Consider the following 72,089-nt stretch of genomic DNA (forward strand, 5'->3'; position numbering starts at 1 on the left):
ACAATACCTGAGGTTTGCTATTGGCAACATCCCTTATCAGTTTCGGGCGTTACCTTTTGGTTTAAGAACGGCTCCGCGAGTCTTTACAAAAGTCATGGCGGTGATGACGGTGGTACTCCGCCGTCAAGGGGTCAGGATACTGCCGTATTTGGATGACTTGTTAATCCTGGCAAATTTCCCAGAACTTCTCCTGTGTCATCTAGATGTGACGGTCCGGTTTCTGCAAGCCCACGGGTGGCTCATCAACTGGAAGTCATCCCTGCTCAGAGCATGGTGCTGTTAGGCGCGGTGGTCTTCGGCCGTGCCCTGACTGAGCAGCGGTCACGGCAGCCGCGCCTCTCTCCTTCCCTGTCCCCCGCACGGCGCCTAGCAATGCCAGGACGGCGTGCGCACGATAGCCACCGGGTCCCTGGCAACGCAGGACGCCATGCGTGCAGGGCCGCCGGGTGCATAGCAACGGGGACGCCACAGGTGGACCGCGTTCCCCGTTGCTAAGAATAGTTAATTAGGTTGCTCGTGCAGCAGGGCAGCTGCACGGCAACTAGTAATTAGGGGCTGGTTCTGCTGGCCCTCCTGTTATTGGCCAGCAGGGCCTTTTTATGTGAGCCAGCACACTGCAGCCCCGCCGGTGATAGCTTCTTGTATGCTGTTCCTGCCTTGCAGAACTTTGTTCCTGTCAGCTGTGTTTGGTGATCTTGCTCCCTGCCCTCTGGTACTTTGGAGGTCCGAAGCCGGTCCTGGGAATCCTTCTAGTCCTTGCGAACCTGTTGCTGTCATCTGGGGTTCTCACCCGGTTTTGTGAGTAGCGGCTTCTGCCGCGTGTTGCGGCCTATGCCGCTTAGTGTTTACTTCACTGTGAATCGGTGCATTTGCGGAGGTTCCCGCTTTCACTGTCTTCCCCGGAACTCGGCAGTGCCGTGTGGGGGAGTGGACAGTGGTTTTCTTTGTAGTTCTTTTCCTTTGGCGGAGTGCCGCACATACGTTTAGTTTTTAGGTAGTTTATAGCCCCTAGCGTGGTTGTTTCAGTTAGAGGTCCCCTTGTTATTACCCTGTCTCAGTTCACGCCTTGTCTCTCTTTAAGACCTGAGAGGGCATCGGAGTTGGGCAGACCTAATCCACCCTTCAAACGCGGCTGCCATGGGCCCAAGAAACCATAGTCGTTCAGGTGTGAATTGATAACACGGGTAAGACAACGGAGGTAGGGTGCTAGGGGCTATTTCCTTCCCATTTCCTAATCCCAGCATTCCGTCTTGGTGCTCAGAGCTCACTACATAAGACCTCCCCTGTCCTGAGCATCAGGATCGTAACATTATCACCGGCCCACATAAAAAAAAAAAGGGGTTTAATTTTTTCCGTTGTATTGGTGGGCCTAGAAATTTGGACTCCTGAATCCGGCAGGTTTAGGGCCAAACCCCAGTCAGCTTTTGGTGAACCAAATACAGGAATTAACTCAGATGGTTCAGGACCTTACTCTTCGGGTGAGATCGCAGGAAGATCTTTTGCGAGCTTCCCCGAGTATGGTTCCAGAACCAAAGATGCATTTACCTGACCGTTTTTTGGGTAACCGAAAGGATTTTTTTAAATTTTAAGGAAGCTTGTAAGCTTTATTTTCGTTTAAGGCCCCGTTCCTCTGGTACGGAGTCTCAGCGGGTCGGGATTGTGATGTCTCTACTTCAGGGTGATCCGCAGACCTGGGCGTTTGGGCTAAGAGCAGATGATGCTGCTTTATTATCAGTAGACGCCTTTTTTAAGTCCTTAGGCCTCTTATATGACGACCCAGATAGAGAAGCATCAGCTGAGAGTCACCTGCGTGCCCTTAAGCAAGGCAAAAATCCAGCAGAGGTATATTGTACCGAATTTCGCCGTTGGTCGAACGACTGTGGCTGGAATGACCCAGCCCTGCGCAGTCAGTTTCGCTTCGGTTTGTCGGAAGTTATTAAAGACAGTCTCCTTCAGTACCCCGCTCCTGAAACTCTAGACAAACTCATGGAGCTCGCTATTAAAATTGATCGTCGTCTCCGAGAGCGGAGGGCTGAAAGAGGAACAACTTTTAGGCCTAATCCATGTGTATACACTTTTCCTGAGGACGTCGAGGAGCCCATGCAAATGGGTCTCTCCCGGCTGTCCCCAGAGGAAAGAACCAGAAGGTTAAGTTCTGGTCTTTGTTTGTATTGTGGTGGTAAGGGACATATCGCACGTAACTGCCCGAACAAGCCGGGAAACGCTCTGACCAAGTGAATTGTGAGGGGGTTCACTTGGGTCTGCAGTTAATCTCCTCTAATGATTCTCTATTAGTTCCGGTAAAGATTTCCTTTGGCAGCCTCAGTTCGTTGGTGTCGGCCTTCGTCGACAGTGGAGCTGCAGGAAATTTTATGGATTTAGCTTGGGCTAAGGCTTTAGGCGTTCCACAGATACCCTTAGATAGATGTATCACCATGCACGGTTTGGATGGGGGTCCGCTTTCCAATGGGGTTATTACTCACCGCACACCTCCAGTATTGCTGACAGTGGGGGCCCTACATTCAGAAGAAATATAATTTTACCTTACACATTGTCCGGCAGTTCCAGTAGTTTTGGGTCACCCCTGGCTTGCCTTTCATAATCCCACCATAGATTGGCGGTCTGGGGAGATTTCCCAGTGGGGTCCTTTTTGTGTTAAGGAGTGTATTTCCCATCCAGTCCGGGTTGCGGCAGTTACCCCAGATCTTATTCCTTTGGAATATCAGGATTTTGCTGATGTTTTCTCCAAGGGTAATGCGGACGTTCTGCCTCCCCATCGGTCCTATGACTGCGCTATAGATTTAGTTCCCGGGGCCACTTTACCTAAAGGGAGATTATATGCCCTCTCCGGGCCAGAAACCACGGCTATGGATAATTATATCCAGGAAAGCCTGAAAAAAGGCTTCATTAGGCCCTCGAAATCTCCTTTGAGTGCAGGATTCTTTTTTGTTGAGAAAAAAGATGGGTCGCTCAGACCATGTATTGATTTTCGGGCTCTGAATAAAATTTCTGTTAAAAACACCTACCCTTTGCCTTTGATTTCAGTACTTTTTGATCAGTTACGCTCTGCCGTTATCTTCTCAAAAATCGATCTTAGAGGAGCTTACAATCTCATCCGAATAAGATCTGGGGATGAGTGGAAGACGGCTTTCAGCACACAGTCGGGTCATTATGAATACCTGGTGATGCCCTTTGGGCTGTCAAATGCTCCTGCGGTATTTCAAGACCTCATCAATGATGTTCTTCGTGACTTTCTTGGAAAGTTCGTTGTCGTTTATTTAGACGACATTTTGATTTATTCTGAGTCTATGGAACAACATATTACCCATGTGCGTCTGGTTCTACGGGAGAATCATTTATACGCAAAACTAGAGAAATGTGATTTTTACATCACGGAAGTGTCCTTCTTGGGGTATATTATTTCTCCCGAGGGATTTTTCATGGAACCGAAAAAACTCCAGGCCATCCTTAATTGGGCGCAACCCACAAATTTAAAAGCAATTCAGCGCTTTTTAGGGTTTGCAAACTATTATAGGCGGTTCATTCATACCTTTTCTGATGTGGTCGCTCCTATAGTAGCATTGACTAAAAAAGGAGCGGACCCTTCCAATTGGTCGCCTGCAGCCGAGTCTGCCTTTCGGGCCTTAAAGCAGGCCTTTGTCTCGGCTCCTGTTCTCAGGCACCCTAACCCGGAGCTCCCCTTTATAGTCGAGGTAGATGCCTCAGAGGTTGGAGTGGGGGCTATCCTATCTCAGGAAGATCCGGAGTCTCAGGAATTACACCCTTGTGCCTTCATGTCCAGGAAATTCTCCTCCGCAGAATCCAACTATGACGTTGGTAATCGAGAATAGCTGGCAGTTAAATGGGCTTTCGAGGAGTGGAGGCATTGGCTGGAGGGAGCTAGGCATACCATTACAGTGTTTACTGACCATAAGAACCTGCAGTATATTGAGTCAGCTAAACGGCTTAATGCTCGGCAGACACGTTGGGCATTGTTTTAACTCGTTTCAGGTTTATTATCACCTTCAGGCCCGGTTCCAAAAATACTAAAGCTGATGCCCTGTCACGTTGTTTTCTTCCGGTTCACAATAACCATCCTGCTACTACCCCCATAGTTCCATCATCTGTCATCCGGGCAGGCCTCACACAGGATTTATTTACTCAGTTAGTCCAGCTTCAACAGCAGGCTCCTAAACTTACTTCTGCTGATCGTCTCTTTGTCCCTGAATTTCTGAGAGGCACTGTTTTAGCTGAGTTTAATGACAACAAAGTCTCTGGTCATCCAGGTATCACTAAGACCTTGGAGTTAGTCTCTCGTTCGGTGTGGTGGCCTAGTCTTTCTAAAGATGTAAGGGAATTTGTCCATTCCTGTCAGGTTTGTGCACGGCATAAGGTTCCTCGTTCATTGCCGATCGGGCAACTCGTACCTTTAGCCGTTCCTCTCAGGCCATGGTCACATATATCCATGGATTTCGTGGTGGACCTTCCTCTTTCAGACGGATTTCGAGTCATTTGGGTGGTAGTAGATCGTTTTAGTAAGATGGCTCATTTCATTGCTCTTCCCCGATTACCCTCTGCTCAAGGGTTGGCAGTCTTGTTTCTCCGTCATGTGTTCAGGCTCCATGGGTTGCCCAGGGATATTGTCTCTGATCGGGGTCCGCAATTCATTGCTCGTTTCTGGAAACGTTTTTGTGCCTCATTAAATATGAAACTCTCTTTAACATCTGGGTACCATCCACAATCTAACGGACAAACCGAACGAGTTAACCAGTCATTAAAACAGTATTTACGGTTGTATTCGGCCAAACTCCAGAATGATTGGTCTGAATTTCTTCCTTTAGCCGAATTTGCTTATAATAACTCTTGTCATTCTTCCACCAAGGAGTCCCCATTCTTTTCAGTCTTTGGCTTTCATCCTAGAGCCAACTCTTTTTTTCCTCATTCTCCAGTCTCCTCATTGACCTTAACCTCCCATCTCAGAACAATTTGGAGAAAGGTGCACCTTGCCTTGAGAAAAGCTGCCTTCCGAGAAAATAAATTTTCTGATAGGCTCCGACGTCCTTGCACTTTTAAGGTGGGAGATAAGGTATGGTTGTCAACTCGCAACATCAAGCTCCGACAACCCTCGGCTAGATTGGGACCCAAATTTATTGGACCATTCCTTATCATTAAGAAGGTCAACCCAGTTGCTTTTCGGCTACGCTTGCCGAGATCTCTGAAAATTGGCAATACTTTTCACTGTTCCCTTTTGAAACAGTATTTTTCTTCCAGGAGATTTCCTCGGAGGACTTCCCAGGGTAGATCTCCGGTGGATGTTCTGGGGCAACAAGAGTTCTTGGTGGAGAAGGTTTTAGATTCTAAGCTTTCTCGGGGTCGGCTCTATTTTTTGGTCCACTGGAAAGGTTATGGCCCTGAAGAAAGATCTTGGGTGTTGGATAAGGATTTACATGCTCCTAAGCTTAAGAGGATATTCTTCCAGGAGTTTCCTCAGAAACCTGGCTCTAGGGGTTCTTTAACCCCTCCTCAAGGGGGGGGGTACTGTTAGGCGCGGCGGTCTTCGGCCGTGCCCTGACTGAGCAGCGGTCACGGCCGCCACGCCTCTCTCCTTCCCTGTCCCCCGCACGGCGCCTAGCAACGCCAGGACGCCATGCGCATGATAGCCGCCGGGTCCCTGGCAATGCAGGACGCCGTGCGTGCAGGGCCGCCGGGTGCATAGCAACGGGGACGCACAGGTGGACCGCGTTCCCCGTTGCTAAGAATAGTTAATTAGGTTGCTCGTGCAGCAGGGCAGCTGCACGGCAACTAGTAATTAGGGTCTGGGGGCTGGTTCTGCTGGCCCTCCTGTTATTGGCCAGCAGGGCCTTTTTATGTGAGCCAGCACACTGCAGCCCCGCCGGTGATAGCTTGTATGCTGTTCCTGCCTTGCAGAACTTTGTTCCTGTCAGCTGTGTTTGGTGATCTTGCTCCCTGCCCTCTGGTACTTTGGAGGTCCGAAGCCGGTCCTGGGAATCCTTCTAGTCCTTGCGAACCTGTTGCTGTCATCTGGGGTTCTCACCCGGTTTCGTGAGTAGTGGCTTCTGCCGCGTGTTGCGGCCTATGCCGCTTAGTGTTTACTTCACTGTGAATCGGTGCATTTGCGGAGGTTCCCGCTTTCACTGTCCTCCCCGGAACTCGGCGGTGCCGTGTGGGGGAGTGGACAGTGGTTTTCTTTGTAGTTCTTTTCCTTTGGCGGAGTGCCGCACATACGTTTAGTTTTTAGGTAGTTTATAGCCCCTAGCGTGGTTGTTTCAGTTAGAGGTCCCCTTGTTATTACCCTGTCTCAGTTCACGCCTTGTCTCTCTTTAAGACCAGAGGGGGCATCGGAGTTGGGCAGACCTAATCCGCCCTTCAAACGCGGCTGCCATGGGCCCAAGAAACCATAGTCGTTCAGGTGTGAATTGATAACACGGGTAAGACAACGGAGGTAGGGTGCTAGGGGCTATTTCCTTCCCATTTCCCAACCCAGCATTCCGTCTTGGTGCTCAGGGCTCACTACATAAGACCTCCCCTGTCCTGAGCATCAGGATCGTAACAGGTGCATCTGGGAGCACTATTGGACACTCACAACCAGCGGTTGTTCCTGTCTCAGGAGAAAGTCCTGAAACTTCAGGACAGGATTCGTTGCTTCCTATCTCGTCCGCAAGTGTCGATACATTCGGCGATGCAGGTGCTGGGCCTCATGGTGTCAGCATTTGACATGTTGGAGTACGCTCAATTTCACTCTCGCCCTCTCCAGAGGCTGATTCTAGCCAAATGGAACGGCCTGCCTCACCGGATCAGGTCTCAAATTATCTCATGGACTCCGGAGGTCCATCTGTCGCTGCTCTGGTGGCTCCGGGACCAACAATTGTGCAGGGGCCGTCCGTTCTGGATATCCGACTGGGTCCTGTTGACGACAGATGCCAGTCTAAGAGGTTGGGGCATGGTGCTGGAGCCCTTCAGGGGCGGTGGACCAAGGAGGAGTCCCTCCTCTCGATCAATATTCTGGAGTTGCGAGCGGTCTTCAATGCCTTGAACCTAGCCCAGCATTTAATTCAGAACCGTCCTGTTCAAGTACAGTCGGACAACGCCACCACAGTGGCTTACATTAATCATCAAGGCGGCACTCGAAGACGCCTGGTAATGAAGGGTGTCTCACGGATTCTACAGTGGGCAGAACGCCATCTACCGTCCATATCGGCAATATTCATTCCGGGAGTTCTGAATTGGGAAGCTGACTTTCTCAGTCATCAGGACGTGCATGCCGGCGAGTGGGGCCTCCATCCAGAAGTGTTTCAACTCCTAGTGGAAAGGTGGGGCCTTCCAGACGTAGATCTGATGGCGTCTCGACACAATCACAAGGTTCCAGTCTTTGGAGCAAGGACAAGGGATCCTCAAGCAGCATTCGTGGATGCGCTGGCGGTACCGTGGAGGTTTCGGCTGCCGTACGTGTTCCCTCCGGTGTCACTCCTGCCCACGGTAATTTGGAAGTTCAAGCAAGAAAAAGGAATTCTGCTTCTCATAGCTCCAGCGTGGCCCAGACGGCACTAGTTCTCAGACCTGCAAGGCCTATCGTCAGAGCGTCCAATTCTACTTCCACAACGCCCAGACCTCCGCGTTCAGGGCCCCTGTGTCTACCAGGACCTAGCCCGGCTGTCTTTGACGGCGTGGCTCTTGAAGCTTCCGTCTTAAGGGCTAAAGGGTTTTCTGAGGCGGTCATTCAAACTATGTTGTGGGCCCGGAAACCGGCTTTGGCTCAGATTTACTATAGGGTCTGGCATTCTTTGTTTGGTGCGCATCTAACGATTATGACGCTTCCAAGTTTAGTATAGCCAAGTTGTTGGTGTCACTGACCTAGGTTGGGGGTGTTGTGAACTCGGGGGTTCTCCCGATGGTAGGGGAGAGGAACCACAGTTGGGTCGGAACAGGGATGGCTTAATATAGGTCTTCCTCATACAGGACTCTGACAGTAAAGCTTGGTAAAAATATTAAAGAACTTTATTGCAGTAAGAGAGCAACACAATGTCACATAGCAGAGAAGGAACGTATGGGAAATGTCCAGGCCTATAGGAGAACTTGTAAGCAATGCAAAGGATTCCAGGAAAAGAAGTACTTGTGAGTGTTGGTACAAGATAATAATGATTGAAGAACTTGTAAGTGATGTTTTTAAAGATACTGGTGATTTGAAGAACTGGTGAACGGTTGTTAAAGACTCTGACGATTTGAAACACTTGTGAGCGGTGGTTAAAGACACTGATGATTTGTATGACTTGAGAGCGGTGACAAAAGACACTGATGATTTATAAAACTTGAGAGCGGTGGTTAAAGACACTGATGATTTGTAGAACTTGGGAATGGTGGTTAAAGACACTGATGATTGGTAGAACTTGAGAACGGTGGTTAAAGACACTGATGATTTGTATGACTTGAGAGCGGTGATTAAAGACACTGATGATTTGTAGAATTAGAGCGGTGGTTAAAGACTCTGGCCACTTGCAAAACTTGGGAGCGGTGGTTAAAGACACTGATGATTTGTATGACTTGAGAGCGGTGATTAAAGACACTGCTGATTTGTAGAACTTGAGAGCGGTGATTAAAGACACTGATGATTTGTATAACTTGAGAGCGGTGATTAGCCCGCAGCACACGCTGACTCCAAGAAGCACTGGTGACTGGATTGCAGGGAAACACACCAGCCGCAGTATACGCTGAACTGTGCAGCAACTGGCACCTGGAAGTGCCGGAGACACTGGGGTACGACTGCAGATAGATACGTCGGGAACAAGAGCACTGGCATCCACGTCAGGGGAAAAGACGATACTCAGGCGCAGAGGCTCTGCCCGGCGTCTGACTTTGAATCTCGCGCCTCCGCCGGATTGGCGGAACAGTCTGATGACGTCACCTGCTCCCCGCCCACGTGATGCCGGGTGTCATGGCGGCGCCCCTGCCCCGGGGAACCGTCGGGAGCCGCGCCAGCCAGACGCTGGAGCCCGTGAACCACCGAAGGCGGAGGCCACAACACAGACCAGCAGGCACGCAGGAGTAAGCGCAGTGAACGCCGCCTATGGCGTGTGACAGTACCCCCTCCTCCAGGAGTGGCCCCCGGACACTTTCCAGGTTTTGTTGGATGTCTGGAATGGAAAATCCGCACCAGTCGGGGAGCCATAACTTCAGTAGCCTTGACCCAGCTCCTCTCCTCGGGGGCCAAAACCTTTCCACTCACTAAATACTGTAGATTCTTGTGAAGATAACGAGAGTCAAGAATAGCTTTGATTTCAAAGTCCGTTCCAGCTTCAGACTCTGCAGAGGTTGGCCTCGGGGACTTTAAATGGAACCGGTTTAAAATAAGGGGGCAAAGGAGAGAAGCATGAAAGGAGTTTGGTATCCGGAGGTGGGAAGGCAATCCCAATTTGCAGACAACCGGATTCAGGACTTGTAACACGGGGTAAGGACCAATAAACTTTGGGGCGAACTTCATAGTGGGCACCCTTAACCGGAGGTTGCGGGTGGAGAGCCATACCCTGTCACCAACCTTGTATTGGGGAGCTGCTCGTCGATTCTTATCCGCAAAGAACTTATAGTGGCCGGAGACTCTCTTGAGATTAGCATGAACTCGACTCCAAATTTGACTGAAGTGCCGAAGAGTAGAGGCTGCAGCAGGAACATCCTCCGGAGGACAAATGGGTAATTCAGGAACTTGAGGATGGAACCCATAATTAATGAAAAATGGGGACTCACCAGTCGAAGAGTGGAACAGATGATTATTGGCAAACACGGCCCATGGCAACAGTTCCACCCAATCATCTTCCGAGGTCAAAGGTACAAAATGTGCCATTTTAGAGAAACGGTCGATAATTACCCAGACAGTATTGTGACCCTTGGAGAGGGGCAATTCAGTGACAAAGTCTATAGAGATATGGGTCCAAGGCCTCTGAGGAATGGACAGTGGATGCAACAACCCCGCAGGAGGCAAACGAGGAATTTTGTGCTGAGCACACTGAGGACATGAGTTGACATAATCTTGAATATCCTTCTTCATAGTGTCCCACCAGTAAGACCTTCATAGAAACTCCCACATCTTTTGAACTCCAGGATGACTGGAAAACTTGGAAATATGAGCCCATTGCAACAACCTTGGTCGAAATTTAGCTGGCACAGACATTCTCCCAGGAGGAGGACCCAGAGCAATGGGAGCCGCCGACATAGAAACTGGACTGAGAATCAAAGCCTTCTCAACGGAATTCTCCTCATCCGAAGCTGTTAAGGAACGGGATAAAGCACCAGCCTTGGTGTTAAAAGTCCCAGCCCGGTACTTAATGACAAACGAAAACCGAGTAAAGTAGAGCGCCCATCTAGCTTGACGGGGATTCAAGCACTGGGCCGTCTTGAGGTACAGCAAATTCTTATGATCAGTGAAAATTGTAATTAGGTGTTTAGCACCTTCCAAAAGATATCTCCATTCCTCCAAGGCAGATTTTATTGCCAAAAGTTCTTTGTCTCCTATGGTGTAATTCTGTTCCGCAGGAGCGAATTTGCGAGAATGGAAACCACATGTATGTAACTTCCCATCTGGAGCGTACTGCGAAAGCACGGCACCTATGCCTACCGTGGAAGCATCAACCTCCAAAAAGAATGGTTTTGAAAAATCTGGTTGCTGAAGTACTGGAGCGGACATAAAGGCTGCCTTTAACTGAGCAAACGCTGCTATAGCTTCGGAGGACCAATGACTTGGGTCAGAACCCTTCTTGGTTAGGGCAGTAATAGGTGCCACGATGGTAGAGAATCCCTTTATGAATTTCCGGTAGTAATTTGCAAAGCCCAGAAATCGTTGTACCGCTTTCAAAGAAAGAGGCTGAGTCCAGTCCCGGATGGCAGTGAGTTTCTCTGGATCCATACGAAGCTCCGTGCCCGAAATGATGTAACCAAGAAATGGAATAGAAGAAACCTCAAAGGTACATTTGGAAATCTTGCCATAAAGATGATTCTCTCGTAATCGAAGAAGTACCTCCTTGACCTGAATTCTGTGCTCTGTGAGATTTTTAGAAAATATCAGAATGTCATGCAAATATACCACGACACTTAGGTATAGCATATCCCAAAAGACTTCGTTAATGAATCCCTTGAAGACGGCAGGAGCGTTGCTGAGGCCAAACGGCATTACCAGGTACTCGTAATGCCCGTCCCTGGTATTGAAGGCTGTCTTCCATTCGTCTCCCTGTCGGATACGTATCAAATTATAAGCTCCCCTTAAATCAAGTTTGGTGAAAACTCGGGCTCCGCGAACTCTATCAAAGAGCTCCGTAATGAGCAGCAAGGGATACTTATTCTTAATGGTGACATCATTTAGACGACGATAGTCAATACATGGCCTTAGCCCTCCGTCCTTCTTCACAAAAAAGAAACCCGCCCCCACCGGGGAGGTAGAGGGGCGGATGAATCCTTTCTACAGATTAGACTTGATATAGTCCGACATAGCTTGGGTCTCGGGTAATGATAAGGGATAAGTGCGACCCGAGGTGGCATTTTCCCCGGAATGAGCTCAATGGGACAATCCCAGGGTCTATGCGGTGGTAGCAAATCGGCCGCTTGCTCTGAGAACACGTCAGAAAAATCCAATAGGCCTCCGGAATGAGCCCTTCATCTGACTTGGAAGATACACGGAGCGGATAGACAGGGGTGAGACAATTTGAATGACAAAAAGGACTCCAAGATGTTATTTGTGTCGAACTCTAGTTGACGTGAGGGTTGTGAAGTTTAAGCCAAGGAAGGCCAAGAACCAGATCGTGGGGCATCTCCCGAATCACTAGGAACTCCAGATGTTCTTGATGCAGAGCTCCCACTTGCAGTTTGATTGGTACTGTACAACTTGAAAGTAGACCGTTAGAAATTTGGGTATCATTGATAGCAGTCAACGTAATAGGTCGTTCGACCGACCGTAGCTGAAAACCCAGATTCTGAGCACAGGAAAGGGAAATAAAATTTCCTGCAGCCCCTGAGTCCAGCAGAGCCTTAACGGGTTTGGCTATTGACTCGGAGAACAGAGACACGGAGAGTAAACAGTCCACTGAAGGAGAAGGTTTAGAAGAAACCCCTAGCTCGACTCCTCCGGAACAAGCTAGGACTGCCCGTTTCCCGGACGAGACTTGCAAAACTTGAGAAAATGATCCGCGGCTCCACAGTAGAGGCAGAGTCTACCCTCACGACGACGCTGACGTTCTTCTGGGGACAGCCGAGATCGATTAATCTGCATGGGTTCATCAGGACTTGGAATAACCGTTTGCTTAGACGGAAAAGATCGGATCCTTGATCGATCTGACCGACTACGTTCGCCACCTCGTTCCTGCATGCGAAGATCCACCTTTACACAGAGCGAGATCTACTGTTCTAAAGAATCCGGCAAATCTCTAGTGACCAACCCGTCCTTTAGACGATCGGAGAGCCAGTTCCAAAAGGCAGCCCGAAGGGCATCATTATTCCAACGCAGTTCTGAGGCTATGGTCTGAAAATTAATCACATTCTGTCCCACTGAATGAGAGCCTTGTAGGACACGAAGCAAGTCTGCAGAGGCAGCGGTCGCCCTGCCTGGCTCATCAAAGATCCTCCGGAATGACGCAATGAAATTGGTGTAACTAGAGACCAATGGATCAGATCGCTCCCATAACGGAGACACCCAATCCAACGCTGAACCCTCCAGCAAAGAAATAATGTATGCCACCTTGGACTGATCAGTAGGGAAGTTATGTGTAAAAAGTTCAAAGTGTACCTCGCACTGATTGAGAAAACCACGGCAATTCTTAGGATTCCCATTATAGCGAGAAGGAGTAGGGAGCTGAAGGCGTGACCTGGTTCCAGAGGAGGATGAAACATTACTAGAAACAACCACTGGAGCAGGTACTGGAGCTGGGGCCGGTACTACTGAAGCCAGAGAAGTCTGAATTTGATCCAGCCGGCCAGAAAATTCCTGGAGATAATGCATCACCTGGCCCTGTGCTGCTTCCTGACTTTGTACTCGAGAAATTAAGTCCTGGATGGTACTTGCCTCTGGGCTCCGATCCCCCTGGTCCATGAGGCCTGAGTATACTGTCACTGACCTAGGTTGGGGGTGTTGTTAACTCGGGGGTTCTCTCAATGGTAGGGGAGAGGAACCACAGTTTGGTCGGAACAGGGATGGCTTAATATAGGTCTTCCTCATACAGGACTCTGACAGTAAAGCTTGGTGAAAATATTAAAGAACTTTATTGCAGGAAGAGAGCAACACAATGTCACATAGCAGGGAAGGAACGTATGGGAAATGTCCAGGCCTATAGGAGAACTTGTAAGCAATGCAAAGGATTCCAGGAAAAGAAGTACTTGTGAGTGTTGGTACAAGATAATAATGATTGAAGAATTTGTAAGTGATGTTTTTAAAGATACTGGTGATTTGAAACACTTGAGAGCGGTGGTTAAAGACACTGATGATTTGTAGAACTTGAGAACGGTGGTTAAAGAAACTGATGATTGGTAGAACTTCAGAACGGTGGTTAAAGACACTGATGATTTATATGACTTGAGAGCGGTGATTAAAGACACTGATCATTTGTAGAACTTGAGAGCGGTGGTTAAAGACTGGCAACTTGTATAACTTGAGAGCGGTTATTAGCCCGCAGCACACGCTGACTCCAAGAAGCACTGGTGACTGGATTGCAGGGAAACACACCAGCCGCAGTATACGCTGAACTGTGCAGCAACTGGCACCTGGAAGTGCCGGAGACACTGGGGTACGACTGCAGAGAGATACGTCGGGAACAAGAGCACTGGCATCCACGTCAGGGGAAAAGACGATACTCAGGCGCCGAGGCTCTGCCCGGCGTCTGACTTTGAATCTCGCGCCTCTGTCGGATTGGTGGAACAGTCTGATGATGTCACCTGCTCCCCGCCCACGTGATGCCGGGTGTCCTGGCGGTGCCCCTGCCCCGGGGAACCGCCGGGAGCCGCGCCAGCCAGACGCCGGAGCCCGTGGACCATCGAAGGCGGAGGCCGCAACACAGACAAGCAGGCACGCAGGGGTAAGCGCGGTGAACGCCGCCTATGGTGTGTGACAGTTGGCTTTTCTTCAGCAGGGCCTGGACTTAGGCCTGTGTCTGGCCTCCCTCAAGGTTCAAATATCAGCCTTGTCGGTGTGGTTTCAGAGAAAAATTGCGACCTTACCTGATGTGCATACCTTTACTCAGGGTGTGTTGCGTATCCAACCTCCCTATGTCCCGCCTGTGGCTCCTTGGGACTTGTAACGCCTCCAAAACCACCTACAAGAGTCTCCCGTTGAAACTCTTGGTTCAGCTGATATTAAGTGGTTTTCCCTTAAGGTGGTGTTTCTGCTGGCTATTGCTTCAGCTAGAAGAGTGTCGGATTTGGGTATACATACAAAAAAACAGAATTTAGAAAACTGCAATACATCACAAGCGCTGAAAACATTAATACGACATCACCCGAACGTTCCTTTTTGGGTTGGATGGAATGTTCTTTTTATCTGGTATTCTTCTTAGATTCAGACCATTTAGGTATAGGGACTCCAACAAAGGTAGTATGAAAAAAAACAGATATAATAAAAAAACCAATGAGTAGTAAGCTTTTGTAAAAACCAAGGTAAATATAGGTGCCTTTTATAGAGAATTGTTTAATCTTCTAGGGAACTATATAGAATCCAAAGCGTACCCCACTCACACTTTAAGCGGGGATATACAAGCACATCAAGGTTTCTTTATAAGAGTGGTGGCTTCTACCGTTTTCCAAACACCCAGTGCAGATCTCAAGGAGTTCAACCAAGTAAGACTATGGATAAGTTAGGTGTGAGAAGTTGATGCGTACCCCAACACTCACACTGGAAAAGCGGATATGAAACTCATCAAGGTATCTTTATCTTCTTAAAGAAGAAGTCGCGGTCCTGGTGTAGTGTATTTCAAATCACAGATCTGACCACAACAACTCCAAACAGGATAACATGGAATAAAATGGCAAAGAAAAAAACCAATATGTAGTATGTTCTGTTTAACCCTATTGGAAGTTTTAGGTGAGGTGTGGCTTAAGTACCTCTGACTAACTAAAAATGATTCCAAAGCGTACCCCACTCACACCTTGAACTGGGACTATAAAGCACATCAGGGTTTCTTTAAGGATGCAGACTTTTTCCCTTGTATTACACCCGGTGTTAGTCTTATAGCGCTACAGCCACTCAAAGATGTGATGAGCCATACAGATGCGTACCCAACACTCACACTCAGAAGGAAGGTGGGAAACCCATCAAGGTATCTTTCTCTCCTTTAGCCAAACAATAGATTTATCAAAATGTGGCGTACCCCAACTCACAGTTTGAGGTACTGAGTGACTCCCATAAAGGTATCTTTTAGGTTCCAGAATAGGAGAATCTTTCTTGCTTGGGTTTAGTGGTTCTCCAGAAAAAAATGTGTAACTCCCACAACAAAAATAGAGGAAGGGGGTTACAATATTTATTCACAGTACATGGGAAACACGATGACAAAAAATATGAAAAAAACATATGCAGCCGCACATGTAACAATGGGATAAAAATGGCAAAGAGGAATTATTTTGAAAACCACTTGCACAAAGAGAATAAATATAAAAAATTAAAATTAAAAAATAAAGATAAAATCCAGATGGTGGTAAGCTACTCACACTCCTGCTGTCAACATGTTTCAGCCCTCACCAGGGCCTTTATCAAGACATAATTTGTGTGGGTGGCTTGTCTTGTAGTTCCCCATATCTGATATTTCACCGTGACCGGGCGTTTCTTAGGACTCGTCCTGTTTATTTGCCTAAGGTGGTTTCTTCGTTCCACCTTACCCAGGAGATTGTGGTTCCTGCACTTGTTTCTCCTGATCTGTCTCCCAAAGAGCGGTCTTTGGATGTCGTACGGGCTCTCCGTATCTATGTGAAGAGAACTGCTTCTGTTAGGAAATCTGATTCTCTCTTTATTCTGTTTGGATTTCACAAACGGGGCAGGCCTGCTCACAAGCAGACTTTGGCCAGGTGGATTAGAATGGTGATTGCACATGCTTATGTGAGGGCTGGTCTGTCAGCTCCTGCTCACATTACGGCCCATTCTACTCAGTGTGTGGGACTTTCTTGGGCGGCCCACCGTGGTGCGACCCTTGGACAACTGTGCATGGCGGCTACGTGGTCCTCAGTGAACACGTTCATTAGGTTCTATACCGCTGCTTCCCAGGATGCTTCCTTTGGACGCCGGGATCTTGTGCCCACTACTGTGCGTCCAATCCCATAAGGAACTGCTCCTCCCCAATGTCTATCCTTGTGAAGCCCAGTGTGCCCCGCAGCAGAAAACTAGTTTTATGGTAAGAACTTACTTTTGTTAAAACTCTTTCTGCAAGGTACACTGGGCTCCACAAGGCGCCCACCCTGACGCACTTAGCTTCTTTCGGTTGGTATGGCATTAGCCGCTGACACTTCTCCTGTCGGGAGAGTGTGGTGTTTGTGGCAACTGGCAGTTGTCGTCTTTTACTTGCTACTGCATTGGGCTTGTTAACAAAACTGAGCTCCTGTTCATGGAGGCGGGGTGATATAGGAGGCGGCGCTATGCATCTTGGGAAGAAGGTCAAAGCTTTTGAGCCTGTTGGTGCTTCGGATAAAGATCCTACTCTACACCCCAATGTCTATCCTTGTGGAGCCCAGTGTACCTCGAAGAAAGAGTTTTAACAAAGGTAAGTTCTTACCATAAAACTTGTTTTTTACAGGTACCCCTGGATTCTACTGGACAAGTGGACCGACTGCTTCGTGTCAACATAGGTAAGTATGTATGTATGTAAGTGTGCATGTATGTTTAATAAACTTTTACTTTCAAGGTGTGTGTGTTCTGTTTATATTTGGGGTTTTTTTTGTAGTAGAACTACAGGTACCAGCGGGCCCGTTCCCCCCCCCCCCCCCCCCCCCCCCGCATGCTGGTACTTGTGGATCTCCAAGTACCTGCTTGCAGGAGAGGCTTGCTGGGACTTGTAGTTCTGCTACAAAAAACAATATTCTTTTTTTTTTTTACACAAAAGGCTATCAGCTTCCCATCCGCCTTGGGCTTCACCCCTGGTCAGAGCCGGCCCTAACCAATATGATGCCCTAGGCAAGATTTTGGCTGGTGCCCCCTAGCACCGCCACTAGTTCTGCAGGAGATGCCTGGCATGAGTAAGCTGGCAGCTCTGCTAACGTCGGGCGCCTTTTGTTTATGAAAATGCATCTTATTTGCATTGCTATGCGGCTAGGTTGCACAAGCAGCTTCTGCTGATTAAAATGATATGCAGCATGCCTATATTCTGTGTGCGACTGCAGCTGTATCTGCATACGAAATGCTACATTACAGTGATTTCCAGGAATACGCTGCAACGTAGCATTTCGTATGCAGATACTGCCACAGTCACACACAGAATATAGGCATGCCGCATATCATTTTAATCAGCAGAAGCTGCTGGTGCCCCTAAGCATACCAAATGCCTTAGGCAATTGCCTAGTTTGCCTATGCCTAAGGCCGGCTCTGCCCCTGGTCCTTGGGTGGCTGGAGGGGGGAACCCCCTGATTTAAGAGTTCCCCACTCCTCCAGGGTACCCCGGCCAGGGATGACTAGTTGGTGATTTAATGCCAAAGCCGCAGGAACCAATATAAGAGTCCCCCGGCTGTGGCATTATCTCTCTGACTAGTGGAGCCCGGTGCTGGTGTTAAAAATACGAGGGACCCCTACGTCTTTTGTCCCCCGTATTTTTTGCAACAGGACCAGGCGCAGAGCCCTGTGCTGGTTGTTAAAATATGGGGGAACCCCTGTCAATTTCCCCCCCGTATTTTTACAACCACGACCGGCTCAAAGAGCCCGATGCTGGTTATGCTTAGGAGGGGGGACCCCACGCAATTTTTGGGGGGGAATTTTAACACTTTCCACACTTCTTTTAAGGTACACAATGAAGCCCTGCACGGATCACACTGATCCGGCCGGGATACATTGTGTTAAGTCCGGCAGTGTTTTACTAATCACTCCCGTAAAACACTGCCAGACATTATGAATGACATCGACATCGGAAAACACGACAATGCAGAATACGACAGCATAGTAAATGAGGCGTAAAAAAAAAAAAAAGTTGAACATTCACACATTCGATATCATTCGTGTTTAATCTCCCTCCAAATCCCGACAATTACAAATTTTAGTAAATATACCCCACGGCTGGCCTTATGACTGCCCCAGACAGAGAAAATATGGTTTTCATAAAACCATCCCTCTATTGATGTTGACGGCAAAGTCCATATATATTTTCGCACTATCAAATGATCTGAGTTTCTCTATAGGAGGCATTTCCCATTTTTAAACAGTCTTCAGCTGGAAAAGGATATTTGGAATCCCATTTACTGGGAACCTATATTCTTTATTGGGTATAGCCCAAACCTTTTCCCTGATTTTCATCAGCTGCTAGGGTCCCCCATGAGGAGGCACTATTTTTTTGGGACGTTTAAACATAGGTACCTTATTTTTAACACAGGCTCTGCTGAATCCTCTAAGGACATAAAATCCTTTACTGCTCTCATTAACTCAGCTATATTTACCTGTTGTATGCCGAAGAAGAGTACATAGAGGTTTCATCGTCTGATGACTCATCCTGTGTAGCCTGTGCAGTTGATGATTTATTTACACTCTGTTTCTCCGCTTGTATTATTAGAGAAGCTGTTGGGGATACTGTAGGTACAGAGCTGCCTGTATGGGTTAATAATGAACCCTATTCCTGATATCGAAGCTGTGGGATTTAACCTTTCAGCTATACTGGACAAGGTCTGTGCAAACATCGCCCCAAAGGGGATTTATCTATTATGCTGACAAGGCAACAATTTTACACATGAATCATCCTGTACCAGATCAGAGACGATAATAGTTATTGGAAGACAACGTGATATGAGTGTTGGTGTTACTTTAAGTGTACTTCGTCACCATTGCCGCTCTTAGACATGATAAATAATCGGCACTTTCGCAGTGTACTACACAATTTGTGACTGTAACCACTTTTTAGTTCTAAAGTGATATCATTCTGACCCCTACCCATGTACCAGCATTGAGGATCAGAAGACCAACTGACAAACATATATTAAAGTAAGCAATCACACTAGCAGTCAGTCACATGTTATATATTAGTAATATGAGCACATAATCAACTACAAACACATTTTAAAGTATGTAGGAGTACATATTACTGAATTCTGTTTTATACAGATCTTAATGTATTCAGACGCATTGCGAAGAAAACCACAGTAATGTACACAAACTCATTTGCAATAGGCACTTAAACTTAACTATTCATAATGACAAAAGTAGATAGAAATTTAGTGCTGTATAACCCGTACTCGGTAGAGTGGGATACAGGGAGACTCACCTCCAAGAGCGATCAATACGTTAGCGAACGCTGAGTGGATCCAGACGCTACTAGTGTACACCGCCGCTTCGGGAACTTTAAGTGAACACAGACGCACTGTGCGTACAGACGCACCGGCCATACAGATGCCTGTATTGTGACTGGGTCTTCTCGCGGTAGCGTTTAGTGAACACAGGCACAGCAGCCTATGCTGCGACCGAGACCCCTCGTGGTAGCTTCTGAGACGGAAGTGAGGCAACAGTTCATGGCGGGAGACTCACAGAAACTGGTCATGAACTGGGGGGAGGGGCGACCAGAAGAGCGTCTAACTCCCCACCGCTGACGTCAACCCTAGGGATTGCAGCCTCATTGGTGCCTTATGATCCCTAAGGCCTAGCGCTGGAGCACCCATGGTGGAGGCGCGTCAGCTACTCTTTGGTAGTCTCCTTCCAATACAGGGCGGCTGTGTCCGTATTCCCTGACTACGGGGAACCGATGCCTTACCTTATCCCCCTGCTCCGGACACAGCCTAGTCACGTCTGCTGGACCTGCTAGTATATCCGACACAGACGTCCGCCGAGACAGCACTGTACTGTCGGTAAGCATTGTAGCGACCCGGCGGAGAGTTGTTGGAGCGACTCTTTCCAATATGCGCGTAAGATGCTGTTAAAAAGATCGCTCAAAAACATAGTAAGACTATAAAAATAAAATAAGAAAGCTTAGGGTGCCCTAGAACAGCAGCCCTGTGACCATGGTACGGCTCCTGCCACACCAAACAAAAAAAACTGATTTCCCTGAGCCAGTGGGCAGAGATATATGGACGGGCCCGTTGTATCCTGGGAGGCCTGAAAGCTTGTGATCCTTTGGTGCCAATCCGCTGTCGCTCCATCATATCCCATTGTCATCCTATGGATAACCTGTGGACCCTGCCAGAGAAAAAATAGCTAAATCTATTTGTACCAAACACCCTGGTCTGGCGTGTTACTGTGGGCTGCTAAAGAAAGTGCACCCATCTACCCCAGGAGACTGCATCCTTACCCAGATCTTGCCACAATATATATTTATAGGTATATAACTGAACTGCTCAAAAAAATTAAAAGAAAAAAGTAAGCATACACAGTACGTACATGATGTACTACTATTGACTGGAAATACACCAAGGAGTTTATTTACAAAGAATCGGGTGGTAAAATTTGGTGCTTATTATCGTGTTTTCGTGTTTATGCCTGAAATTTAAAGGAGCAATGCTTTTTTTCTTTAGCAAGGCACAGCTAGTAGAAGCATTGGGGGTAATTCTGAGTTGATCGCAGCAGGAACTTTGTTAGCAGTTGGGCAAAACCATGTGCACTGCAGGGGAGGCAGATATAACAAGTGCAGAGAGAGTTATATTTGGGTGGGTTATTTTGTTTCTGTGCAGGGTAAATACTGGCTGTTTTACTTTTACACTGCAATTTAGATTGAACACACCACACACAAATCCTAACTCTCTGCACATGTTATATCTGCCCCCCCCCCTGCAGTGCACATGGTTTTGCCCAACTGCTAACAAAGGGGGTAATTCCAAGTTGATCGCTGTTTGCCGTAATGTGTAAAAAAGGGGATGCTGCCTGCCATAATGTGTAAAAAGGGGACGCTGTCTGCCGTAATGTGCAAAAAGGGGATGCTGTCTGGAGTAATGTGTAAAAAAAGAGACGCTGTCTGCCGTAATGTGTAAAAAAAAAAGGGATGCTGTCAGCCGTAATGTGTAAAAAAGGGGACGCTGTCTGGCGTAATGTGTAAAAAAAAAGGTGGCGCTGTCTGCAGTTATGTGTAAAAAGGGGGACGCTGTCTGCTGTTATGTGTAAAAAGGGGACGCTGTTTGCCATAATGTGTAAAAAAGGGGACGCTGCCTGCCGTAATGCGTAAAAAAAAGGGACGCTGTCTGCCGTAATGTGTAAAAAAGGGGACGCTGTCTGCCGTTATGTGCAAAAAGGGGACGCTGTCTGCCGTAATGTGTAAAAAAAGGGGAAGCTGTCTGCCGTAATGTGAAAAAGGGGACGCTGTCTGCCGTAATGTGTAAAAATGGGATGCTGTCTGCCGTAATGTGTAAAAATGGGACGCTGTCTGCCGTAATGTGTAAAAAGGGGACGCTGTCTGCCTTAATGTGTAAAAGGGGACGCTGTCTGCCGTAATGTGTAAAAAGGGGAATCTGTCGGCCGTATGGTGTTAGAGGGGCTCTACCTGGTGTAGTGGTGCTATTTTGTGGCCACGCCCGTATTTTGTTGCGTGCGCCTACGGCGCGCAATGCCCCTGTTTTACGTGGCGGGGGGCTCCGATGCCGTTTCTTGCACACAGCGCTAAAATATCTAATTACGGCACTGTTGCTAGGTATCCATTTCCCTGGCCCTGAGCATGTCCCCCTCACCAGATCCTCTCCAGGGGTGAGGGGGTGGACTTGGATGGGGGGGAGGGCAAAGCATTTTGTCGCACATGGGCCAACTGCTCGCTAGTTCCGCCACTGCTTCAGGGGCTTATCAAAGAGCATTGGGGGGAGAGAGAAAGATGAGGAAAAAGATAGACAGGGAGGGAGGAAAGAAAGAGAAACCAGGTGCGATAGAGATAGATGTACAAGAAAGGAGGAAAAAACCTGGCAATGGGGGCACAGCAACTTGCGTTCAGATTAAAGATATGTCCGTAATACTAGTATCATATAGACTACATCTGTGCATCTAGAACACTAACATTTTTCTGCATTCCTAATGGGTGAAGTCATATCTATAAGAGACTCGCCTATATCTATAGATAGCAACTTTCTACATTAATATATATATATATATATATATATATATACACACACACATGTGAGTGACTTACAGTTACAACTTAAATAAGGAGTAATATGTAAGATAACAGTTACAGGCGAAATGCGAAAAACTTCAAGTGCATGTTTTTGCCCTCTCACTCATTTCTGTGTGAGTCATCTACTGTCAAAGACATTTTTTCAGTATCAGAGAAGTCCTGACTCTACCACTGTGTCTTCATAAGCCGGGTACAGATCTCTTATGCTGTGGCATGTGCCCTGCATCCTCAAAGATCGTGTACGAAACTGTGTCAGGAGGGTGTCCCGTCGGCTGGAGGCGCTGCCTGCGGAGTTCTGCCTTCGGGCAAGAGAAAAGGGCATTTGTGGACACAGCTGAGGACTGCTGTAGAACATATAGATCCACGGATTACTACAGCTGCTCAGGCAGGCCAAAAGCATAGTGATGGTGAAAGCAAAGTCTGACGAATCTAAAGGCAAAGAATATGAAATCATTAAATGAATGACAATATTCACCCCTCAAGAAGCACTTTATCATTCATCATTATTTTGAAGGTGTCCACATACGGCTAGCCTCAATTTGCACTAAATAGCCCCATTTGGTGGGTCATTGAGGTAGCCGCATCATGCAACTTTTTTTTTTAAATGTTTCTTAAATTACTTCTTTATACCAATTCTTTTGTGGCAAAAAATAGGATTTTAATTACCTGCCGGTAAATCCTTTTCTCGTAGTCCGTAGAGGATGCTGGGGTCCATTTTAGTACCATGGGGTATAGACTGTTCCGCAGGAGCCTTCTACACTTTTAGACTTTTCAACAGTGTGAACTGATTCCTCCCTCTATGCCCCTCCTCCAGACCTCAGTATAGGAACTGCCCGAGGAGACGGACCTTCGTCTCGAGAGGAATTACTATTAAAATTGTGGCGAGATTCACACCAGCTCACACCATACATAAAAAACATGTCGGCTAATATGGCCAATAACATAACTCATGCCAACCAGCATGTAGTACGCAACAGCTGTCAACATCTGAACACGTGCGCAAAAAGATAAACGTAATCAGCAGGAAAAATGAGCACTGGGCGGGCGCCCAGCATCCTCTACGGACTACGAGAAAAGGATTTACCGGCAGGTAATTAAAATCCTATTTTCTCATACGTCCTAGAGGATGCTGGGGTCCACTTCAGTACCATGGGGTATAGACGGTTCCGCAGGAGCCATGGGCACTTTAAGACTTTTTCAGAGTGTGAACTGGCTCCTCCTATGCCCCTCCTCCAGGCCTCAGTTTAGAAAATGTGCCCAGGCAGACTGGTCGCACTCTAGTGGAGCTCTACTGAGTTTCACTGAAAGACTTTCTGTTAGGTTTTTTATTTTCAGGGAGGCTTCTGGCAACAGTCTCCCTGCTTTGTGGGACTTGGGGGGAAGAAGTAGGAACCAACTTCCTGAATAGTTTCATGGCTCTGCTTCTTGCTGACAGGGCACCATTAGCTCCTGAAGGGTACTGAACACTAGCTGCGGCTATGCGCTCACTCCCACAGTACGCCGTCACCCCCCTAACAGAGCCAGAAGTCAGAAGACTGGTGAGCAGTTTTACCGGAGGTCTGCAGAGAGGGATCTCCGGTCATCGTGATGGCTTAAGTTACTGCGCAGCGAGCGGGAACGCTGCGCGGACATGCTATCCATTACACAGTGCACAGCAGGGTGTGGGGGGGCTGGGGGGGGCGCCCTGGGCAGCATGAAACCTCTCACTGGCAAAAGGTGGCATATGATGCTGTGGCACAGTCCTACAGCCACGCCAGTATAAATATCTAGTTCAAAAGCTGAGGAAAAATGTGCCATTGCAGGGGGCGGGGCTTCTTCCTCAGGCAGCCAGCACACTGCTCAGCGCCATTTTCTTCCAGCAAAAAGTAAGGGAAGAAACACTAATCCTCATCTCAACTTCTGATTTTAGTATCAGAGTACAAAAAGGGGGGGAAAGTGTATATTGTGGTATTATAACCTGTTATTGCCAATATATATATATAGAGCGGAAAGTCTGTGTACAAAGGGGGTCATTCTGAGTTGTTCGCTTGTTGCCGATTTTCGCAACGGAGCGATTAAGGCAAAAATGTGCATGCGCTAAGTATTTTAGCACAAAGCTTAATAGATTTACTCGCGTCCGAACGAAGAATTTTCATCGTTGAAGTGATCGGAGTGTGATTGACAAGAAGTGGGTGTTTCTGGGCGGAAACTGACCATTTTCTGGGAGTGTGCGGAAAAACGCAGGCGTGCCAGGATAAAACTCGGGAGTGTCTGGAGAAACGGGGGAGTGGCTGGCCGAACGCAGGGCGTGTTTGTGACGTCAAACGGGCTGAGCTGATCGCAGTGTAGGAGTAAGTCTCGAGCTACCCAGAAACTGCTAAGAATTATTTATTTGCAATTCTGCTAATCTTTCGTTCGCTATTCTGCTAAGCTAAAATACACTTCCAGAGGGCGGTGGCCTAGCCTGTGCAATGCTGCTAAAAGCAGCTAGCGAGCGAACAACTCGGAATGAGGGCCAAGACACAGGGATTTTTTTATTTAAGCACGGAGTTGTGGACTGGCAAATTAATTTCTGTGTCCCTCTGACAGATTTTACTGTGGATCTGTCCCCTATAAGCCCCGGAGTGTCTGTGGTGTGATTGTGCACGTGTGCGACATGTCTGAGGTAGGGGGCTCTTCCTATGTAGGAGCCATGTTAGGGACACAGAGTTGTAATGTGACCCCAAGAGCCTGACTGGGTGAAAGATTTACGTGATAGTGTGAATCATATCAGTAAGAGATTAGATAAGTCTGAGTCTCATGCAGAAAACTGAAAATAATCTGTTGAAAATGTGATTTATAATAGTTCTGCCTTTCATCCACAGGGGACCCCTCTGGGTAACATAAACATTTGCACAAGTAGTACAAACTGATACCAACACGGACTCTGATTCCTGTGTCGACACTAGTGATTCCAGGGGAATAGGTCCTAAGTTAGCGAAAAACATTCAAAACATGTTTCTTGCTATAAAGGAGGTGTTAGAAGTTACGGAGCCCCCTCCTTTACCACAGGAGAAGGCTTACTTTACTAAAGAAGTAATGTAACTTTCCCTCCACCTCATGAGCTGAACAGTCTCTTGGAGGGAATCTGGTTTAACCCGAAAGGAAATTTCAGATTCCCAAAAGAATTCAGGCAGCTTACCTTTTTCCATGCAGAGGACAGGAAAAGATGGGAGTCACCCCCCATTTTAGACAGTGCCCTGTCACGGTTAAAGAAAAAGGTGTTTCTCCCTGTGCCTGGGACGGCTTCACATAAAGAGACGGCAGACCGCAAGTTGAAGACTACGTTGTAATCTATTGATGTGGCCAATGGAACACTACTCAGGCCTACCTGTGCGTGGGCGAGTAGTGCTATTGAAAAGTGGTCAGAAAACTTGCCATCAGACATTGACACAATAGATAGAGACGAGATACTCCTAACGTTAGGTCATATCAAAAACGCTGCTGCGTACATGCTAGAAACCATGAAAGATATTGGTCTCTTGGGATCAAGAGCCGCTACCATGGCAATCTCAGCACGGAGGGCGTTGTGGATTCGCCAATGGAATGCTGACGCAGATTCCAAAAGGAATATGGAGGCTCTCCTGTATAAAGGTGAGGCATTATTTGGAGATGGGCTGGATGCTTTAGTTTCTGCGGCTACCGCAGGTAAGTCGACATTCTTGCCTAATGCTCCTTCGTCAGCGAAAAAGACACATCACTCTCAGATGCAGTCCTTTCGGACCAATAAATACAAAAAGGGTAAAGGTTCCCCTTTCTTTGTAGGTAAAGGAAGGGGAAAAGGAAATAAAGCCCACAGTGTCTTCAGTATCACAGAAGCAGAAATCAACCTCTGCTTCTGGCAAATTTTCAGCATGACGCTGGGGCTCCCTTGCGGGAGTCCGCTCAGATGGGGGCACGTCTGAAACTCTTCAGTCAGTTCTGGGTTCAATCTGGCCTAGACCCGTGGGTCATACAAATAGAGTCCCACAGGTATAAGCTGGAGTTTCAAGACATTTCCCCAGGCCGTATTTTAAAATCGACCTTACCAGCTTCTATCCCAGACAGGGAAGTGGGCAGCAGCAATACTAAAATTGTGTCAGGATCAAGTCTTTGTCCTGCTTCCCTTGTTACAACAAGGAGAAGGGTTTTATTGCAAGCCTATTCGTGGTTCCGAAGCCGAACGGCTCGGCCATACCGATTCTAAACCTGTATACTCCGAATCTCTACCTGCAAAGGTTCTAGTTCAAGATGGAATCTGAGGGCAGTGGTTTCCAGTCTGGAGGAGGGGGTCTTCGTGGTGTCAGTAGACATAAAAGATGCCTATTTACAGGTTCCCATTTATCCTCCACATCAAGCTTATTTGAGATTCGCAATACAGAATTGTCATAACCAATTTCAGACATTGCCGTTCGGACTCTCCACGGCACCAAGGGTGTTTACCAATGGGATGGCAGAGATGATGGTCCTCCGACAGCAAGGAGTCAATATAATTCCTTACCTGGACGATCTCCTGATAAAAGCGAGTTCCAGGGAAATGTTGGTGCAGAATATTGCACTCTCCCTGACAGTACTTCAACATCACGGTTGGATCATACATTTTCCAAAGTCATTGGAAGCGACGACAAGATTGTCCTTTCTGGGAATGATACTGGACACAGAAGTACAGAGGGTATTTCTTCCAGTAGAAAAGGCTCTGGAAATCCAGAGAATTGTCATACAAATTCTGAAACCAACAAGAGTGTCGATTTATCAATGCATTCGGTTGTTGGGAAGGATGGTAGCGGCCTACGAGGCCATATAGTTTGGCAGATTCCATGCCAGAGTATTTCAGTGGGACCTGTTGGACAAGTGGTCCGGATCCCATCTACACATGCATCAGAGGATAATCCCGTCATCCAAAGCCAGAATTTCGCACCTGTGGTGGCTACACAGTTCTCACCTTCTAGAGGGACGCAGGTTCGGGTTTCAAGTGACCACGGATGCAAGTCTCCGAGGCTGGGGAGCAGTCACACAGGGGGAGAGCTTCTAAGGAAGATGGTCAAGTCAAGAAACGTGTCTTCACATAAACGTGCTGGAGTTAAGAGCCATTTACAATAGCCTTCTACAAGCGGTGCATCTTCTTCAAGATCAACCCGTGCAGATCCAGTCGGACGATGTAACAGTAGTCGCATACATAAATCGTCAAGGCGGAACGAAAAGCAGAGCGGGAATGGCAGAGGTGTCTAAGATCCTCCGCTGGGCAGAAACACATGCAAGAGCTCTGTCGGCAATTTTCATTCCGGGAGTGGACAACTGGGAAGCAGACTTCCTCAGCAGACACGATCTCCATCCAGGAGAATGGGGCCTCCACCAAGAAGTCTTTGCAGAGTTGACAGGTCTTTGGGGAATTCCTCAAATAGACATGATGGCGTCTCGTTGCAACAAGAAGCTTCAGAGATATTGTTCCGGGTCGAGAGACCCTCAAGCAATAGCAGTGGATGCACTGGTGACCAAGTCGTGTTTCGGTCGGTATATGTCTTCCCTCCACTTCCACTGATACAAAAGTTCTCAAAATCATGAGAAGAACAGGATTTCGAGCGATCCTCATTGTCCCAGACTGGCCAAGGAGGACTGGGTATCCAGATCGTCAGGAGTTGCTCGTAGAAGATCCTCGGCCTCTTCCTCTCTGCGAGGACCTGCTGTAGCAGGGGCCGTGCATGTATCAAGACTTACCGTGGCTACGTTTGACGGCATGGCTGTTGAGCACCGAATCCTAGCCCGAAAGGGTATTCCCAAAGAAGTCATTCCCACTCTTATTCAGGCCAGGAAAGGAGTAACGTCTAAACATTACCACCGTATTTGGAGAAAATATGTGTCTTGGTGTGAAACTTAGAAGACTCCAGCGGAAGAGTTTCAGTTAGGACGTTTTCTCCATTTTCTCCAGGCGGGTGTGGATGCGGGCATACGATTGGGTTCAATCAAGGTCCAGATTTCGGCCTTGTCCATTTTCTTTCAGAAACAATTGGCCTCCCTTCCAGAAGTTCAGACATTCGTGAAAGGGGTGCTACACATCCAACTTCCATTTGTGCCTCCTGTGGCACCATGGGATCTTAACGTGTTGTTGCGATTCCTAGATTGGTTTGATCCTCTCCAGGAGATAGAGTTGAATTTCTCACTTGGAAAGTTGTCATGCTGTTGGCCTTGGCATCCGCAAGAAGGGTGTCTGAGTTAGGGGCCTTGTCTAACAAGAGCCCTTACTTGGTTTTCCATGAAGATAGGGCTGAGTTAATAAATTGTCAATCATTTCTTCCAAAGGTGGTTTCTTCTTTCCATATAAACTAGCCTGTTGTGGTGCCAGTGGCTACTGACACCATTGCTGCTTCAAAGTCCCTGGATGTGATCAGGGCTTTGAGAATCGATGTCGTAAGAATGGCTCGAATAGGGAAAACAGAGGCTCTGTTTGTACTGTATGCTCCCAACAAGATTGGGTGTCCTGCTTCTAAGCAGACTATTGTGCGCTGGATCAGAGGTACGATTCAGCATGCTCATTCTACGGCAGGATTGCTGATACCGAATTCGGTGACTGCCAATTCTACTAGAAAGGTGGGCTCATCCTGGGCGGCTGCCCGGGGGGGTCTCGGCATTACAACTTTGCCGAGCAGATACTTTGTCAGTGGCATACACGTTTGCTAAGCTTTACCTTGGTCGCTGAGGACCTACAGTTTGGTCAATCGGTGCTGCAGGGTCATCCGCACTCTCCCGCCCGTACTGGAGCTTTGGTATAACTGCATGGTACTGAAGTGGACCCCAGCATCCTCTAGGACGTATGAGAAAACAGGATTTTAATACCTACCGGTAAATCCTTTTCTCCTAGTCTGTAGAGAATGCTGGGCGCCCAGCCCAGTGCGTACTTTACCTGCAGTTGTTGATTTGTTGAAAATGTTTTCAGCACGTTTGCTGTAATGTTCATGCCAGTTGGCATGTGTTTTGTTGCATTCCATGTTGTGCGGCATGGTTGAAGTGTGAGCTGGTAGGAATCTCACAATTAACTTAAAAGTAAATCCTTTCCTTGAAATGTCCGTCTCCCTGGGCACAGTTCCTATACTGAGGTCTGGAGGAGGGGCATAGAGGGAGGAGCCAGTTCAAACTCTGAAAAAGTCTTAAAGTGCCCATGGCTCCTGCGGAACTGTCTATACCCCATGATACTGAAGTGGACCCCAGCATCCTCTACGGACTAGGAGAAAAGGATTTACCGGTAGGTATTAAAATCCTGTTTTCTCTTACGTCCTAGAGGATGCTGGGGTCCATTTTAGTACCATGGGGATATACCAAAGCTCCCAGTATGGACGGGAAAGTGCTAATGTTCCTGCGGAACTGACTGACCAAATTAAAAGTCGTCAGCAGCCAAGGTGTCAAACTTATAACACTTAGCAAATGTGTTTGCACCCGACCAAGTAGCAGCTCGGCAGATTTGCAAAGCCGAGTCCCCCCGGGCAGCCGCCCAGAACGAACCCACTTTCCTTGTAGAGTGGGCTTTTACCGAAGTCCTGCCATGGAATGAGCGTGCTGAATGGTACCCCTGATCCAGCGCGCAATAGTCTGCTTAGAAGCAGGACCCCTAATCTTGTTGGGGTCATAGAGGACAAACAGAGATTCTGTTTTCCTTATCCGAGCCGTTCTTGCAACATAAATCCTCAGCGTTCTGATGACATCCAAGGACTTTGAGACGGCTAAGGTGTCAGAAGCTACTGGCACCACCAATGGTTGGTTGATATGAAAAGAAGACACAACCTTCGGAAAAAAGTGTTGACGTGTTCTCAGTTCATCCTTATCTTCATGAAATATCAAATAAGGACTCGTGTGACAGAGCTCATAATTCAGACACTCGTCTGCCTGAAGCCAAGGCCAATAACATGACCACTTTCCAAGTGAGAAACTTTATCTCCACCTCTTGCAGAGGCTCAAACCAATCCGATTTAAGGAACTGCAACACAACATTAAGATCCCATGGCGCCGCAGGAGGCACAAAGGGAGGTTGGATGCGCAGAACCCCCTTCACGAACGTCTGGACCTCAGGAAGAGAAGCCAATTGTTTCTGAAAGAAAACTAACAAGGCCGAAATCTGAACCTTGATAGATCCTAATCTCAATCCAGCATCCACACCTGACTGTAGAAATAGGAGAAGTTGTCCTAATTGAAACTCCACCGCAGGAGACTTATTGGATTCACAACAAGATATATATTTTCTCTAAATACGACGACCTTGAAGAAGGTGTGCCGCTTGATGAAGACTGTTGTACACAGCTCTCAACTCCAGAATGTTTATGTGAAGGCGAGTTTCTTAACTTGACCATCGTCCTTGGAAGCTTTCGCCTTGCGTGACTGCTCCCCATCCTCGGAGACTTGCATCCGTGGTCACCAGGATCCAGGCCTGAATCCCGAACCTGCATCCCTCCAGGAAGTGAGAAATTTGTAGCCACCACAGGAGCGAAATTCTGGCTTTTGCTGACAAGGTTATCCTTTGATGCATGTGGAGATGCGACCCGGACCACTTGTCCAGTAGGTCCCACTGGAAGACCCTGGCATGGAATCGGCCATATTGTTGCGCCTCGTAAGTCGCTACCATTTCCCCCAACAGGCGAATGCACTGTTGAATTGATACTGTTCTTGGTCTCAAACGTTTTTTGACCATGCTCTGGATCTCCTGAGCCTTTTCCACCGGTATAAATACTCTCTGTACCTCGGTGTCCAGTATCATTCCCAAAAATGATCTCATTGTCTGTTCCAACTGAGATTTTGGAAAGTTGATGATCCAACCATGCTGTTGAAGCACCTTCAGGAACAATGCCATGTTCTGGAGTAGCTTGTCCCTGGATCTTGCTTTTCATCCAAGTATGGAATTATGTTGACTCCTTGTTTGCGAAGGAGAATCATCATCTCCGCCATCACCTTGGTGAAAATTCTCGGAGCCGTGGAGAGCCCAAACGGTAATGTCTGGATTTGGTAGTGGCAATCCTGAACCGCAAACCTCAGGTATGCTTGATGTGGCGGGTAAATAGGGACATGCAAGTAAGCATCCTTGATGTTCACCGACACCAGAAATTCCTTTTTTTCCAAGCTGGAAATCACCGCTCTCAAGGATTCCATCTTGAATTTGAACCTTTCCAAATAAAGATTCAGAGATTTTAGGTTTAAAATCGGTCTGACCGAGCCATCCGGCTTCGGCACCACAAATAGGCTTGAATAAAAACCTTGGCTTCTTTGTTCGGCAGGAACCAAGGAAATTATTTTGGCTTGACATAATTTGTGTATTGCGTTCAGGACATTTGTGCCGTCCTGAGCAGCAACTGGCAAGGCTGATTTGAAAAATCGGCATGGGGAAGGTCTTGAAATTCCAACCTGTAACCTTGGGATACTATCTGTAATATCCAAGGATCCAGGTCTGCGTGAAGCCAGACCTGGCTGAAAAATAACAGACGTGCCCCCACCCGATCGCACTCCCGCAGAGGAGCCCCAGCCTCATGCTGTGGCTTTTGCAGAAGTAGTTGCTGACTTCTGCTCCTAGGAGCCTGACAGTGTTGTAGATTTTCTACCTTTTCCTCTCCCTTTTCTTGTGACAAAAAGGGTACTCTTACCCTTTTTTTTTATACTTGGGCTGAAAGGACTGCATAGTATGAGAATGATATACTTTTTTAGCCAGTGTAGCTGCCGACGGCAGAAATGCTGACTTGCCAGATGTAGTAGTTGATATCATGGCATCTAGTTTCTCTCCAAAGAGGGCCTCACCATTGTAGGGGAGCGCCCTAATATTTCTTTTGGATTCAGCGTCAGCGTTCCATTGGCAGATCCAGAGCGCCCTGCGGGCTGAAATCGCCATAGTAGAGGCCCTTGAGCCCAGTAAACATAGCCTCAACCAAGTAACCTGCAGAATCTTTGATATGACCTAGAATTTGCAGCATATCATCTTTATCCACTGTGTCAATATTAACAATTAAATTGTCTGCCCACTTTTCCACTGCGTTATCTACCCACGCAGAAGCAATTGTGGGCCTTAGTAACATACCCGTAGCAACATAGATGGACTTTAAAGTTGTCTCTAATTTGCGGTCAGCAGGTTCTTTTAATGAAGCTGACCCTGGGGCAGGTAAAATGATTTTCTTTGACAACCTAGAGACTGAGGTGTCTATCATTGGGGGTAACTCCCACTTACACCTATCCTCTTCAGGGAAATGGTACGCTATCCTTAGACGGTAAAAAAGTCACCACCTGTTTTTTTATTTAATTTAAAATAATCTTTTTCCTCAGGTGGAGGTGTTGTGTCAGGAATTTCCAACACCTCTTTTATAGTGACTATCATACATTGAATGCTCTTAGCCAGTTTGGGATCTACTCCCCTCAAATGTCAGTGTCCCTTTGCATAATTTGGGTCAGAGACCTTTTCTGGCAACAGGAGGGGTCCCGAGTGGGTGACGTGGAGGAATCGGCAAACAGAGCATCCTCCACAGACTGTCTCCATTGCTTTGTCTGTTGTTCAGACTCAGAGAATTTACATATTACTCTGCAGCTTTCTCACCCACACAGGTTCAGAACACTCCAAAATGGGTTCCTCTGGGGAAGAACTTTCTCTAGACATCTTACATACGTGTACAGTCACACCTCTCACACACACAGGAGACAGATCTTCCTAAAGTCTGTCAGAGAGACCCAGAGGGGATTGCCAGGCCACACCACGCGCCCTATATGTATTGCATACAATAAATACACAACCACAGCGCTTATTTATCCAATATGAAGCCTGCAGACTTCAATAAACTATGCGCTCCCCTCCCTTTCTATAACACCCTTGTACTTGTATCAACAATGTGTGAGGTGAAGTAGCGTTCAGGATCAGCGCTCCGGTGTCTTTGTGAGGAGAAAATCGCGCTAAAGTGTTACTAGCAATTCTGAGAAGCCCCGTCCCCTGTAATGGTGCGGTTCAGCCTCAGGAACACAATATTTATACTGGCAGGGGTATGTACACCAGCGGCTCCCTTGTGTGTACTTTGTCGCCAGTGAGAGTAAGGATTTTATTTTTCATGTCCCTCAGAGCGCCCCCCGCGCGCCCTGCACCCTGTGCTGGGAGACATGTTTGTGTGCAGCGTCGCGCTGCGCTGGTACCTTTATGCCACCATGATGACCGGAGGGCCCCTCTCTGCAGGTCTCTGGTAAATACTCACCAGCTTTCTGACTTCTTGCTCTGCTAGGGGGTGGTGGCAATGCTGTGGGAGTGAGCAGCAGCCAGGCAAGGGCTGTGCTCAGTAACCTTCAGGAGCTAATGGTGTCCTGTCAGCGGAAGCAGATTCATTAAACTAACTGAGAAGTTGGTTCCTACCCCCCCCCCCCCCCCCCCCAAGTCCCACGAAGCAGGGAAGCTGTTGCCAGCAGCTTCCCTGTAAAATAAAAAAACCTAGAGCTCCACTGATGTGCATCCAGTCTCCCGGGCACATTTTCTAAACTGAGGTCTGGAGGAGGGGCATAGATGGAGGAGCCAGTTCACACTGTTGAAAAGTCTTAAAGTGCCGAAGGCTCCTGCGGAAGTCTATACCCCATGGTACTAAAATGGACCCCAGCATCCTCTAGGACGTAAGAGAAATACTAATTATCTCAGTACACTGTTAGAGAATTAAGATGCTACATTTAGGAAAAATACATAATATAGTTAAAGGCAAAATACATCACGCATTGTTATGCTTAATGTGCTATTTAAGACCAATTCCTTTGCAACAAAAAATATAAATCATAAGTACAGTATTTAGCACTTTATTAGCCACTCATTACACTATTAGCGAATTAAGATGCAAAATTTAGGAAAAATACTTAAGCGCTGGAAACAATACACGAACGAAGCATCTAAATCACACCAGGCTCCTCTCGTCATATGGTTCAAAGTGAATAGGTGTATGAGGGGAATATGGTTAGCATCTAGGTGTGCAGGATGCCAGCAGTCATGTGACTGACACCGGAATCCCGACTCCACTCGGAATCCTGGTGCCAGAACACCTACATCCTGAAAGTAAGTATCGGGGCGGCGGTTGGGGTTAGGTACTAAAGAGGGGGATTAGCCCTCGTCGCCAACCCAGGTGAGGTAGGGGGCAGGGGAGGGGTACAGTTATTAACCCATCCCTATCAGCATTCTAATTGTCTAGAAAGTATCTTTAGTTTATTTGGGGAATTACACTTGCACCTACAGCTCTGTTTGTAATTTTGAAAATCAGAGAAAACTTGTGTTCATTGCAATAGCACAAATAACAACCACTAAGAAGTCACATTTAATAGTGTTATTAATACAAACTGCATAAAACGTGATTTCTAGCCAATAGAATTATTTAATTTTGATTTGAAAATTAAGAAAACAATATCTTTCTAGATGCCACAGTAGAGATTTAGGAAATCAAAATCTATCCTCCATTCTTCACTTTTGTGTGTTGTTGTTTTGATGTTTTCACATATGGATATGGCAACATGACTTTGACTGTCCCCACTGGCCACCTGCATACCCAACTGGTTAACAAGACCAATCAGAAGGTCATTTTATTAGTTTTAGTTTATGCCCTCCATTGCTGTGGATGGACTTAGAATTATAAGGCTAATAACCACACTTATCCTCTGCAATACTGAGGTCATATACCTAGTTATGCAATACAAACTCTTGTATGTATGCTATGCCGTTAATGATCCTATCCCACATAGCTACCTTTACCTGCTTAGCAATGCATATATAAACAAGGACATTTGTGCAAAAAATAGGCACATAACATCACAAAATTATATTTTTTCTGCAGTAACATTATTTTTGCAAATTATCTTTGCTGTTTAATATTGTTTTATCATTCATAATTCTACATTAGGTACAAAAATAACTTAAATATTACAATTAAACCTTATTTCCTAGGACTACTAAAAATTGGCAAAGATATTCTAAAAATGTAATTTACTTTCTTAGGCTGTGTTTCTTCCAGGCAGGTCATTCATTTCCTCCAGCACCAGAAACTCATCTTATATTAATCTTATTGTAGTTTGTGTGATGCTTGCCTTGACAATGTTACTGGAAATAAACTGTATCACATACCAATATAAGGGGGAAATCGATGTGATGCCTGGCTGCGCACATATTAGCCAGTTATGGTATTGCCTACATCACAAGTTTACTTACCTCTATGGAGGTGAGATGCAAAACCTGTGATGTAGATGGATTGTGTCCATCATGCTATGTTGATTGCCCCCTACCAATGTAGTTTCACAAAATGCCAAATAAAACTCATAGATATTCTTACCATCATCTGGGGCATTTTCATCCCATACTGACCACATTTGAACACTGAAGAAGGGTGTCCAGCATATGATATATGCCAGAACAATGACAAAAGTCATTTTCACTGTCCTGATCTTGGCTCTTGATATTGTCCGGATACTGCTCACTCTGGAAGGCATCACTTGGCCATTACTTTCTCTGCGTCTTGCCCCAGATGTCTGCATTTTCCCTTTGAGATTCTTGCATATCTCAAAACAGATCAAGCTATAGCAGACCACCAGGATTCCCACAGGCACAACAAATATGGATACAGTGGTCCAAGTGATGTAGGCTTTGGCGCCCCATGTGTACCTAAAGTCGGCCCAGCAATCTATCACTCCTGAATTCTGTTGAATTTCTGTTAGCGAGAAAATGAATATTTGAGGTAGACTCAAAAGACAACTGATGATCCATGTGCTTCCAATCATGATATACGCATGTCTACTTGGCTGCTGTAAAGTCTTTAGGGGGTGGCAGACAGCTATGTATCGGTCTATTGTCATCATCATTAGCATGTAAGTGGAAGCAAACATACTCATCACTTGGGTATACTTCACAACCCTGCAAAGGAGGTCAGATCCTATGAACCTGAAAGTAATGTCCCAAATCAGTTGGGGCAAGATCTGAAATAATGCCACTGCTAGATCAGTGATTGCAAGGTGCACAATAAATAGATGCATCCTAGTCATCTTCTTCCCTCTGCGATATATGGCAAGCAAAACACCTAAGTTCCCCAGAGTTGTGACTGTTAAGATAGTACCTAGAACCGCCACCTCCGCCTTAGCTAGATTTTCATCTCTTGAGTCTGAAGAATTTACAGCCAAGTCAAGAAGATAAGAGTTTGTATCCATGGTGATGGAGTATTAAACCGATTCAACAACTGCAATTTGATTTCACAAAAAATGTCTTCAAATTCGATAGCCCATAGTCCAATAACAAATGCTATAAGATACAACTCTGAAGGATCAGAATAACATACTGTAACTCTAAATATAAAACAAAGAATAGGTACCTCCGGTGATCAAACAGACCTTTTTAATTAAATCCTGAAAAATGTTATTCATTGTCTTTGAAAATATTGTTGTCTATTGGCAACTTGATGAGCAGATGCTTACCGATGCAGCAAAGCATGTAAACATTTAATAGCATGATTTCAAGCTGCAGATCCATGTTTTCTCTTTATATAACTACAAAGTATGTGCAGAATCTGAATGCTGATATAAGGTCCTTATGGCTCCCAGTGCTGAGTAACATCAATTTAGGTCCATGTCAGTTTGGAAGATTGTGGAGATACAAGTGTGTAACTGCTGATCTATATACACTCACTCTGCTCTCTTTCTGACATCAGCTGAAGTCAGACGCTATGGAAACACCAATTAGGAATTGAGGTAAGGGGTGTCTGGATGGAAAGGATTTTTGAACATATCAAATTACTAAGAAAGCTAAAGAGTGTTGCCATACATACTGTATATAATAATAATAATAATAATAATATTAAAGGACTTCAATGCATATTTATGAAAAATAAAAAAAGATACATTTAAGACTCAGTTTAGCTAAAAAATAGACATGCATGAAGAAGTACTGTGCATAGCAAACACAATTGATGGTGATATTTGGGATACAAACTCTGATCATTTCACTTCAGTCATTTGGAGTATGTTTGTGGCTTGTCTTTTATGGGGGGGGTTTCTTTCCCAGTTTGATTAAGATGTATCAATAAACAAGCTAATATTTTATTTACCATTTGTAATCAGAGGTGTAGCTTTGTGCCATTGTTCACGGACCAATGGTACATTTGGCATCCCCTTCCCCTGTACTGAATTGTGGTCCTGCCCAGCATGTGGTAGCATGTTATATTGGAAAGAAAAAATATTTCAAAATCCTAAATTGGTGACAGGGTCAGTTCTAGATCTTGTGGAGCTCAGGGCGAAAGTTTCCTTTGGGTGACCCCATGTTTAAAATATGGACAGTGCACGCTGTAGGTTTGCAACAAAAATATAGGGGTGTGGCTTCATGGGGAAGGGTCGTGGCCATAGAATAGTACCAATTCACATTACACAGCTGACTAGTGTCCATTATTCACCGTACACCACACAGTAGTATCCTTTATACATGTTACGCCTCACAGTAGAAATGCTTATACACATTATGCCACAGTGGAGCCGCTTATACATGTTACACCAGAGTAAATCCGCTTATTCACTGTACACCACAGGAAAGCCACTTATACATGTTACACCATGGTAGAGCCCCTTATACATGTTATGTCATGGTAGAGACTCTTATACACTATCACTGACCTGGTTTGGGAGTGTTGTGGACTCGGGGTTTCTTCCGGTGACCGGGAAGAGGAACCGCAACTGGGCCGTAGCAGAGATGGCCGGATGTAAGTTTTCCTCATGCAGGATCAGGTCGGCGGACAGGAGGCATGTGTGGACGCTGAAGGTCTCCTGAAAGAGAGAACTTGAAAGGTGCTGGTGAATCACAGAAGAATACTAGGTGCTGGAGACACAACTGCGTTAACGTGCACTGGGGCTTGGAGACACTGAAGTGTTTGTAGGCGCTGAAGCGCGTGGAGACACTGAGGTGCTTGGAGGCACGGAGGTGCGTGCTTGGAGGCACGGAGGTGCGTGCTTGGAGGCACGGAGGTGTTGGAGGTGCTGGAGGCACGGAGGTGCTTGGAGGCACGGAGGTGCTGGAGGCACGGAGGTGCTTGGAGGCACGGAGGCTGGAAGCACGGGAGATCACAGGTACAGTAGCAACGATGATACTCAGGCGCCGGAGCACTGCCCGGCGTCTGAATTTGAACTTCCCGCCAGGGCCTGATTGTAGGACGAACTGATGACGTCACCTGCACCTCCCCAGGACGCCGGACGCACACGCCGGCTGGACGGAGCGCCGGACGCCGGGACCCGCCAGCGAGGAAGGCCGCACGGAGACCCAGCGCGCCCGGAGGGGTAAGTATGGAGACCACGGCACCGTGACAGTACCCCCTCCTCTAGGAGTGGCCCCTGGACACTTTCCCGGCTTCGTAGGATGTCTAGCATGGAAAATCCGGACAAGTCGAGGAGCCGAGACCTCAGAAGCCTTTATCCAACTTCTCTCCTCAGGACCATATCCTTTCCATTCCACCAGATATTGCAGATTCTTGTGAAGGTAACGAGAGTCTAGAATATTTTTGATCTCGAAGTCTGTTCCTGTTTCAGTCTCCACTGAGGTGGGGCTAGAGGTCTTTGAATGAAAATGATTAAGGACGAGAGGACGAAGAAGAGAAACATGGAAGGCATTAGGTATACGTAGGTGCGAAGGTAAACCCAGCTTGCAGACCACAGGATTCAGGACTTGTAGCACAGGGTAAGGACCGATGAATCTTGGAGCAAACTTCAAGGTGGGCACCTTCAATCGGAGATTACGTGTGGACAGCCATACCCTGTCACCAACCTTGTATTGTGGAGCGGCTCGCCGTTTCTTATCTGCAAAGAACTTGCACCGGACTGAAACCTTCTTAAGATTAGCATGAATCTTACTCCAAATTTGTCCGAAGTGTTGTAGAGTGGACGTTACAGATGGAACCTCTTCTATCGGAAGGCCTGGTAATTCTGGAACACGTGGGTGGAACCCATAGTTGATGAAAAATGGAGATTCACCAGTGGAAGAATGAAACGAATGATTATGGGCAAACTCCGCCCAAGGTAACAACTCCACCCAGTTGTCCTGTGAAGGGGAGAGATAAAGACGGAGGAAAGTCTCTAGATCTTGATTGACTCGTTCCGTTTGTCCATTCGTTTGGGGATGATAAGCGGATGAAAACTTAAGTTTAATCTGTAGAGTCGAACAGAGGGCTTTCCAAAACCTTGCGGTGAACTGTACCCCACGATCAGAGACTATTTCCTGTGGCAACCCATGCAACCGAAAATGTTCTTGGATGAACAGTAGAGCTAGTTTCGGAGCTGTCGGTAGACCAGTCAAAGGAACGAAGTGTGCCATCTTCGAAAAACGCTCGACGATTACCCAAACGGTGTTGCAACCCTTGAAACGGGGCAAGTCAGTGATGAAGTCCATGGAAATATGAGTCCAGGGTTTCATAGGAATGGACAGAGGATGAAGTAACCCAGCAGGAGGTAAACGGGGAGATTTATGCTGTGTACACTGGGGACAGGAATTAACGTAATCCTGTACATCCTCCCTCATGGAGTCCCACCAGTAAGATCTTTGCAGAAACTTGTACATCTTCTGGGCGCCGGGATGACCGGAAAACTTGGAGATATGGGCCCACTGTAGTATCCTCGACCGGAATTTAACTGGTACGGACATTCTTTCAGGAGGAGGACCTGGAGTAGTCGAGGCAGCAGAGACAGAAATTGGATTCAGAATTAAACTCCGTTCAAAAGAATCCTCATCATCTGTGGAAGTTTGTGAACGGGACAGTGCATCCGCTTTGGTATTGAAAGTCCCGGCTCGGTACTTGATAACAAAAGAAAATCGAGTGAAGAAGAGTGCCCATCTAGCTTGGCGAGGATTCAAGCACTGTGCGGTTTTGATATGCAACAAATTTTTGTGATCAGTGTAAATGGTAATCACATATTTGGCCCCTTCTAAGAGATATCTCCACTCTCCAAGGCAGATTTAATCTCCAATAGTGTAATTCCGTTCAGCCGGAGAGAATTTACGAGAGTGAAAGCCGCACGGATGTAATTTCTTATCTGAGGCGTACTGAGAGAGAACGGCCCCAACTCCGACCGAGGATGCGTCGACTTCTAGGAAGAAAGGTTCCTCGAAATTTGGTTGTTGGAGTACTGGAGCGGACATAAAAGCTGATTTCAAGTGGGAAAAGGCCTCTATGGCTTCGGGAGGCCACAACCCCGGGTTGGAACCCTTTCTCGTTAGGGCGGTAATGGGTGCAACAATGGTGGAGAAGCTTCTAATGAACTTTCTATAATAGTTCGCAAAACCCAGGAATCTTTGTATTGCTTTCAAGGAGAGTGGTTGTGCTCAGTCCCGAATGGCAGAGAGTTTCTCCGGATCCATGCGAAGCTCCATCCCCGAGATGATATAACCGAGGAACGGTATTGATGTTACTTCGAAGGTACACTTGGATATCTTGGCATAGAGATGATTCTCACGTAGACGGCGGAGTACCTCTTTGACTTGTATCCTGTGTTCAGCAAGGTCTTTCGAAAAAATCAGTATGTCATCCAAATACACCATGACACTTAGGTATAACATGTCTCGGAAGATTTCGTTGACGAATCCCTGGAAGACAGCAGGAGCATTGCTAAGACCGAACGGCATCACCAGATACTCATAATGCCCATCCCGGGTATTGAAGGCGGTCTTCCATTCATCTCCCTCTCTGATGCGTATAAGGTTATAGGCCCCCCTCAAATTGAGCTTGGAAAAAACGTGGGCACCACGAACTCTATCAAATAGCTCTGTGATTAGAGGCAAGGGGTATTTATTTTTGATGGTAATATCATTTAGGCCGCGGTAGTCGATACATGGTCTTAACCCTCCGTTCTTTTTTTTCACGAAGAAGAAGCCCGCTCCAGCTGGGGAGATAGAGGGGCGGATGAATCCCTTGTGAAGATTGGATTTGATATAGTCAGACATAGCTTGTGTCTCTGGAAGGGACAGAGGATAAATGCGACCCTGAGGCGACATTTTCCCAGGGATAAGGTCAATGGGGCAGTCCCAAGCCCTGTGGGGTGGTAACTGGTCAGCTGCTTGTTCCGAGAACACATCTCTAAACTCTTGGTACGCCTCTGGGATAAGTTCTTCCTCCGCCTTAGAAGAAACACGAAGTGGACAGACAGGAGTGAGACAGTTAGCGTGACAAAAAGAACCCCAAGACCGAATCTGTGCGGTCTTCCAATCGATATGGGGATTGTGACTTTTGAGCCAAGGTATTCCGAGAACCAGATCGTGATGCATTACCGGGATCACTAGGAACTCCAAATATTCTTGATGTAGAGCCCCGACCTGTAATTTAACTGGAACCGTGCTTTCGGTTATGATACCCTTGGATATCCTAGTACCATTGATAGCTGTCAAGGAAATAGGCCGTTCGATGGACCGTACTTCCAAATTCAGGCTTTGGACACAGAGGGAAGAAACGAAATTCCCCGCAGCACCGGAGTCCAACAGGGCTTCAAAAGACTTGGAAGTAGCCTTGGTGATTAACGTTACAGGAAGCAAACAGTCCGAAGTCGGAGAAGATTTGGTCGTAACCCCCAACTTGACTCCTCCGGAACAAGCTAGGCCTTCTCGTTTCCCGGACGGGATTTGCAGTACTTGATGAAGTGATCCGCAGTACAGGCAGAGCTTACCCTCATGACGACGCTGTCGCTCCTCCGGGGACAATCGGGATCGGTTAATCTGCATGGGTTCGTCCGGACTTGGGACCACCGCTTGCCTTGCAGGGGGAAGCCGGAACATAGAACGATCCGATCGACTACGTTCACCTCCACGTTCCTGCATCCGGAGATCTACCTTGACACAGAGAGAGATCAATTCCTCTAAAGAATCCGGAAGCTCTCGAGTGACCAACTCATCCTTCAGGTGATCAGAAAGACCGTTCCAGAAAGCAGCTCTCAGAGCCTCATTATTCTAACGAAGTTCAGAGGCAATGGTTTGGAAATGAACCGCATACTGACCCACGGATCGGGAGCCTTGACGGATGCGGAGTAAGTCAGAAGAGGCCGAAGTCATCCTGCCGGGCTCGTCAAAAATTCGTCTAAAAGACATGATGAATTCGGAGTAATTGGAAACTAGTGAATCAGAACGTTCCCATAATGGAGACACCCAATCCAAGGCAGATCCTTCCAGCAGAGAAATAATAAGAATTTACTTACCGATAATTCTATTTCTCGTAGTCCGTAGTGGATGCTGGGAACTCCGTAAGGACCATGGGGAATAGCAGCTCCGCAGGAGACTGGGCACAAAAGTAAAGCTTTAGGACTACCTGGTGTGCACTGGCTCCTCCCCCTATGACCCTCCTCCAAGCCTCAGTTAGGATACTGTGCCCGGACGAGCGTACACAATAAGGAAGGATTTTGAATCCCGGGTAAGACTCATACCAGCCACACCAATCACACCGTACAACCTGTGATCTGAACCCAGTTAACAGCATGATAACAGAGGAGCCTCTGAAAAGATGGCTCACAACAATAATAACCCGATTTTTGTAACAATAACTATGTACAAGTATTGCAGACAATCCGCACTTGGGATGGGCGCCCAGCATCCACTACGGACTACGAGAAATAGAATTATCGGTAAGTAAATTCTTATTTTCTCTGACGTCCTAGTGGATGCTGGGAACTCCGTAAGGACCATGGGGATTATACCAAAGCTCCCAAACGGGCGGGAGAGTGCGGATGACTCTGCAGCACCGAATGAGAGAACTCCAGGTCCTCCTCAGCCAGGGTATCAAATTTGTAGAATTTAGCAAACGTGTTTGCCCCTGACCAAGTAGCTGCTCGGCAAAGTTGTAAAGCCGAGACCCCTCGGGCAGCCGCCCAAGATGAGCCAACTTCCTTGTGGAATGGGCTTTTACAGATTTTGGCTGTGGCAGGCCTGCCACAGAATGTGCAAGCTGAATTGTACTACAAATCCAACGAGCAATAGTCTGCTTAGAAGCAGGAGCACCCAGCTTGTTGGGTGCATACAGGATAAACAGCGAGTCAGATTTTCTGACTCCAGCCGTCCTGGAAACATATATTTTCAGGGCCCTGACTACGTCCAGCAACTTGGAGTCCTCCAAGTCCCTAGTAGCCGCAGGTACCACAATAGGCTGGTTCAAGTGAAACGCTGAAACCACCTTAGGGAGAAATTGAGGACGAGTCCTCAATTCTGCCCTGTCCGTATGAAAAATTAGGTAAGGGCTTTTATAGGATAAAGCCGCCAATTCTGAGACTCGCCTGGCTGAAGCCAGGGCCAACAGCATTACCACTTTCCATGTGAGATATTTTAAGTCCACAGTGGTGAGTGGTTCAAACCAATGTGATTTTAGGAACCCCAAAACTACATTGAGATCCCAAGGTGCCACTGGAGGCACAAAAGGAGGCTGTATATGCAGTACCCCCTTGACAAACGTCTGAACTTCAGGAACTGAAGCCAGTTCTTTCTGGAAGAAAATCGACAGGGCCGAAATTTGAACCTTAATGGACCCTAATTTTAGGCCCATAGACAGTCCTGTTTGCAGGAAATGCAGGAAACGACCCAGTTGAAATTCCTCTGTAGGGGCCTTCCTGGCCTCGCACCACGCAACATATTTACGCCAAATACGGTGATAATGCTGTACGGTTACATCCTTCCTGGCTTTGATCAGGGTAGGGATGACTTCATCCGGAATGCCTTTTTCCTTCAGGATCCGGCGTTCAACCGCCATGCCGTCAAACGCAGCCGCGGTAAGTCTTGGAACAGACAGGGTCCCTGCTGGAGCAGGTCCCTTCTTAGAGGTAGCTGTGAGCATCTCTTGAAGTTCCGGGTACCAAGTCCTTCTTGGCCAATCCGGAGCCACGAGTATAGTCCTTACTCCTCTCCTTCTTATGATTCTCAGTACCTTGGGTATGAGAGGCAGAGGAGGGAACACATACACTGACTGGTACACCCACGGTGTTACCAGAGCGTCCACAGCTATTGCCTGAGGGTCCCTTGACCTGGCGCAATACCTGTCTAGTTTTTTGTTGAGGCGGGACGCCATCATGTCCACCTTTGGTTTTTCCCAACGGTTCACAATCATGTGGAAGACTTCTGGGTGAAGTCCCCACTCTCCCGGGTGGAGGTCGTGTCTGCTGAGGAAGTCTGCTTCCCAGTTGTCCACTCCCGGAATGAACACTGCTGACAGTGCTATCACATGATTTTCCGCCCAGCGAAGAATCCTTGCAACTTCTGCCATTGCCCTCCTGCTTCTTGTGCCGCCCTGTCTGTTTACGTGGGCGACTGCCGTGATGTTGTCTGACTGGATCAGCACCGGCTGACCTTGAAGCAGAGGTCTTGCTAGGCTTAGAGCATTGTAGATGGCCCTTAGCTCCAGGATATTTATGTGAAGTGATGTCTCCAGGCTTGACCACAAGCCCTGGAAATTTCTTCCCTGTGTGACTGCTCCCCAGCCTCTCAGGCTGGCATCCGTGGTCACCAGGACCCAGTCCTGAATGCCGAATCTGCGGCCCTCTAGAAGATGAGCACTCTGCAAACACCACAGGAGAGACACCCTTGTCCTTGGTGACAAGATTATCCGCTGATGCATCTGAAGATGCGACCCGGACCATTTGTCTAGCAGATCCCACTGGAAGGTTCTTGTGTGGAATCTGCCGAATGGGATTGCTTCGTAAGAAGCCACCATCTTTCCCAGGACCCTTGTGCATTGGTGCACTGAGACTTGGCCTGGTTTTAGGAGATTTCTGACTAGTTCGGATAACTCCCTGGCTTTCTCCTCCGGGAGAAACACCTTTTTCTGGACTGTGTCCAGGATCATCCCTAGGAATAGAAGTCGTGTCGTCGGGATCAGCTGCGATTTTGGAATATTGAGAATCCAACCGTGCTGGCGCAGCACTATCTGAGATAGTGCTACTCCGACTTCCAACTGTTCCCTGGATCTTGCCCCTATCAGGAGATCGTCCAAGTAAGGGATAACTAAAACTCCCTTCCTTCGAAGGAGTATCATCATTTCGGCCATTACCTTGGTAAAGACCCGGGGTGCCGTGGACAATCCAAACGGCAGCGTCTGAAACTGATAGTGACAGTTCTGTACCACAAACCTGAGGTACCCTTGGTGAGAAGGGTAAATTGGGACATGTAGTTGCAGCCTTTTTCCTCTCCCTCTGCCACGGGGCAGAAATGAGGCGCCTTTTGCCCGCTTGCCCTTATGGGGCCGAAAGGACTGCGCCTGATAATACGGCGTCTTCTTAGGTTGAGAAGCTACCTGGGGTAAAAATGTGGATTTTCCAGCAGTTGCCGTGGCTACCAGGTCTGATAGACCTACCCCAAATAACTCCTCCCCCTTATAAGGCAATACTTCCATGTGCCTTTTAGAATCCGCATCACCTGACCACTGCCGCGTCCATAAACCTCTTCTTGCAGAAATGGACAGCGCGCTAACTCTTGATGCCAGTCGGCAAATATCCCTCTGTGCATCACGCATATATAGAAATGCATCCTTCAAATGCTCTATAGTCAGTAATATACTGTCCCTATCTAGGGTATCAATATTTTCAGTCAGGGAATCCGACCACGCCAGGCCCGCACTGCACATCCAGGCTGAGGCGATTGCTGGTCGCAGTATAACACCCGTGTGAGTGTATATACATTTTAGGATATGCTCCAGCTTTCTATCGGCAGGTTCCTTTAGGGCGGCCGTATCAGGAGAGGGTAGTGCTACCTGTTTAGACAAGCGTGTGAGCGCTTTATCCACCCTAGGGGGTGTTTCCCAACGTGCCCTATCCTCTGGCGGGAAAGGGTACGATGCCAATAACCTTTTAGGAATTATCATTTTTTTATCGGGGTAAACCCACGCCTCATCACACACTTCATTTAATTCCTCGGATACAGGAAAAACTACAGGCAGTTTTTTCTTACAAACATAATACCCTTTTTAGTGGTACAGGTTGAGTATCCCATATCCAAATATTCCGAAATACGGAATATTCCGAAATACGGACTTTTTTGAGTGAGAGTTAAATAGTGAAAGCTTTGTTTTCTGATGGCTCAGTGTACACAAACATTGTTTAATACACAAAGTTATTCAAAATATTGTATTAAATGACCTTCAGGCTGTGTGTTTAAGGTGTATATGAAACATAATTGAATTGTGTGAATGTAGACACACTTTGTTTAATGCACAAAGTTATAAAAAACATTGGCGAAAATTACCTTCAGGCTGTGTGTATAAGGTGTATATGTAACATAAATGCATTCTGTGCTTAGATTTAGGTCCCATCACCATGATATCTCATTATGGTATGCAATTATTCCAAAATACGGAAAAATCCGATATCCAAAATACCTCTGGTCCCAAGCATTTTGGATAAGGGATACTCAACCTGTACTTGTATTATCAGAGATATGCAATACATTTTTCATTGCTTCAATCATGTAACGTGTGGCCCTAGTGGAAGTCACGTTTGTCTCCTCATCATCGACACTGGAGTCAGTATCCGTGTCTGTGTCTGCCATTTGAGGTAACGGGCGTTTTAAAGCCCCTGATGGCGTTTGAGACCCCTGGACAGGCACAAGCTGAGTAGCCGGCTGTCTCATGTCGTCAACTGTCTGTCGTAAAGAGCTGACACTGTCACGCAATTCCTTCCATAAGCTCATCCACTCAGGTGTCGACTCCCTAGGGGGTGACAACTCTATAATAGGCAATTGCTCCGCCTCCATCTCATTTTCCTCCTCAAACATGTCGACACAATCGTACCGACACACCGCACACACAGGGAATGCTCTGATAGAGGACAGGACCCCACTAGCCCTTTGGGGAGACAGAGGGATAGTATGCCAGCACACACCAGAGCACTATATATAGACAGGAATACCACTATAAAATGTGCTTTTCTCTTTATAGCTGCTGTTAGTATCAAAACTGCGCCAAATTAGTGCCCCCCTCTCTTTTTTACCCTTTTCTGTAGTGCAGGACTGCAGGGGAGAGTCAGGGAGACGTCCTTCCAGCGGAGCTGTGATGGAAAATGGCGCCCGTGTGCTGAGGAGATAGGCTCCACCCCCTTCTCGGCTGCCTTTTCTCCCGCTTTTTGGTGAGTTCTGGCAGGGGTTAAAATACATCCATATAGCCCTGAGGGTTATATGTGGTGTATTTATGCCAGCCAAGGTGTTTACATTGCTGCTCAGGGCGCCCCCCCCTAGCGCCCTGCACCCTCAGTGACCGAAGTGTGAAGTGTGCCTGAGTAACAATGGTGCACAGCTGCAGTGCTGTGCGCTACCTTGTTGAAGACTGATGTCTTCTGCCGCCGATTTTTCCGGACCTCTTCTTGCTTCTGGCTCTGTAAGGGGGCCGGCGGCGCGGCTCTGGGACCAAGCTCCGAGGCTGGGCCTGTGTTCGGTCCCTCTGGAGCTAATGGTGTCCAGTAGCCTAAGAAGCCCAAGCTGGCTGCAAGCAGGCAGGTTCGCTTCTTCTCCCCTTAGTCCCTCGATGCAGTGAGCCTGTTGCCAGCAGGTCTCACTGAAAATAAAAAACCTAAAACTAAACTTTCACTAAGAAGCTCAGGAGAGCCCCTAGTGTGCACCCTTCTCGGCCGGGCACAAAAATCTAACTGAGGCTTGGAGGAGGGTCATAGGGGGAGGAGCCAGTGCACACCAGGTAGTCCTAAAGCTTTACTTTTGTGCCCAGTCTCCTGCGGAGCCGCTATTCCCCATGGTCCTTACGGAGTTCCCAGCATCCACTAGGACGTCAGAGAAAATATATGCTACCTTGGACCGGTCTGTAGGAAAGTTGTGTGCTAGTAGCTCGAAATGTACCTCGCATTGGTTTAAGAAACCACGACAATTTTTAGGATTCCCATTATAACGGGACGGAGTAGGCAGCTGAAGGCGCGGAGTGGCACCGGCCGATGGTTGGACATTGCTGGAGGTGGCAACTGGTGCAGCTACTGGAACTGGTGCCGGAATTACTGAGGCTAGAGACGCCTGAATCTGATCCAGACACCCGGACAACTCCTGGAGGTACTGCATCACCTGACCTTGTGCCGCTACCTGACTTTGTACTCGGGAAGCCAGGTTCTGGATGGCACTTGAGTCCGTGTTCCGATTCCCCGGGTCCATGGGGCCTGAGTATACTATCACTGACCTGGTTTGGGAGTGTTGTGGACTCGGGGTTTCTTCCGGTGACCGGGAAGAGGAACCGCAACTGGGCCGTAGCAGAGATGGCCGGATGTAAATTTTCCTCATGCAGGATCAGGTCGGCGGACAGGAGGCACGTGTGGACGCTGAAAGTCTCCTGAAAGACAGAACTTGAAAGGTGCTGGTGAATCACAGAAGAATACTAGGTGCTGGAGACACAACTGCGCTAACGTGCACTGGGGCTTGTAGACACTGAAGTGTTTGTAGGCGCTGAAGCGCGTGGAGACACTGAGGTGCCTGGAGGCACGGAGGTGCTTGGAGGCACGGAGGTGCTGGAGGCACGGAGGTGCTTGGAGGCACGGAGGCTGGAAGCACGGGAGCACTGGAGATCACAGGTACAGTAGCAACGATGATACTTAGGCGCCGGAGCACTGCCCGGCGTCTGAATTTGAACTTCCCGCCAGGGCCTGATTGGAGGACGGACTGATGACGTCACCCGCACCTCCCGAGGACGCCGGACGCACACGCCGGCTGGACGGAGCGCCGGGACCCGCCAGCGAGGATGGCCGCACGGAGACATACACGTTACACCACAGTAGAGCCGCTATGGAAGTAGCTGTATTTAACTATATACTTGTTTAATTAAAATAAATTAAAAACAGTATGTATGCCCCGACTGACCTGACATGACGCAATCCCTTAATGAAAATAATTCCCCAAATGTGACATCCCGCAGACCCGATAACCCCCCCAATCTCTCAATGAAAATAATACTCCAAAACTGACCCCCCCAGATCTGATAATCTCCCAATGCCTCATTGAAAATAATGCCCCAAGTGTGACCCCCCCCCCCCCACAGACCTGAACCATCCCTCCAAACGCTCAATGAAAAAAATACACCAAATCCCCCCCCCCCGACTTGATATTCCTCCAATGCATCAATGAAATAATTCCCTAGAACTGCCATCCCACACCTGAAAATCATGTCACAGAATTGCCTGGGGGTAGAGAGGTGCTGCAGCTGCCTGACAGCCAGAGTGAGGTGCTGCAGCAGCAGCTGAGGTGCTGAAGCAGAGAGAGGTGCTGAAGCAACTGGTGCAGAAATAGATGCTGCAGCAGCTAGGTCAGAGAGAGGTGCTGCAGCATCTGAAGTAGAGACCACCCGTCTTCAGTATGCCGAATGTCGGGATTCCGGCGCACAGTATACCGGCGCCGGAATCCCGACACCCGGCATACCGACAGGTATTCTCCCTCGTGGGGGTCCACGACCCCCCTGGAGGGAGAATAAAATAGCGTAGCGCGGCGAGCGCAGCGAGCCCGCAAGGGGCTCATTTGCGCTCGCCACGCTGTCGGTATGCCGGCGGTCGGGCTCCCGGCGCCGGTATGCTGGTCACCGGGAGCCCCGCCGCCGGCATACTATACTACACCCATGTGCTGCAGCTTTCAGGAAAGAGAGATGTTGCAAAAGCTGGGGCAGAGAGAGATTATACAGCAGCCGGGACAGAGAGAGGTGCTGCAGCAGCTGTGCTAGACAAGAGAGGGGTACTCCAGCAGCGGAGGCAGAGATACTGGCGCAGTGTGTGCTGTGCACACAGGGGTCCAGGGGGAGGTCCAGACTGCACACTCTGCACCCATTAATTGAAGTACTTACCCTCCGGCGTCCCGCGGCGCATCAGCAGCGCTGCAGATATCACTGGGAAAATGATGCAGAGACATTTTACTAGTGATTTGCGCGTGCGCAGTAGGAAAATCACTGGGAACATGTCTGCCATGCCATTTTCACGGTGATTTGCACATGCACTCTAGGCTCTCTAGAAATGCCCCAGGGCAGAGAGTGGTGCTGCAGGACAGAAGTAACCCTGCTGCACAGCTACAAGAACGCAGCAAGCCATATAAAAAGGGCGGGCAAAGCTCCAGCATGTGCCAGCTTTCAGTATCTCTTGCTGTCGCCTCTCGTCTGCTCTGTCCCCTACCTAGTCTCAGAGTCCGTGCCAGTGTGCGCACCCTCTTCTTCTCCTACTCCTGCTCTGTGGCTGCCTGTACAGTGGTCCGCAGCACAGCTGGGGGTGGCGGCGTGCCCTCTAACTTTACTGGTGCCTGGAGCTCACGCTCCACCCTTGCCACACCCCTGTTTGCAATATGACAGACCCAGTTGGTTAATTACCCAAGCTTTCACAGCCCATTGTGCTTGGTAAGAGTCCAGCATTTTCAGTGTGCTAAAATCACCGATATAGTGTCCACTTTTGCTGATTGCCTTTATCACAGAGATATTGCCTGTCTGCAACTCACTTTGCCATCAACTCACTGGAGGGACTTCTATATCTACTTCCCTAATGTGATTGCCTGGGCCTGCCTTGATTGGTACTGGTTGGGTCAGAACTTCTCCGGTTGGTTACCCATGCGTTACTCTTCGCCAGCTCTGGTACCTCTGTCAGGGACTGTGAAACATGGCTGTGCAGCCGCTGGCAGCTCTCCTGTACATGTGACTCCAACACATACTGGCAGAGAGGACTTTACATTTAACAATATTTCATCTTTAATCTCAAAAACGTTATAACTTTTATAAATGTCCCAAAATTCACAAAACAGCAGTTTTACAATAAAAGTATTTCTTACTACATATATTTCATGTATTCAAGGTCACTGAGTGCACACACCTGTACTTCTTTTATATAGCAATAGATACTAGTATAATATAGGGATGCCCACAATTCAATGATAGCTGGGCTTCCGCCATTGAATCTTTCGATGCAATGTTAATTGACCATCACAAAGAATTTGATATAAAAAAAATCTTGATATGCGCAAACCTCTGCAGAGCGGCCGCACATGCGCAAAACCTCTGCAGCGTGGCCGGCTGGGAATGGGACAGGGAGAGGGACTGTCGGAACACTATATATTGTTTACCATCCGATGGGGTCAAACATCGGAACGCCACCATTGAATGGTAAAACCGCTGCCATCACAACAAAAACATTCATGGTTGCGAACCATCATAATGTGATGTCCATCCTCAGTATAATAAACTAATAGGTTTTGCTATTCAGTTTAGGTACTGTAAATAAAAGCTGTATTTGTCAATGCTCTGGTCTGACCTTCATGTCATCGGATATAGAAACACTGCACTAGCAGTAACGCCATGTGCTGTAGATAGGTTTCTTTGAGGGCCTGGCAGGTGTGCAGTTAATCCCTACTCCCTTTGTCCTGTCACAACCACATGCACCCATTCTCATTTATGTCTTTCTTTTTGCATCAAGCCTTTAGTGTTTAATTTCATGCAGGAGCTTAGTGGGGACTTTTCACCTGTAAGGAGCTCAGGACTTTTAATAAAAAGGATTTAAGGCAGAGTGTCAGTGGAATAACAGGCTGTTTACTGGTAATGATGCCCCAGATCACATATACACTCCAGTTATCTCAAATTATTGTTAGATAAATATTTTGCCTTAATGTTCTATTATTGTTTAATTAAGAATATTAATCTGTTTTCCAACCCCCTAAAAACATATTGATCTCAATTATTCAACTTTAGTCCCCATTATTTACAGATAGGATTGTTTTCTAGTCATGGCTTCCCATAGACTCTCCATAAAATAGACACCTCGCATATGAGCATATTTATTAAAATAATTTTACTAAAATAATATGAAACGTTCACATTATTTTAGTATCACCTGAATGCATTAAAAAGGTTTTTTTGTAAAAAAAAACCAAACTACTACATGCCCTTTAATTCACATATTTTAAGTAAGTAGATCGCATTTCCCATTCTTATAATGGGGGGAGCCCTGCGATAACAACGCAAACTGGATATGGTGTTAAGCAGGAATGCCCCTGGTTTCCCATCTCTTGCTCTGCTCTGACAGCTTTGTAGTCTAAGAAAAAGTAAAAAAAAAACATACAAAGCAAAAACAAATATTTTTGTGTACCCTGGGGTCTGATGATCAGTAAGCTCTCTCTGTCTCTTCCACTCAGCTGGTCACAAAGCTGTCAGAGCAAGAGTCGGGGAATCAGGGAGAACCCTACTTAACACCATTTCCAGTTTGCGTTGTTATCGCAGGGCTCCCCCCATTATAAGAATGGGAAATGCATTCTACCTACTACAGAACAGGAGCCCTGTGACCAGCTGACCGGTAGAGAGACTCACCGATCACCAATCACTGGGCTGGTAAGCGAAGGGGTAAGAGGGGGTCTGAGAGTAGTGCTAGCCAGCAGCAGAGCATGCACTGATACCTTCTAACTGTATTTTTTCTGAAAAATACAGTGATAAGTGAGTGAAGCAATTTCGCAGTAACAGAGCTTTCTCGCAAACTCTGTCCCTGCATGTAATAATTGATAGATCTTTGTGATGTATTAGATTATTACAATGCAATTTTAGTTGAATTTATCACAACCCATCATCATCTGAGATACAGATTGCGATAAATATGTCCCATACTATATAAGCAATAAAAAAGTTACATTTCTGATATAGTAAGTTTAAAATATTTGACTAATGAAGTCTGAGGAATAGTGTACCAAAATCCATTACAGCATAAAGAAAATACTACTCACTGGCCGCAATAGTGACAATACTAGTATTAGCAGAATATTGCAGTAGTGCACTCAGGGGCATAACTAGAACTTTGTGGGCCCCATAGCAAAATCTTGAAAGCGGCCCTCCACCTACCTTAACCATTACACCATCCATACTGCTGTGGAAGCTGAATGCAAGCTGACACGGACAGTGTATTGCGCGTGTACAGAAGTGCTGAGGCAGGGGGTGCTGAACAGTGGCTGAGGTGATATGATTGCAGTGAGTGCCATCCAGGGTGTTTGCTTGGTGCACACAACAGCACCTGACAATGTATTTGCATTAATAGGATTGGCATCAGGGTGGATGTTTTATATTGCAGTGAGTGGTAGGCGGTGCTAGACACAGAAGTTATTTCTTTACAAACAGCACTGTTTGCATGTGACATCACATGCTGTCCCTGCCATCACTACACTGCTGTGGTGTTACACAACTGAAGGATCTTCTTCTCTCCGTAGGATCTGCGTCTCCTGAAGGTCTTCTGGCAGTGACCCCTGTACACCCGTGGTTGAGACTCCAAGAACCAGACTGGACTTTCCCTGAAATGGTTGCATCTGATGCGACTAGTCAAAAACTCACTGAGCAGCTGCAGGAAGAGAATCTTCCTACAGCTGCCACTCTCTAGATAGAACTCAACATCCCTCTACTTTCTGGTTCATTCCCTTCTGTACCTGCCGTGATGCCAATCACTGCTGATCAGGCAGCCCGGCAGCACCCCCCACCCCATGGCTGTAGACATTAGCAGCTGCTTAAGAATGTTAAAATGCAGTACTTTACCTTATTTATTATTTCTTAACAGTTTCTTATATAGCGCAGCAAATTCCGTTGCACTTTACAATTGGAAATAACAATGATATTACAAACTGGGTAATAACAAACAGTCATAGAGGTAGGAAGGCCCTGCTCGCAAGCTTGCAATCTTCGCTCTTGATACCTGGAGGCTATAGAGAGGAACAGGTGCCGAAAATGCGAAGTCGCAATGTTCTGACCATCAATGTTTATTTAAACTGATGTTTAAAAAAAAATGTTTTGCTTTTTTTTTTTTAAATGTATATATATTTTTATTTTTTTTAAATCATATTGGATATATTTTGTAAACACCGGTTTACTTACAGGACTAAAAGCATCACCTTAAAAAGACATTTAATACACTTTAAATGGAGCCGCTGCGGCCGCTGTAATTAATCCTTGGCCTACGTACTTTTTACACCATTAGCGTACAAAGCCCCGTACAGTGTACGCACTTTGCGTACTAACGCCGTGCTGGCAGTACAAAGTACACGCAGCGCGTACACACCCAGAGTTACTCCGTGAACACTTAGCAGTTACACGTGTGATAGTGATACACTTTAAACCTTAGCAGGGAAAGGAAACACGACACCATATTGTATTTAAAATGCTGGGTTCCGACACACCAACATATAATTACTGAAAGGGGGTTACAATAACAATACAATAAAATAAGGCTACAATCAATGGTACATACGTGTTTGGTTTCGCCTGCGCTTCCCAGTCTGGTCCTCAGTCATCAAGGTAGATGACCTTCAGAGTCTGTGTTTGGCCGTGCATGCAGCTGGCTCTTTTATACAATATTCCAAAACCTAGCACAATGGATACTGTAATCTCTTTGTCCATTGGACACAGGGATGGTCATTTACAGTACAGGAGAGGTCATAGGTTGGTTTGAATAGGTGGGTGATGTCTGTTCCAGGTGCACTTGCAGGTGGTCTCCTCTGGGTTCCCGCCACATACCAAATGTACAGTAAACACAGTTAATATTTATATTCTGCTCCTGCGCATAACTATTCGCAGGAGCATGCGATCTTCTGCAAACCAACACCGGAATATTGTCCTTAAAATACCCTACAGCTGGATACCAAACACCACCTTATAACCTTGCTCTGTCCCCTCCTATCCTGTAAAGGTGAATCCCTTTGTTCTGATACCATTTAAACTATTGTAACTTGCTGGTGTGATGCAGGGAGACTATGTGTACATTGTGCACTATTTGGATTAAATATGTAATGTGTTCTTATGGCTTTTCCATGCGACTACAAACACTACCATAAATACTCATACCACGCGCTAATACGCAGGACCGCGGGAGCGACCATACGCAAATTGCGAATATGTGCACGCACGGCAGAATAAGTACGCGCACGGAGCCCATCTGTGTGTAGTTTGTACTGCAATATTTTTCGACTTCGACAATTTTAAATAGGCATTCGTAACCTAATTCAATCATTTAAAAAACTGACAATTTTTGAGCAGTTATTGGAAAAAAATATTAGACAGTTAAGTGATTAAATTACAAAAAGTGATTATTAATTTTCTGTATAAGAACAACCAAATATCCTAAAGGCTTGATTCACTGTACAGTGTTTTACACGAACCAGCCATATGACTCTGATCAGCTGAAACCAGCAAGGTCAGTCTAATAAACAGCTATTCCTGGCGGTACATTGAGCAGGTTCTGTATAACAATGTTTTCCAATAAAAGGAGAAAGCAGTTATGTATCTGATGAGATGTACATTACTATGAGCCATCTATGTTGTCAAGTTCAGTATTATATTATATATAGAGCTATATATTCCAATTAAAACATCTTGTAGGCAGTGTAAAGTGCTATGTAGATACAGTTTAGCTATAGGCACCACCAGGTTTGTACATTGACCAGTATCTGGTATTAAGGGGGAGATTTAGCAAGGCTATGATAGAGATAAAGTACCAACCAATCAGCTCATGTCTTTTTTTTTTTTTATTGCTATCATTAAACAGATACACAATAAGATAAGCACAGTATTGTAACAATAAAACCTTGTACACATCAGCAAGGTACACAGAAAATGGAGAAAGCAAAGAAGGCCCTGCAAAGTACCAGGATTATAGTGAATGGGCATAAAGGGGACAGAGACTAGGCAGAATCTGTCATTTTTAAAACACAGAGCCTAATTCATGTTTGTACACAGATGCAATTGTCTAGGCTATGGAGCTGCTAAAGTTAGCAAGTGGAGCTGCCACCCAGAAATGAAAAGTGACGCCTACCGTAGCTATCTTAAACTCATTCACAATTGCATACACATATGCAGCCTATACGCAAAAACGAGAAACATCAAGGTTAAGGGTAGGTCTATGCCTACACATACTGCACACCGCAGTAGCGACGCAGGCGCCATGTTTTTGTACAAGTTCGTAGCTGACGACAGATACACATCCCGAAAATGACCATGACACGCCTGTGTTTGTTCAACCACTCCTCGATGAAACATTTGAGAACAATCATTTCCTGACAATCCCTTCTCCATTCTAATCCTCATTGCAAGCGAGATTACAACAGCACCTTGACACATGTGCATTGTGATCGCAGCACATGGGCAGTCTGCCGATAATCACTCTGTTACATGAACATCAGTCACTGCATACAAACATTTATTAGGCCCACAGCCGGTAAAATTATAGTTAGAAGCCGATCTTTTTCCACTTTGGGTCTAATTCAGATCTGATTGCAGCAGCAAATTTGTTATCTAATGGTCAAAACCATGTGCACTGCAGGGGGACAGATGTAACATGTGCAGAGAGAGTTAGATTTGGGTGGGGTGTGTTCAAACTGAAATCTAAATTGCAGTGTAAAAATAAAGCAGACAGAATTTACCCTGCACAGAAACAAAACAACCCACCCAAATCTAACTCTCTATGCACATGTTATATCTGCCCCACCCCCTGCAGTGCACATGGGGGGTCATTCCGAGTTGTTCGCTCGGTAAATTTCTTCGCATCGCAGCGATTTTCCGCTTATTGCGCATGCGCAATGTTCGCACTGCGACTGCGCCAAGTAAATTTGCTATGCACTTAGGAATTTTACTCACGGCATTACGAGGTTTTTTCTTCGTTCTGGTGATCGTAATGTGATTGACAGGAAGTGAGTTTTTCTGGGCGGAAACTGGCCGTTTTATGGGAGTGTGTGAAAAAACGCTGCCGTTTCTGGGAAAAACGCGGGAGTGGCTGGAGAAACGGAGGAGTGTCTGGGCGAACACTGGGTGTGTTTGTGACGTCAAACCAGGAACGACAAGCACTGAACTGATCGCACTGGCAGAGTAAGTCTCGAGCTACTCAGAAACTGCACAGAGAAGTCTTTTCGCAATATTGCTAATCTTTCGTTCGCAATTTTGATAAGCTAAGATTCACCAGTAGGCGGCGGCTTAGCGTGTGCAAAGCTGCTAAAAGCAGCTTGCGAGCGAACAACTCGGAATGAGGGCCATGGTTTTACCGAACGGCTAACAAATTTGCTGCAGCGATCAGATCTGAATTAGGCCCTTTATCTCTCTACAAGCTCTTATAATAATGGGGGTAAATGAGACCTGTTCGTAGCAGCGAATTTGTTAGCAGTTGGGCAAAAACATGTGCACTGCAGAGGGGGGGTGGGGGGTTGGGGCGGTGCAGAGAGAGTTAGATTTGGGTGGGGTGTGTTCAAACAAATCTATTTGCAGTGTAGAAATAAAGCAGCCGGTATTTACTCTGCACAGAAACAGAATAACCACCCAAATCTAAATCTCTCTGCAAATGTTATATCTGCCCCACCTGCAGTGCACATGGTTTTGCCCAACTGTTAACAAATTTCCTGCTACGATCAGGTCTGAATTACCCCCATTATTACTTTCATGAGATATCAATAGTATCTTTTTCATAAAATTCAAAAAGTTATTTTCCTGTATTTCTAATGTAGATTCTCTCATCATTTTACAAGTAGGCGTAAAACAAAAACCAAGACAAATCATGGTGTAATATCAAATCTGAGTCCTTTGTTTCATTATTTAATCTCTGTAGTAGATAGGGCCTGATTCAGAGAAGTACGCTAATGCAGCTGCAACTTCGATTTTCTCCGCAACGCAACTGCAGATATCGGCAAGTGAAGTTGCCACACAAAAAGAAAAAGAGACAATCACCGGAGCTATCGCAACTCATTCGCAATTGCATACACATAGGCAGCCTATACGCAAGAACAAGAAAGATTGGGATGAAGGGTAGCCCTGTGTTTGTACAGACTGGACCCTGCAGTCTGTACAAACCTCTGCTATCTTTCTTAGATATATTCTCCCCATACTTATATGGGATTCTTCTGGGTACTCCGTTTGACTCACACAATCCAAAAATATACCGGTAGGTTAACTGGCTCCCAGCAAAAATAACTCCAGTGTGTAAGTGTGTGCATTTACGTGTTTTTATGGTAGAGAAGAGCGGGTTCGGTTCCCTAAGAACCAAACCCCCCCGAACTTCATGCTCCAAGCCGGTTTTCGAGCCCAGCTTGGGACTTCCCGCCCGACTCGGAAACCAGAACGATGTAAAATGTCAACATCCCGCTGCCGGATTCTCACAGGTTTTGGAACCCATATAAACAGATGCGCGTCGCCGCCATTTTCACTCTGGACTTGGAGAGTGAGGGAGACAGACCTCTGTCTCTCTCCGTGGGTGGTGGCGTCGGGTAGGTTTATTGTGTGCCCTGTAGGGGTGCTGCTGAAGTCACTGTGGTGTACCTGTGCTGTGTTAGGGGTGCTATCCTGGCTGTCACTGGTGTTTCATGTGCTGTTAAAGCCGGGTACTGCAGTTGTACATGGGTGTTGCTGTCCTGGCTGTCACTGGGTTGTACAGGGTGCAGAGGCACTGTCCTCCTGTATGCTGGAAAATATAGGGGTGCTGCTCGCCCTGTATGTTGTAAAAATTCAGAGGTGCAGTTGTTAAAAATTAAAAGCACCCTGCTCCTGAATTCTGTAAAATATTGGGGTGTTGCTGTTCAAATAACATTACACTGGCCCTGTATGCTATAAAAATTCACGGGTGCAGTTGTTAAAAATTAAAAGCACACTGCTCCTGTATGCTTTAAAATATAGGGGTACTGCTGGCCCTGTATGCTATAATATTCAGGGGTGCAGTTAAAAATTAAAAGCACACTTCTCCTATATGCGTTAAAATATAGGCGTGCTGCTGGACCTACGTGATCTGGCTGCAATCGATGCTGGATAACATACTTACAGCTGCTAACTTGCTTGTGGACACTGCTTCACTGGACCAACAGCCGCTAAAGCAAAAATTTGCAAGGGATCGCTCCCCGGCTTGTAAGTCCCCATTGGATCCTATCATTCTTCAGTAAATTCATTGGACTCCAATTTGTAAAGCCGCCACATTTCTGCTATACAAGGGAGGTAGGAGAGAAAATCACCAGTGTTATCTGAGGCAATGTGCTGATTGTATTGGATCTAATTACAAGTGGACTAACTTATTAATACGAACGAGTGACTAATACCAGCAGTGAGAAAGATTGCATGCCCTTTTTTTCTATCTTAATTGATTTACTAATATCGGATTTTATATATATTGGTGATCACCTGATCATATACTAATTATATTTTAAATTGTCTTATTTTATATATATATTATATGGCCATATATGTGTTGTTTGTGAAATAAATATATTATATTCATTTAATTAATACTGGACAGCGCCTCCTATTAAAACCTCGGTTTTAAATTTGTATTTTTTGCTGCTGGACCTGTATATTGTAAAAAATCAGGGATGCAGTTGTTAAAAATTAAAAGCACACTGCTGTATGCTGTAAAATATTGGGATGTTGCTGTTCAAATAACATTACACTGGCCCTGTATGCTATAAAAATTCAGGGGTGCAGTTGTTAAAAATTAAAAGCACACAGCTGTATGCTGTAAAATATAAGGGTGCTGCTGTATGTATGCAGTATGAAGTGTAAAAATTCAGGGGTGCAGTTAAAAATTAAAAGCAGACTACTCCTGTATACTGTAAAATATTTGGTTGCTGCTGTTCAAATAACATTACACTGGTCCTGTATGTTGTAAGTATACAGGGGTGCTGTGAAAATAAAGGGGCACTGTTCTGTGTGCTGCAATAATAAAGGGGTGCTGTCCTGTGAAATGGAGAACAACAATTTGGAGGAAAAAATAGTGGAAGATCAGGAACCACTTCCAGTTCCTAGTACTAGTGCTGAAGCTGCTGCTGCCACCAGTCATGACATTGACAATGCAATTCCATCAATGTCGTCTGCTAAAGCCGACGCTCAATATCAGAGGGCATGTAAAATCCAAGCAGCAAAAATTAATAATCAGGAAAAAAAAGAAATTATCTGATGAGAAACGTAAAATTGGCAATATGCCATTCACAATACGAAGTGTCAAGGAAAAGCATACGCCTTGGCCTATGTTCATGACTGGTTTCTCAGCTTCTCATGAAGATGGAAGCCCTCGTCCCTCTTGAAAAATAAAAAAAATAAGCTTGTTAAAGCACAGGAAAATGCAACTGTGCATTCAGAGATATCACAAATACCCAAGGAGAGTCAAAGTGTGTCCGCGGTTGCGATGTCTAAGCCTGACCTTCCCAAGACAGTATGGAAAGAGGAGGCTCCTACCACCATTTGCACACCCCCTGCAAGTGCTAGGAAGAGTACCGCCAGTCCAGTTGCTGATATTGAGATTGAGGATGTCAGTGTAGATGTACACCAGGATGAGGAGGATATAGGTGTAGCTGGTGCTCAGGAGGAAGGTGACAATGAGGATTCTGATGGTGATGTGGTTTGTTTGAATAAGGCACCAGTGGAGACAGTTGTTGCCCGTGGGATGAGAAAGCCCATTGTCATGCTTGGGCAAAATACCAAGAAAGCCACCTCTTTGGTGTGGAATTATGGGGGTCATTCCGAGTTGATCGCTAGCTAGCAGTTTTTAGCAGTCGTGCAAATGCTAAGCCGCCGCCCTCTGGGAGTGTATTTTAGCTTAGCAGAAGTGCGAACGAAAGGATCGCAGAGCGACTACAAAAAAAAATTGTGCAGTTTTAGAGTAGCTCCAGACCTACTCCTAGCTTGCGATCACTTCAGACTGTTCAGCTCCGGATTTGACATCACAAACACGCCCAGCGTTCGCCCAGCCACGCCTGCGTTTTTCCTGGCACACTTGCGTTTTTCCGAACACTCCCAGAAAACGGTCAGTTGACACCCAGAAACACCCACTTCATGTCAATCACTCTGCGGTCAGCAGTGCGACTGAAAAGCTTCGCTAGACCTTGTGTGAAACTACATCGGCTGTTGTGAAAGTACGTCGCGCGTGCGCATTGCGCTACATGTGCAGAAGTGCCTTTTTTTGTATCATCGCTGCGCAGCGAACATTTTCAGCTAGCGATTAACTCGGAATGACCCCCTATTTCTCCACAAATCTGGACAACAGGTGTCAAGCCATGTGTTGCCTTTGTCAATTCGTAATAATTAAGGGTAAGGATGTTAACCACCTTGGAACATCCTCCTTTATAAGTCACCTGCAGTGCATTCATCAGAAGTCATTGTCAAGTTCAGAAACTTGGGGGAAGATCGTAAGCAGTCCACTGGCACCTAAATCCCTTCTTCCTGTTGTACCCAAGCTCCTGAAAGCCACATCACCAACTCCCTCAACGTCAGGAACGTCAGTAGTCCTGCAGGCCATGTCTCTGGCATGACTGATGAGTCCTCTCCTAGCCGGGATTCCTCCGGAGGATCCTTGAGTGGTATGCCTATTGCTGCCGCTGCTGTTGTTGCTGCTGGGAGTCGATCGTCATCCCAGAGGGGAAGTCGGAAGGCCACTTGTACTACTTCAACTAAGTAATTGACTGTCCAACAGTCCTTTGCGAGGAAGATGAAATTTGACAGCAGTCATCCTGTTGCAAAGCGGATAACTGAGGCCTTGACACTTATGTTGGTGTTAGACATGCATCTGGTATCCGCCATTAGTGCAGTGGGATTTAGACAGTTGATGGTCGCACTGAGTCCCCGGTTCCAAATCCCGTTTAGATTCCTAAAAAATGCGGTTCTACCCAGTGTCTGTCACGTCTGATGATTCTTGTGGATCTGAATTTTGGGAAGATGATTCTGGTGCACTTGGATCTCTGAATAACAAATGAGAGGGACGGATGAAGGTCTTGCGCATTTATTACTTGGAGAAGTTTAACAGGTTTTGCCAAAGACAGTTGAATAGAGATAAGACTGAAGGTTAGCAGGTGGCTGAAGATACCGGAACTGTGACCCATTACTCAAAGGAGAAATCCTGAAGTCTGGTTACTGCTGGGTAGGACACGGGAACAGATTCGGCAGTTAGTGTAAGACTGTATCAGAAAGTTTGGGTAATTTGCCGTTAACAAGAACCTGACACTGGAGACGCTGCGGGAGCACAGAGAACTAGCTTCACAGATACTGTGAAAGGCGTTGCCCTGGCAAATTCCCTCCTCCTGGCCTCCCTGTCTTATAGCAGCTACTCAGAGCTAATTGCCTGCAGGAAAGTGATAAATAGGCGAAGTGTGGGCAAGACAGGCTTTTTGCCCACATCCAAGATGGCGCCGCCGGAACCAGACGGCGGGAACACAGCCCAGCCTGATCACATAAGCCCTGGATCCACAGCAGCACCGCTCACCCCGCCGGAGGGACATTCTGCCAGTCTGCAGAGCCACCATCCAGAGCCCCTGCCTGTTCTCCCAGTGCACCCTGCCTGGCGCCAGCAGCCCGCACCTCCACCAGCTGGACCTCTCCAGAGGGACAGGACAGGTAAGAGCCGGCTCCCCTGCACAGTCTCCCGCCGGACCGTGACAGTGTCCACTTAACCACAGACATGTGGACAAGTGGAGCAAGGCAAACTAAGGACTACATGATTGTGACAGCCCACTGGGTAGATGTATTGCCTCCTGCAGCAACAACATCAGTAGCATCATCTCACAAACGCCAACTCGTTCCTAGGCAGGCTACGCTGTGTATCACCGGTTTCCATAAGAGGCACACCGCTGACAACCTCTTACGGAAACTGAAGGACATCATCGCACAATGGCTTACCCCACTTAGACTCTCCTGGAGATTTGTGATATCGGACAATGCCACCAATATTGTGCGAGCATTACATCTGGGCAAATTCCAGCACATCCCATGTTTTGCACATACAATTAATTTGGTGGTGCAGAATTTTTTGAAAAATTATGGGCATGCAGGAGATGCGGTCGGTGGCCCGAAAAATTGCGGGCCACTTTCGACATTCAGCCACTGCGTGACGAAGACTGGAGCACCAACAAACTCTCCTGAACCTGCCCTGCCATCACCTCAAGCAAGAGGCGGTAATGAGGTGGAATTCAACACTCTATATGCTTTAGAGGATGGAGGAGCAGCAAAAGGCCATTCAAGCCTATACATCAACCTACGATATAGGAAAAGGAGGGGGAATGCACCTGACTCAAGTGCAGTGGAGAATGATTTCCGTGTGCAAGGTTCTCTAACCCTTTGAATTTGCCACACGTGAAGTCAGTTCAGACACTGCCAGCTTGAGTCAGGTGATTACCCTCATCAGGCTTTCGCAGAAGCAGCTGGAGAAATTGAAGGATGAGCTAAGATGGAGCGATTCCGCTAACTATGTGGGACTTGTGGATGGAGCCCTTCATTCGCTTTGCCAGGATTCAAGGGTGGTCAATCTGTTAAAATCAGAGCACTACATTTTGGCCACCGTTGTCGATCCTAGGTTTAAAGCCTACGTTGTATCTCTCTTTCCGGCAGACACAAGTCTGCAGAGGTGCAAAGACCTGCTGGTGAGAAAATTGCCAACTCAAACGGAATGTACCCATCAACAGCTCCTCCTACATCTTCTCCCGCATCTGGGGCTGCGAGGAAAAGGATAACATTTCCTAGCCCACCTGCTAGCGGTGATGCAGGGCAGTCAGGAGCAAGTGTTGACATCTAGTCCAGACCGAAGGACCTGCCAATGATTACTGACTTGTCTACTGTCACTGCATATGATGTTGTCACCATTGAAATCATGGTGAAGGATTATATCAGTGACAGCATCCAAGTAGGCATGTCAGACAGTCCGTATGTATACTGGCAGGAAAAAGAGGCAATTTGTATGCCCTTGCACAAACTGGCTTTATTTTACCTAAGTTGCCCCTTTCCAGTGTGTACTCCAAAAGACTTTTAAGTGCAGCCAGTAACCTTGTCAGCAAGCGGCGTAGGAGGTTACATCCACAAAATGTTGAGAAGAAAATGTTAATCAAAATGAATTATTAATTCCTCCAGGAAGCCCTTTACCAGCAATTGCCTCCAGAAAGTGCACAGGGACCTGTGATGGTGGATTCCAGTGGGGACGAATAAATACTCTGTGAGGAGGATGTACACACTGAAAGGGGTGAGGAATCGGAGGATGAGGAAGACATCTTGTCTCTGTAGAGCCAGTTTGTGCAAGTAGAGATTAATTGCCTCTTCTTTGGTGGGGAGATTAATTGCTTCTTTTTTTGTGGAAGCCCAAACAAACCAATCATTTCAGCCACTGTCATGTGGCAGACCCTGCCGCTGAAATGATTGGATTGTTAAAGTGTGCATGTCCTGTTTATACAACATAAGCGTGGGTGGGAGGGCCCAAGGACAATTCCATCTTGCACCTTTTTTTTTCTTCTTTGCATATATGTGCTCTTTGGGGCCTAGTTTTTAAAACTGCCATCCTGTCTGCCACTGCAGTGCCACTCCTAGATGGGCCAGGTGTTTGTGCCGCCCACTTGTGTCGCTTAGCTTAGTCATCCAGTGACCTCGGTTCAACCTTTTGGCCTAAAAACAATATTGTGAGGTGTTCAGAATAGACTGGAAATGAGTGGAAATAAATGTTATTGAGGTTAATAATACTGTAGGATCAAAATTAGCCCCAAATTCTGTGATTTTAGTTTTTTTTTTAAAAATCATCCAGATCCAAAACCCGAAAGGGTGGTTTTGGCAAAACCAATCCAGATCCAAAACATGAGCGGGGATCCAGATACAAAACAAAAACACAAAACCCGAAAAAAGTGTCTGCCGCACATCTCTAGTTTATGGCAGACTAGATGGCCTAGTGGTTCTTCTCTACCACCAAATTCTATGTTTCTGGCCAAATGTATTAAGGGGGTTATTTAGAAATATATGCAGCCAGATCTGCGTTCATCTCTGCACATGCTAAGAGCTGCTCAGCACCACCCAGCATGTGCGGGGCCGCCACCCGATGAGTCCGCATCTAATTGCGCACACATCGGATCTAGGGTTTACCCCTGGCAGTTAGGGTTGACCTGGCAGTCTGCCACCATTTTTTAGTTTAGAGCGGGTGTGTGCGACGTCACGCAACCACCCCGAAAAGGTCCTGGCCCACTCCCATTTGGACCACCCCCCCAACACCATGGCGCCACCCCGCAAATGCCTGCCTCTGTCAATCACATTGTGGTCGCATTCACAGGGGATGCAACCGCAATGTATAAGCCCTCGTAGCCGCAATGTGGCCGCTGCATTGCGAGCCGCGTTACGGGTGGGTCTGAATGACCCCCTAATCTTTAAAAAGTGATAAAGTGGAGATGGATAAAGAGTGGTAAATGATCGGCCAACCAGCTCCTGTCATTTTTCAAACTCATACTGGCAGTTAGGAAGCAGATTGGCTGGTCATTTATCACTCTTTATCCGTCTCCACTTTATCACTTTTTACATTGGGCTTGAATACATTTGCTCAAATGTATTGCAAGGTTAGGACTGCATTTCAGCAAACAGACTTGGGGATTGGGTCAGTATTATAAGTGTCCTCAATGCTGAGAATACAGGCAGGTACTTATCCATCATGCAATACCATCAAGGAGGAGTCTGATTGGCTCCAAATTTATTCTGCAGCAGGAAAATGACCCCAAACATACAGCCATGTCATTAAGAACTATCTTCAGTGTAAAAAAGAACAAGGAGTCCTGGAAGTTATGATATGGCGTTGATAAAGCTAAATATTTATCTTACTTAAAACCCTTTAAGAGGTCTAAGAACAATGTACGCTATTAACGTATGGAATACCGTAAGGGTACGCACGTTGCGTAACAATCGCTTAGCCGTAGTCGAGACGCTCAAGCGTCACGTTCGCTCACGGCCAAGAGATCACAGGCAGGCACGCTATTGGCTGCCGACTAACGTAATGATTCGCTATAGCGTAGCGGACGCTCGGGACCACGAGGAGATCACCAGCGGCGCAGACGCTCACAATGTTAAACCTTTATAACTATACCATAAAACAGTGTATTATGCAGTAAACCTTGGTGTAGTGATAAGATGAGAATGCAACACTTAGTAAGCGGGTTTACACTAAAGCTGTTTGAGCGATAGAGACGCTCCTATTACCCACTGAAATATAATGAACACACAATACCGGTCTAAGGGTCTAACGCCTTTTAAGGAAATGAATGAACGTTCAAAAAGAATAATACAATACAAGTCATACACTACCAATATAACATAGACTACCTAACCAGATAACTACACATGAAATACAATATCAGTACAATAACTATATAAGAGAAACGAGAGAGAAAGAGAAGAGAGAGAGAGGAGATATGGCTCACAATAACAAGAAAGACAATATGATTGCGGAGAAAACTTACGCACAAAGGGGAACGATCGCATGCGCCTCTGGATATCCAGCTCCCGATTATCAGCAATGAGAACCGTTGAAGAGTGAGAGCTGGATATGATTGGCTTGTCTATTTATGCCCCACACACAATACAATTCAATGGTCCCTACAATCTCATTGTTCATTGGACACAGGAATTCGTCTTCGCATTATAACAAAAGGTCATAGGTTGATTCATACAGGTGGGCTGTGTCTACTTCCAACTGCTCAGGTGGGTGGGAAACTAGGTTTCCCGCCGCATGGATAAGTGAGTGCAAATAATAGTAAAGTACATAAACTTCTTATGTCCATAACTATTCGCACGAGCGATTAATCCGCTTCAAACCAACACCGGAATATTGCTAATTAAATACTCTTCCGATGGATACTAAACACCACTGTATAATCCTTGTCTGACCCCTTGTATCAGACAAAGAGGGATCTCTCTGTCCATGAACATGCTACATTAACTAAACTTTCAGAGTCTATCAAAGGGACCATGATCTACAAAATACATTATATGGTTAAAATATATATCGATTGAGTCGCCCGCTAGACGCATACAAACTCTACCGTAAATCCGCATATCGTGCGCCTGCGGGTGCACGCGAAGGCGAGTATGCGCACGCACGGGAGAGCTCTTGCACGCGCAGCGGGAGCTCGCATGAGGTGCAAATATGTCAGTGTGCATAGTGATATTTTTCTGACTTTGACAGTCCACCCTTTGGCAGTCAACAATAACTGCCACTTCCTAAAACATTTCAAAACGAGAAAAATATATGTCAAGTGTAAATACATTTCCATGATTGGGTAAGGGAGGAGAGGAGAAGGTAGGAAAAGGGTATGACCTAGTGAGATAGCAGAAGCATGTGTGTATGAATCCATGTTTGGGGGGTCATGTATCATCGTGCCGTACGTGTTTTAAATCAAGCTTCGAGGTATTGCGAAGTATACATTTGAATTCCTTCTTATCCCGTGGTACGGGTCTGTGGATGGGCTGTCAAACTTTACCGAGCTCTCTTCGGCTTTTGGTTGCAACAAAATGGGGGAGCACATTTTAGTTGATGATACATGAATGGGGGAATATGTGATTGCTGATATCTGTGCTGGTATTCCCTATCGACTATGTGTGTCATTACCTGAAGGTTGTAGAGATGAAGATAAGACACAATTATGGTAAATGCAGTGGTATTCTATGTCAGGTTAATGAACATTTGTCGGTTGAAGTCTTGTTCGGTGTCTGTTGAATGCAGTCTTCTTTGGGCTTTTGCCAATAGGTGTGTGCAAAAGCTTTGTCAATGTCCATAGACTTACAAAAAGTGTTGGGCTAGCGTAAATTTAAAATTTCTAGCGAAACTGGGGGTCTATGGCATAGTTCATCAAATATCTGTGTATAAGGTTGTCAAAACTTCTTCTTTAATCCATCAGTTGTCTGTATACAGGCTCGTCAAATTCCTCGTCCAAGTGGGTCTTTTTACCTTGGAGAAAACGGAAAAACAGGTGAAAGAAACGGACCGTATAATCGCATTTTCATCACATCATTGTCTCTACCGTTGGGTCATAAATCAAATCCATTGGAATTACAATTTCCTCACTCCTTAAACTCATCACCCTAGTACTTCGTTTACACTTCGTTAAAGCCTGACCGCAGAGCCGGCCCTAACCAATATGATGCCCTAGGCAAGATTTTGGCTGGTGCCCCCTAGCACCGCCGCTAGTTCTGAAGGAGATGCCTGGCATGAGTCAGCTGGCAGCTCTGCTAACGTCGGGCGCCTTTTGTTTATGAAAATGCATCTTATTTGCATTACTATGTGGCTAGGATGCACAAGCAGCTTCTGCTGATTAAAATGATATGCAGCATGCCTATATACTGTGTACGACTGTGGCTGTATCTGCATACGAAATGCTACATTACAGTGATTTCCAGCAATACACTGCAATGTAGCATTTCTTATGCAGATACAGCCGCAGTCACACACAGAATATAGGCATGCCGCATATCATTTTAATCAGCAGAAGCTGCTGGTGCCCCTAAGCATACCAAATGCCCTAGGCATTTGCCTAGTTTGCCTATACCTAAGGCCGGCTCTGCCTGACCGCATCTAAATATCAAGCCAATCGTTATGACAACACCTAAGATACATAGGAGAAACTTCCCTACATCCATTATGACTCCTTGAGCCCATTCTCCTAAACCAGAGAACCAATTTCGCGGGTTCAACCATGACACCCAACCAGTCAGCTCATTACCCACAGCAGCAAGGGTGAGATTGTGTCTCCTGCAAAATTCCCACTTTAATTGGAGAATATCGTCCATCTTTTGGTCTATGACCTCGACCGGATCCTCGGTACTATTTGTTATATAAGTGCAGCATTTCACGCCGTACTGCGTTGCCAGTGTGACACAATATCCACCTGTCACTGCCGTGAGATAATTGAGAACCATTCTATGCTGAACCAGTTCTGTTTTATAAGCTTGAAGCTCTCTTCCAGTATACCTAAAAAGTGTCATCATACATTTCTGTGATATTGTCTAACAAATTTGCGAGCGCAGATATGTATTTATAATTCAACACTCCTCTGGCGGTGCGAGTGATGTCTAACGCGAGTAGAACCTGAATCCCGGTGGATTCATGGATCATGTCAGAGGCCGGATGCTCTGTTCTTTCTATCAGGTGCCGTTTAACTACGTGCTCGTAATGAGTGTGAGTATAAGGAGCTTGGGCAACACGGTGTATATCTTTCATTTTGGCATGTGATACAGTCATTACCTCAGGCAGTACTTTTCCAATATAACACAATCCTTCAGAGTTTGGGGCAAGCCACTTATACGCCTTCCTCCCGCATATGAAATATGCATCATCGGGGAGAACATATGGGACGGAATAGGACATAACCATATTACACATCTTCCATGTGAAATCTCCTAACCCTAATTCTCCCATCTGTCTGGTACACGTATCAGTTTGTACGATATGTGCACAGTATCCTGGTGATACCTCTCCAACTCTCGTAATCCTACTTCCTAGGGTATACCTATATCGGAAAGATTTTTCTCTACTGGCTATGTGGCGTATAAGCTCTGTATCTGTCGGCATTCTATCTGCTCTATATGAAAAGGTCATGGTTTGGTTACTCCATGACACTTCCCAATTTCCCGGCTTTCGGGGATTGGAAATGTTAAAACATATTAGGGATCTATCCACATGATATTGGTGGAGCTTCAAACTAGGAGGACTGGAGATATTAAACCTCCTGTCATCCGGCCTCCCCCCACTTAGCTCAAGTACCTCCCCTATCGTTAAAGGAAATGGTACTAAGCCTGATTTACTATGGCCTTGAGGTACTTGAGAGCATACCCAACAATCTGTCTGATTTAACACATTACCCACTAAGGAGTGATAGTCACTCAATGGATGCCGGTCCATGTGGATATTAAAACTGGATTGGTATTTCTTGATACACCCATCCTCAACTACATTGTCACAGAGCCTACAGATACAGTTTTCTTCGGCTAACAATCCTTCACAATTCCTTCGATGGTCTATGTTATCGGATCGTTTTCTGATACTCGCCTTTGCTTGTTGATTATGTTGTTCTTGGGAAACTACGCCTCCATCTTTGTCATCAGAACCCATTCCAGAACCTTTCTCGACCTCCATGGTACTCTCGCCGGAACAGACTGCTCTGGTCAACATCATGGTCAACAGGAAAATCCGGATCACAGTCTCTTGGGGCAAGTCCATCTTAGAGGAGGAAATGGAGAAAAATGAGAAGGGGGAAAGAAATAATTGAGGGAGATGGGATGGGAAGTGGAGAAAAACAATAAAAGGGAACAGGGGATCGACAACTGCTTCCGATCTTATGATTTTTCAAAGCTCAGGTGCCGCCTCAGTCCTCCTGAAACAGACGCTCCAGTGATACCACTTCCTCTACCGTCTGTTCTTTATCACGGGACCTCTCTGGATCAGCAACCTTCTTACAATGGGACGAATGAACCCAAGTCTCTCTCTCGGCAACCTTCAATGCTGTAGTGCTAGTCAATAAGACTTGGTATGGTCCTTCCCATCTGTCAATAAGGCAACCTGAGCGTAGAAAATTCCGTATCATTACATAATCCCCCGGTTCAATGTCATGACAATTACTATCTGGTAAATCAGGAATCACCAACTTCAAATTATCATTTTGATTCCTTAGCTGTTTACTCATGTTAATCAAGTATTTTACAGTCACTTCATTGTTACACTTCAAATCATCCTGAGGGTTAATCATAACATGCGGTTGTCGACCAAACAAGATTTCAAAGGGAGACAGATTAAGAGGGGACCTGGGAGTTGTTCTGATGCTGTATAGTACAATGGGTAAAGCTTCTGGCCATGTCAATCCTGTTTCTGCCATAACTTTGCTCAGTTTATTTTTAATAGTGCTGTTCACTCTTTCCACCTTCGCACTCGCCTGTGGACGGTATGGAGTGTGCAGCTTGCTATCAATTCCCATCAACTTACACATTCCTTGAAAGACATCACCTGTAAAATGGGTACCCCTATCACTTTCAATTATTCTAGGGATACCATATCTACATACAAATTCCTGCAAAATTTTCTTAGCAGTAAACATAGCGGTATTTGTGGCCGCAGGAAATGCTTCGACCCAATTTGAGAACACATCTATACAAACAAGTACATATTTCAAATTTCGACAAGGGGGTAATTGGATAAAGTCAATCTGTATTACCTGAAAAGGTCCACCTGTAGGTGGGATATGAGATGGTTCTGTTGGTATTGCCTTTCCGATATTCTTTCTCAAACAGGTAAGGCATGACATTGCTCTCTTACCTGCATGGGATGAAAATCCTGGGGCGCACCAATATGCTCTTACCAACTTACACATTCCCTCCTTGCCCAGATGAGTCAGCCCGTGTGCTGCCTCAGCTAAACATGGAAGATATGCTCTGGGGGCCACTGGTTTACCTTGTCCATCCGTCCAGAGTCCTGAGGACTCCTGGCCATATCCCTTTGCCTTCCAGACTGCCTTTTCCTGTGTGGAACACAAATTTTGCATTTCACACAGCTTCTGTGTGTTGATGGTATTAAATACCATCAGTTGTGTGGTGTCTGTCTGTCTGGGGGTACCAGCTGCTAACTTAGCAGCTTCATCTGCTCGGCTGTTACCAAGTGATACTGGGTCTTGGCTATATGTGTGTGCTTTACACTTGATAACAGCCACTCTGTCGGGTTCCTGTATCGCTGTTAGAAGCCTTTTGATGTGAGCTGCATGCGCTACCGGTGTACCAGCTGCCGTCAAGAAATTTCTGAGGCGCCATAGGGCTCCGAAATCGTGGACTACCCCGAATGCGTATCTAGAGTCGGTTAAGATATTGGCTGACTTGCCCTTAGCCAATTCACATGCTCTGGTTAGGGCGACCAGTTCAGCAACCTGGGCTGAGTGAGGTGGGCCTAGCGGTTCAGCTTCTATGGTGCCTTGGTCATCTACGACTGCGTATCCAGTACACAAGTCTCCCGAGTCTGACTGTCTGTGACAACTACCGTCAGTGTAGAAAGTAAAGTCTACATCTTCTAGTGGGTTGTCACTGATGTCAGGCCTTGCCGTGAAATTTTGGGTCAAATATTCCATACAATCATGCATGTCATCTTTTGTATTAAATCCTCCTTCCCCACCACTCTCATCCTCCACCCTTTGTGCCTGTCCAGGCACACCTGGGAGAT

At 46.5% G+C, this 72,089-nt stretch overlaps 1 protein-coding gene across 1 annotated transcript; it reads right to left on the reverse strand.

Moving 5' to 3' along the window:
• Positions 1–22,340: 22,340 nt before the first annotated feature.
• Positions 22,341–36,401, reverse strand: AVPR1B (arginine vasopressin receptor 1B). Its single transcript, XM_063957254.1, has 2 exons — positions 35,534–36,401; positions 22,341–22,670 (listed from the first exon to the last, which is right to left on the reverse strand). The coding sequence occupies exons 1-2, from the start codon at positions 36,399–36,401 to the stop codon at positions 22,390–22,392; spliced, it is 1,149 nt and encodes a 382-aa protein (XP_063813324.1). The 3' UTR covers positions 22,341–22,389.
• Between the last annotated feature and the right edge of the window lie 35,688 nt (positions 36,402–72,089).

This window comes from Pseudophryne corroboree, chromosome 2 (genome assembly GCF_028390025.1).
Source record: "Pseudophryne corroboree isolate aPseCor3 chromosome 2, aPseCor3.hap2, whole genome shotgun sequence".
Lineage (NCBI taxonomy): Eukaryota > Metazoa > Chordata > Amphibia > Anura > Myobatrachidae > Pseudophryne > Pseudophryne corroboree.

Bases quoted from the DNA above. Each gene is read 5' to 3' on its own strand.
- AVPR1B (XM_063957254.1), bottom strand. From the start codon at position 36,401: ATGGATACAAACTCTTATCTTCTTGACTTGGCTGTAAATTCTTCAGAC. The intron at 22,671-35,533 runs GTAAGAATATCT...CTTTGCCTTTAG, and splicing joins TGAAAATGCCCCAGATGATG to ATTCGTCAGACTTTGCTTTC.